Source organism: Ctenocephalides felis, unplaced genomic scaffold (assembly GCF_003426905.1).
Source record: "Ctenocephalides felis isolate EL2017-DRISC unplaced genomic scaffold, ASM342690v1 CF-g0.4_SCAFFOLD_03571, whole genome shotgun sequence".
Taxonomy (NCBI): Eukaryota; Metazoa; Arthropoda; class Insecta; order Siphonaptera; family Pulicidae; genus Ctenocephalides; species Ctenocephalides felis.
Window position 1 is genome coordinate 20,989,828 of NW_020539725.1, and position 56,243 is coordinate 21,046,070.

Genomic DNA, 56,243 nt, shown 5'->3' on the forward strand with positions numbered 1-56,243 from the left:
CTTCCATATATATATATATATATATATATATATATATATATATATATATAAATGTAACCATAGAAACTTGGCTTATATTATACAAGACTAAAAGAGTTTGAATTCCCCACTGGATTTTTCCTTTGTTTTTGAATTTATGTATGAGTATGAATGTAAACGATAATCGATAGATGAATTATTTCACTACAAAAAAATTATTTATAATCGCTTAGTATGTACTCCTTGTGTTTCGTTCTGATTACCGTTGACGTGCACACTTAAATAAAATACATTTAAAAGTAGTATAAAACTAATGTTGCATAGCATCGTGCCTTGAGGCAAATTGCTTGAACTTTCATACCGTAAAATAATGTTTTTTGTTGGATTCTACTATTTTATGAAAACTGTGATTCTTTTAAAAAAGCGATCGCACTGCTTAGCTGGTTTGAATACAAAATACATCGAGGCGCATAAGCGCCACCTTGCGGTCAAACGGTTAAACACTACAAATCCTGATACGGACGCCGATAGAAATGTACACAATCTTTGTTTTAAAATCTCTATAAAATATCTAATAATTTTATGTGCATATGTCTAATGATCATTTTTGACCGCCAAATGTCATTTTTTTAACTTTTTTATTGGATCTCCGAAACCGCTGGACCTGCCTTCACAAAACTTTACTCAGTTCTTCATTTCGTCATCACAAGTAAAGTGTTTTTTGAATCATTCAAATCGGATGTTCCGTTCCCTCAAACATCATTTTTAGCATTTTTTACCGCAAAGTTTCTGGAGGAGACTGGACCTGTCCCCTCCAAAAACTAATCAGCACGTTTGTATATCAATAGAAATCGAATATTTTTTTAATCATTCAATCGGTTGTTCTGTCCGCTCGAAATTGTGGACGAAATATTGTTACTGATCATACATACACATGAATTTTTCTAAGTATACCTACATAAATTTTTCTGAGGTGTGCAAAACATTTCAGAAACCTCTGAAACGAATAGATATGGAAAAAAAATTAATTTCAATCTCTTTGCGATTTCTCACTTACCCAACGGAAAGTTATTAATAAGTTAAATAAATTACATTTTATTAATATAATAGATATCATAATGTTATCTAAACAATATGCATGGATTGATATGGGACTTGTATTATATATAATAAAATATATATCAAATATATATATTCAAAATATAATAAATGGTTGAAATTTTACTTCTAAATACGAGAACTAACATGTATCCGCCAAGTTGAAGCAACCTTAAGTTAAAATGCCTTTCACAACTAGTAAAGTCATTATTGTTAACTTCCTGTAGGGCAAGTTATAGTAATCGCAAAAAAATCGAAACTGAAAATTTTTATATATTGTATCTTTACGTTTCAAAACCTTCTGAACATTTTGGCATAACTTAGAAAAAATGGATGTATGTGTGTGTATGTGTGTATGTGTGTGTGTGTGCATGTATGAGTGTGTGTGCGGATACAAATTTTCGTCGACCATTTCGGGAACACGGATGAAGCGATTTGAATAATTCAAAAAACATTCGATTTGTATTGATAAGGAAACGTACTGATTAGTTTTTGGCAAAGGCAGGTCCAGCCGTTCCGAAGATATGGGCCAAAAAGTACCAAAAACGGTTACTCAGTGTATTAACAAGATGAAGAACTGATCAAATTTTCAAGAAGGTAGATCTAGCGGTTTCGGAGATCTAGTAAACTAGTTGGTTTGGTATTTAGCCTTGAGGCAAATTACATGAACTTCCCGATATGTGTAAATAATCGACTTAATCAATAAAATATAAATTAATTTATGAGCGATTAAAAGTATTTCAAATGGATCTATTGCACATAATTGAAAACAAACGAACACGTTAACTCGAGCAAATTTTCAAAAATCAACAATTTATATAATTGAATCAGATTCCGCAGGACGTTAATGGTTTAGTATGTTCATTAAGACAAAGTACTACTATCGTTATACTAAGTAAATCTTCTAATTGTAATTTTAACAAATGTCAAAAAAACTACTCATTTTCTTAAACTTTGATGATTTTTTAAAATTAAGCTACTTGTCGTAAGGCATTAATATTTCAGTAAGTTCTATAAGACCATGGATATATAACGCCAAAAAAAGTTCCATAAAAATCGGCTTAATTTTTTTTTTCAACAGTTAATTACAAGAAAACGGCTCGGTAGATTTTCACCTAAAACTAATCAGTATCATTCCCAACTAATATCTATCAAACAGTTTTTGATTTTTTTAAATCGATTCGGTAGTTTGAGCTTAAATGTGGATGAAAAGTTTAACACTTTTTTTCAAATTACAAAGAAACGGTTTGGCAGATCGTCTAACATAACTGACAAACGATAGTTCTCATTAAGATACATCAAATGGCTTTTAATTTTCTGAAATTGGTTCAGCAATGTCTGAAAAAACGTCGATCAAAAGTCTAATTTTGACAAATGCCGAAAGAACAGTACTAATTTTTGCAAACTTTGAAGAATTTTTAAAGCTAAACGAGTTGTCGTAGGGCCGTAATATTTTAGTATGATCTAGAAGACTATGGTATTTACCTTCAAAAAAATAATCATAAAAATCGTCGAAATTATTTTTTAAAGAACTTTATTACAAGGAAACGGCCCGGCCGATCTCTACCAAAAACTAATCAGCACGTTTCCCAATCAATATCTTTCGAACGGTTTTTGAATTTTTAAAATCGATTCAGAATTACGGGCTAAAACGTGGACGAATAATTTTTAACTTTTTTGCTATTTATGAAGAAACGGCTTGGCCGATCGTCACTAAAAACTGAGAAACGATATCTTCCTTCATCGAGATACATCAAATGGTTTTTAATTTTTTAAAATCGGTTCAAACGTTTTTGTGAAAACGTCGATTTAAGATAAAAAAACTATTTGCACACACGCACACACACACACATACTTTTTCCAAATTTGGTCTCATTCGATTCAGAATGGCTTGAAACGTTGAGAAAACATAAAATTAGCAAATCGGATTTTTTGATGAAAACATTAACTTCTCCTTCGGGAAGTTAAAAAGTAACAAAAATGCCATTTGGCGGTCAAAAATGATCATTAGACATATGCACATCAAATTATCAGATATATTACAGAGATTTTAACAATAACTATATATTTTGTTTACATTCCTATGGGTTCCGTACCAAAGATTATCCGTTAGACGGCGACGCGGCGATTACGCGCTTCGATGTTTCGTCTCTATGCAGTTAAAGCAGTACGATTGCTTTGAAAAAAAGTTCAGAAATTCCAAAATATTTCAAAATAAATTTTTCTTCAAAAAGTCTTCAAAAAAAAGTAATTTTTTGTCAAAAATTTATAGTTTATCAAAAATCTATTTTTTTCTGAGTAAATTTAATAATAACGTTAATCATTTTAAAAAAAATCATTTTTGGTACGGGAAGTTCCAGCAATTTGCCTTAAGGCACGATGCCATGCGCCCCACTAGTTTATATTTATTTTTTCCATTATAATGGTTTCCATTGTTTTCATTATAATAAGAATACTTATTCTATTTCATGAAAATTTTTAATAGAACGAATAGAGACTTAAAATATTATTTACATTCAATTATCATTACAAAATTATTTTTTTTTCATAATTTTATGATAAAAATTAAAAGCTATATATAAGACTAATAAAAATTATTTTACATTGTATCTATATAATATTTTTTGCAGGAAATTGAATACTGGTATTAAATCAAAACCAAGTAAGTTAACTTTATATCCATTTAAATTGCAATTACAGTTTTATTTTAATTGGTGAAAATATGCACGATAGCATCAAGAAAGATATTTATCAAATTATAAGATATACACTTTATCTTATTTTATAATTTTTGTTGTATATTTTTAGCTATGTTAGCTTTGTTTATTGGAAGAGTTACTAAAGCTGGATTCATGTTTGAGATTTTTATTCTGATTTATTAATTATTATATCAACGGTGACAAATAGAAATTTCAGATATATTTTTTACAGCCTTATATTTATTAAATTTGAATGAAATGCAAATTTAGTTTTACAAATAATTTTCAGTCATCTTACACTTTTCTAACTAAGATTGCAAATATTATGATCTAGGATAAAAATGATGCCAATTAAACCAGGCTATACATTTTTGAGATATTTTTTTAAGAATTGTACAACTTCAATTTATCTCAATTTAACAATATTTAAAAAGTATTTTTATATTTCAGAAAAACGAAATCGACTTGATGCAGCCCCTGGAGCCACAGAGGTAAGATGTTTCAAAAAGATTATCATTTTAGAATGAATGTTAAAATAGTGTATCGCTTACTAAAATATCTATAAATGTGCTTTTAAAATATAGGCCCATTTTTTTTTCAAACATCAATTTTAATTTACATTTTAAACTATTCTCTACGTTTCTGAAATATGTAATGTTCTCTTCTCCAGGAACTTCAAATAATTAATAATGTAAATCAATTAATAATTTTAAATAGATATTGCTAAAAATGTATATGTATATATACATATTTATAGTTTTAGATATTACACTGTTTACCTGTAGATCAGTATAGTATAGTATGTTTGCAGTATGATAAAATAGTTGTTGAATATTTTTCTGACTTTTAAATATTTAATAAATGTGTTTTTCATTTATTATAAACTGTTAATTAATTTATTATTTTATATTTATTTTAATTTTCAAAAAGAATAATTAAATTAAATTAAATTGTATAATTTTGTTTCAGACTGATTTGCTACCAGTAACTGATGCCGCCTCACATATAGCTCTACCACAAGATTCAGTATTTCGCAGTGAAGCGCAGGTTAGTTTAAGGGGGTTGTTCGTTTTTTTTAACAAAAAATGCAAGGTATTTGTTATTGTTTTTCTCGAAATGTATTTATCATAGAGACATGCGTTTTTTTAAACAAAAATTACAGAATCATCGAATATTACGAAATTTTCTTTCTTTTTTTTCGCCGTCATTTTTTAACCAGGGGGCGCCAAAGTAGGCCTTGCAAAATCGATCTCTTTTGCGGTGCCACAGATAAATCCGTTGCGCATCTCCCGAAACAAAAAAAGAAACTACGTTGAAGAAGAAGTTTGAATTCAGTCCCCCTACCAAAATGAAAGAAAAAAAGCTAGAAGGAAAAAAATGGCAGCTATTTAAAAAAAAGTGTCAAAAATTTAATTTTTCTTTTGGGGCGAAAAGCTTCGCAAAAATTTTTTGCGTAATGTTATCAAGTTGTTTAAGGTAGGGGGACTAGGTATTGCAAGTCGATCCGACTTGTAGTTTTTTTTAAATTTGTGGCACCGCATTGAAAAAAGTCAATTTGAGAAAAATGTTTTTAAAGTTTTTAATATAATGTAATAAATACACCACTTAATTTAATGTACTAATGTATTAGTCATGTATTACGAATACACCATGGTGTTCAAAGATGCTGACACATTAAAAAGGTCATGAGCATGAGGTATTATAATGAAAAAGAGAGCAGCTGGCATACAATAGTTCGGGGAGCGATGAAAAAAACGGTTTCAGAGGATCATACATATAGATATATATATATATCTATAACTTCGTCAAAAAAATATATATTGAGATGATTTTTTTTCAAAATAATTCTAAGGTTTTTAGCTTTTATAATATCAAAAAATCTCAAAATCGAAAAAAAATAATAACCAAACAGTCCCCTTAATGAAGAAATGTTTTTATTAAACGACCAGAATATTTCATATATTATTTACTTAGATATTTATATTATTGTAATAACGAACTTCTTACATTATAATAACACTATTGTAATTATAACAGTGCATAACTGTGCAGTGTTTGGCTTGGTGGCAATAAATTCGTTACTCTAGAAGATGAACCATTTCAAAACAAGAAAACTGAACAAGAAAAATTATTCCAACATCAAGCATTCAATCTCAAAAACGTTATAACAATTGCCCAATTGTCTTTTCAAATAGCGTAACAATTAAATGAGATTATGACTTTCCGGAAACCTGGCAAAAAATTCTTAAAGCTGCCTTTTGAAAATCTTCTTTTAAAAATTTTGACATCTTTTTGAACCCGTAAATATATTTACTAATACGTGTTTAAAAATTGCAATTCCATTAATACCATAAAATTAGTATAATGTTTTTAATAACGTTTCTGATGAAGTACCCGCACAAAATGCATTATTTTTTATATCTCTATTTTTTTTCACAATATTAGGAGCATAAGGCGTTTTGCTCATGCAAACTGAAATTTATGTTAAATTTTATTTAAAATCAAAGTTATGTAATCGAAACAAGGTGCTAAAGAACAGGTGTTTTCCAGTTTACAGGTATCGTCTGTTGCAAAAAAAATAAATTAAGTAATACAAGTTTGCGTTAAGTAACTGATCGTTAAAACATTAGTAAAGCTTTAAGATCTTTATATATAAAAATAATAATTAGTACTGCCTAGAATCAGGGAATATAAGTACATGAGAGTTTTTTCCATTTCCATTTTACACCGCAGTGCAATATATAAGTATATGCAATATTTATTTAGTTTTGAGTACTCGACAAAATGTAAGCTATTGTTCTTTTTTTTCTTAAATTCTTGTCTAATTATAGTTTAAAAATGTATGACTATTATTAACTATAATTTTATGACTAGTTTTTATAATCTTTAGAAATTTCATTTCATATTTAATAATACGCTATATAAACTCATTTCAGATTGATATGCCTCCACAAGCAGATATTAGATCTATAACTTTGCCCGAACATTTACACGGCAATGACGTCTCGGCACAGGTTTGTATTATAACATTTTTTTTCGTCTCATCCATTGTTTAATTACTACTTATAGCTATAATCGTTTTGTCGATGTCATATATTTTTATTATTATTTGCTGTACAAAAAATGCTCCAATTGCAAAAATATCTCATTTCTAAATTCTAATTTTTTAGTTTTTGAAAACAAAAGGAGGCGTTTAGTTCACTAAAAATCATAATTAATAATAGCTTTCCAGAAAAACTAAAACGTATATATATATATATATATATATATACAATGCTGAATTTACAGTAGGGGCAGTCGGGGCTACTGCCCAGGGCGGCAAATTTTCGGGGGCAGCAAAATTTGGATAGCAAAGAGAAAAACTCTATACAATGTAGTTACTAATTGTTTAAATAACATTTTTTATTTCTAACAAAATATAATACGATTGCAATGCAAAACTTGGGTTCATATAACCGATTAATAAAATATATTATTTTGCCTTGCTCTCCGAACGTAAATTTTCAAATTGGTTAATAAGTCATTATCAAATTTGGCAATTTGGTTAATATAAAGATTTGTAAACGAGCTGAAAGTTTAGGTAAAATATGTTTTTCAGATCTCGAACCCTCTTAAGATGAAGAATTCGTGCACTTCCATACTTATAGCACCCAAAAAATTAAACTAGTGACGCATGGCATTGTGCCTTAAGACAATGGAACTTTCCGTACTGAAAATTACATTCTATAAAGAGCTCTAACATTTTTTTGAAAAATGTAAAAAATTGACTTTAAAAAACTTTATTTTTATATTTTGATTTTTTTGAAAATTATGAACCTTTTTCAAAGCAATCAAATCAAAGCGCTGCATAAGTGTTTCAGAGACGAAATATCAAAACTCAATTACCATTTTTCGAAACGGCTGGTCCTGCCTGTGCCAAAAACTAATCAGCACGTCTCCCCATCAATACAAATCTAATATTTTTTTAATTATTCAAGTCGATTTCGAGAACACGGATCAACCGATTTGAATGATTTGATTCCTATTGATAAGAAGACGTGTTGATTAGTTATTGGCCAAGGCAAGTCCAACTGCTTCGAAGATACGGGCCAGAATTCCAAAAATGATAATTCAGTTTTTGAGAAACGGAGCATCCAATATCATTAATAAAATGTACAAGTATTGACAAAATGAAGAACCGCTCAACATTGTGAGAGGCAAGTCTAGCGGTTTCGGTGATCCAATAAAAAAATTGGAATTTGGCGGTCAAAAGTGATAAGTATAAATTTTGTATACTTTTTTCTATGGGTTCTGTAACATTGTTTATCCGTTAGACGGCGGCGCTTACACGCTTCTATATTTTGTGTCTACGCACCTGTAGCAGCGCGATTGCTTAAAAAAAGTTCAAAATATAAAGAAACACAAAATTTTCAAAAAAGTCATTTTTTTTCAAAGTTTAAAATTTTTTTTTTTTAAATTTTCGGTACGGGAAGTTGCAGCGCTTTTTCTGCAATCAAATAGTTATTTTAATTTTAAAGAAATATAAAAAATATTTAAGCAAAATTTCAGGGGTGGGGCGGCATTTTTGTGAGTGCCCCAGGGCGCCAAATTTCTAAATCCGGCCCTGTATATATATAAGTTTATGTATATATATATATATATATATATATATATATATATATACAGTGGTGTTGTGCTAATATTTTTTTTACCGGAACGCTAAAATTAAAATAACGGTTATCATGGTTGTTCCGGTTCCGTTCGAAAATAAAAAAACAAAAATCATAACAAAACCCATTTCATGTACACATATATGTATGTTTATTACAATAATAGAAATGTTTAATAAAAATTAGTTAAATTATGAATTTTAAAATTCACTTATCAAATCATTTTTTGTATATAGCGATTTTTAAAAAAAAAAATTTGCCGGAACGCATTATTATTTATTATATTATTTTATTCAAGAACTTAAGGCAAACTAAGTTTTTTACAACTTTTTTAGGCTTCGGCTTAGGCTTTTTATGCTTTTTAAGCTATATATATATATATATATATATATATATATATATATATCATATATAAAACTTTCTGAAAAAAAAACTCAATCAAATAATATTATCTTTTATAATTAACATTACATTCATAATCTCGTATTATTTTTCACTTATCACCAAGGTGCATCATCAATTAATCATTTTTATTATGCTTAGGCGCAAAATTTTGATGAAGTGGATGTGAATCAGAATCAGCAGCTTCTTAACATTTTGGAAGCAGAAGGTTTGTCTTAAATTTTAATTGTTGTAGTTAATAAGTTTGGAATCAATATTTATACAGATATCTAGAAGCCCTTTTGATATAAGAATTTGTTTACTATATTTTGTTGTCTATCTAGTTATAAGTCTTCTGTGTATTTTTCGGTTTACATAGAATAATCTGGTAACAGCTTATAGGACGTAAGATTCTGATTGCTGTTAAGAAATGAGAATTAAAAAAAATAGAACTAGTGGTGTAAGGCATCGTGCCTTAAGGCAAATTGCTGGAACAGTAATGAAATATTCGAGAAATTTTAAACGTTTTTAAATATATTATTACAAATACTGTAACTTTCATTATTTTTGCTATCTTGTTATATCTGATCTATCTCCAGAACATTACAATCGTCATTTCATTTCGAATTCAATTTCAAAAAAATAGTTGCCCAAAAATAGTTACACAAAATTGAAAAAGCGCTCCTGTATAGTCACAGTCTAAACGCATTTGCAAATAATTCTGTGCAACATTTTCACTTATACTGTACTTAGCTTGGCGGCATTTTCATGTTTTTCAATATTGTTTACAATATTGAACATAAACAGTCTAAACGCACTTGGGTAAACATTTGTACCAGAACATTTGTAACACTGTGATTAGCCTGGGTAATTTTTTGAATTTTTAATCCAAAATTACAAAATAATTTTATGGAAAATAAAAAAGATGTAATAATTTTTTATCCTCAAAAGCAAATGTTTTGAAAATACAAGCAGAAATTTTTTTTAGATCATTCAAATCGGACGCTTAGTTCATTCAAAAACTGCCATTTTTTGCACATTTAACTCTGTATCTTCGAAATGGCGGGACCTGTCTTTGCCAAAAACTAATCACCTCTTCTCCCAATCATTACAAATTGCTTGTTTTTTAGATCATTCAAATCCGATACTCCGTTCTCTCAAAAACTCGATTTGTATTTTCTGCACTCTTTGCTCCGTATCTCCGTAACGGCTGGACCTGCCATTGCCAAAAACAAATCAGCACATTTTCCTATCAATAGGAATCGAATGTTTTTTAAACCATTCAAATCGGTTGATCTGTGCGCCCGAAAACGTGGACGAAAAAATGCGGACATACAAAACACACACACACATTCATTTTTTCTGAGGTATGCCAAAATGTTCAGAAACTTTCAAAACGTCGAGAAATGCAAAAATTTTCATTTTCGATTTCGGCCCATTACTATAACTACCCTACGGGAAGTAATAATGTGAAAGTATGCTTTTCTTTTCGTGATTTTAAATATTATGGACCTTATATCTAATTTTGTTATTGTATTATATAGGAAATGAAGGAATTGAATTACCTGCTCCAGAAATCACAGAACCAGCAATTCGGCCAGAAGAACAAAATGTTTTATTGTAAGTACATATTTCAGATCAGAAAGTCATATTTAGTACCGTTTTTATTGTCAAGTTATCATATGTTATATGTTACTTATCGAAAGTAATATTTTGTCAATATCATTTTAGCTTATTTTACAACTTTGTCAAGTAATAAATTCGAATTAGCCTGTACAATATACTCAAAATTTGCATACTATTTAATATTACCGCAAAATTTTTGAATGACTAGTTCACTTAACGATTCTTAGCTGCTTAACTTCTATTATTAAATGTTGATAAAAAGTAAAATTTTGGCTCACAGACACATTCTCTTACCAATTTTGATGGTAAAACATAAATTACTTCGAATCGTTTAAAAAAATAAACAAGAGAGGATATGATAATCAGTCTTGAACAATAAGTAAATTATGGAATATTGCTGAAACTTCTCGTTATAAAAAATTAAATATATAAAATAATTGTATAAATATAAATGTAAAGTTTTAATATATTTATGTAAATTTCAATATTCAATGAAATTATTCTGCTGAGTTTAGACCCATAAACATGCAACACTATTTATATAATAATAAATATACAATATTATTAGTGCTAAATTCGTTTTAAAATATTAACCAATAAAATATAATATTAGGCGATAATTATTATAAATATTACAGGGAGCCGGAAAATGTTCCAGATCAATTTCCACTTATCACCGTGCAGCGGCCCACTGATGCACATCTAGCTGAAGACAGCATTTTATTAGTAAGATTATTGGTATTTCATTGAGTTTGATTAGGATAAAAAATAATTAATGAGGTATTGAATAGTAATTGAATCATTTTGTGATGACATCAAAGGGACGAAAAACCGAAAAAAGGAGACGACATAGAAAAACATATTAAACTACAGACATTGAAAATTTTACATACGTTTTATTTACATGATCACATTACAAATTGAGTGTAATTATACACAATAACAATATTATTTCGCCGTTCAAATTATTAATTTTTTCATTCATTATTTTATGAACTTAATATTTAATAATCAGGAACGCCCACCTGGTGAAGATGATATCCAAAGGCAGCAAGTTGTACGGCGTCCCAGAGCAAGAAGGCGTGTACAAATCAATGATGAAATTTCAATCGATGTCATGCATTCTTCACAAGAGCGTGCTGGCAACCTATTACAGAATATATTAATAAATCCAGATGTAAGTTAAAATTGTCCAATAGCTTACCAACTAAAATTTTTTATTAGCGTTTTTTAGTCTAGAGTTTCATTTATATTTACAAAATTTCTAATTTATTAAACAGTATTTATATCTATCTTACAATTTAACTTATTGAATTAATCACCATCATCTTGTTTATCTGTGTCGTGTTAAGTATATATAATATACAATATTATAGACTCTTTTAAATGTGAATTGCAATCTACCGTGTTCTCAAGTTGTTATTATTTGTATACATAATTCAAATTAGCATTTTTAAGTACGTAAATTTTTCACTTGAAAGCATATTTTTAATCTATTTCTATATATAACTGAAAATAAAATCGCTACATTTTGATATCACTCAGGTTTTACGAAACGTAGGCTCTCTATACTTCAACATCACATCTAATATACTAGACTTTTATATAGACTTCGTTTATAAAGTTGTATATCAATCATCGGTTATTTTTTTGCCAATAAAATGCTTTTTGGTAATCGATTTAAATACTAGTAGTAATAAAACAAATATTAGTAGTAATTTGTTTTTGGCCGTTAAGTCACACAAGACACAATCGCAATATGATTATTGAGCTTGAATGTAGGATGTAAAATTCCTATGTAATTGTAATAAAATATTATTTTGGTTTTTAAATTGTATAAATCGTAATAAAATCTTATTTTCGTATATATACCGTAACTATATCAATATGAATATGGCTAAAACGCTTATTTCAACATTACAAGCAGACACTACAATGATATTTACAGTGTATATGTATAGATAACGTTGAGAAAATTTTATTACAGGAATTGCTCGGTCGTTCACGGCAGCAGCAGATTTTTATAGGATTGCCTCAGCATTGGTAATTATGAATTTATCTTTCATATACTCATATATATTTACATATATACAAATACGTATATCTCCGGCACGTAGGAACTAAGTAAAAATTAAAATAGTGGTGTATGGCATCGTGCCTTAAGGCATATTGCTGAAAATTCCCGTACAATAATTAAATATTCGATGAATAAAAATCAGTAATCAATAAATATTGATCAGTGATTAATAACAATTGTTTTAAACATTTTCAAATAGATAATTATAATCACTATATCTTCTATCGTTCATAAAATATATAGTGACGATCTTATTGCTCAAACCACTTGAGAATGTTTACATTAGCAAGAGGTGCCGAATGAATCTAACTGAGGATATATTTCTTACGATTAGGATAACGCATTTGAAATATATACATTTTCAAATTGAATTGTGAATTTAAAATTCATATTTGAAGTAGAAAATTTTGTATATTTTTGTAAATTTCGAAAAAAAAATGTTTCTAAAAATTTTGTTTGTAAATTTATTTGAATCGTATAAGTAAACTTTAAAAATTAACAATCTTGGTACGAAACCCAAAAAAATTGTACCAGAATTAATACTCAGTTTTTAGCTACTTTTATTCAGCCACAGAATATTCCTGCCTAAAAAAGACAATCATGTTAAATTAGACATTAAAAACTCTAAATTTATGTTTAAAAAATTCAATGTTTTTAATTTTAATTTAAAAGTAGTTATTTTCTTAACACAAGAGTATCATAAATCAATAGAACTGGCGTCTGTTTCCATATCAATTTTTCGTTTGATTTGACTTATTTTAAATTATAGTAACTTGAATGTATTTATAAATATATTAAGTATACTTAAATTTTTTTTATCCAATTTGTTTCATCTTTAATTTATAGCAAAATTTTTTTGGAACCAAATTCATTTAATTAGTTCTTTCTAAGCTGTTATGATTTCTTAGTATGTACTATTTTAACATTGTTTATTTTTATTAACTTCCCGAAGAAGAAGTTATTGTTTTCATAAACAAAATCCGATTTGCTAATTTTATGTTTTCTCGACGTTTCAAGCCATTCTGAATCGAATGAGACCAAATTTGGGAAAAGTATGTGTGTGTGTGTGAACAGATTTTTTGCCGTAAATCGACGTTTTCTCAAAAACGGCTGGACCGATTTCAAAAATTTAAAAGCCATTCGATGTATCTCGATGAGGACTATCGTTTGTCAGCTTGTGCGACGATCGGCCAAAAGCCGTTTTTCATAAATAGCAGAAAAGTGAAAAATTTTCGTCCACATTTTAGCCCGCAATTCTGAATCGATTTTGAAAATTCAAAATTCGGTCGAAATATATTGGATGGGAATCGTGCTGATTAGTTTTTGGTAGAGATCGGCCGGCCCGTTTTCTTGTAATAAAGTGTTAAAAACATTTTCATGACGATTTTATTATTATTTTTTTGACGGTAGATACCATAGTCTTATAGATCATACTATAGAATATTACGGCCCTACGACAACTCGTTTAACTTTAAAAACTCGTCAAAGTTCGCAAAAATTGAACCGATGTCAGAAATTTAAAAGCCATTTGATGTATCTCCATGAGGATTATCGTTTCTCACTTTTGTGCGACGATCGGCCGAGCCTTTTTTTTTGTAATTTGGAAAAAAGTGTTAAACTTTTCGTCCACATTTAAGCTCATACTACCGAATCAATTTTAAAAAATCAAAAACTGTTCGAAAGATATTAGTTAGGAATGATACTGATTAGTTTCAGGTGAAAATCTACCGAGCCGTTGTCTTGTAATTAACTGTTGAAAAAAAAATTAAGCCGATTTTTATGGAACTTTTTTTGGCGATATATATATTATGGTCTTATAGAATTCACTGAAATATTACGGCTTTACGACAAGTAGTTTAATTTAAAAAATTCATCGAAGATTGAGAAAATGAGTAGTTTTTTTAACGTTTGTTAAAATAAAAATTATACGATTTACTTGGTATGAGATAAAGTACTTGATCATAATGAACATACTAAACCATTAAAGTCCTACGTAATAAATTCACTCGGAATACTTTTAATCAATCATAAATTAATTTATTTTCATCGGAAAGTTCATATAACTTGCCTCAATGCAAAATACCAATACCAACTAGTTTATATTTACTTAGTCTTTATTTTAACATGTGAAAAAGCATAAAATTTGCATGTAGTATTTATTTTGACTCAATATTTATTTCTAGCGATATGAGCACAAATATCACTGAAAGATTAAGAATAGAAGAAATATTGAATTTAGGATTGGGAAGAGCGCCTGATCAAATTCCTGTGAATGATCTTAGGTAAATATATTTTGAATTAGTAATACTTTTATATATATATATATATATATATATATATATATATACATAGCTGGGCACCGTTAATCAAAAAGTTAACTTCGTTAATCGTTAATCCGCTACAAAAAAAGTTAGCTTCGTTAAACGTTAAAGCGTTACATTTCGGAATAATTAACGCAAGTTAACGTTAATCGTTAATCCGTTAATATGTGTAAAATTACATTTTTATATTGTTGCGTTAGTGAACTTAAAAAACTTATTGGTTTAGGTCCTGGAAGTTAACAGGTTTTGAATAAAACAAAATACTTGTATAATTCAAATGTGTAATTCAACCCCTTAATGGCGCGACGCGCTTTATGCACACACCGTGATAATAACGCTATTAGTCAACTTTCTGTTTTTATGATTGCATATTGTTTTTACAAGAATTTTTTTCTAAATAAAGGGAAAGAGTTTTTTTGCGAAAAATAGGAAACGCGCGACGGGTTAAGCGTCGGGTATTAGGTGCATATTTCTCTTCATGAACATTAACATGTTGAAGTTCTCGTCTGAAAGCGAGGCTCGTTTTGGTGTCAAAATGTCTTTACCCGTGGAAAACAAACGTTCAACTGCAGCGCTTGAGGGTATAGCAGTATTGTATTTAATAAATAGATTTATGAATATCTGTTCCCCGAGGAATGCAGCATCGTTGAACAAGTCTTTTGAACATGTTGGCACTGTTCATCATTCACGAGTGGTTCAAATCTTTTCTCTATGTCATTTAATAAGGCATTGGCTAAAGCTGTGCCGTGCGGTAAATAGTAATAATTGGCAGGGCCGTGCCTGGGTATGTGGCCGCCTGCGTGCGAGCATATAAATGGCCGCCCTTAAAAATAGCATAATAGGAAAATATCCAATATGTTCTCACGAAAAAAATCGTCTTGTAATCTTCAAGTTTTCTCGACATTTTAAGTCATTCTGAATCGTTTGAAAGCCGATTTTTGAATTTTCGGCAACGTTTTCTCAAAAACGGTTAAATCCAATTCAAAAGTTTAAAAGTCATTTGATGTAACTAGATAATGACTAGCGCCTGTCAGTTTTGTGCGACGATCGGCCAAGCTGTTTCTAATCAACAGAAAAATATAAAATTTATTGTACACGTTTTAGCCAAAAATTCTGCATCGATTTTAAAAATTCAGGAACTGTTTGAAAGATATCATTTAGGAATCGTGCTGATTACTTCTAAGAGATCGGTCGGTTCGTTTCTTCGTGTTTAATTGGTGAATATTGCTTTACGATGATATTTATAAAACTTTTTTGGCGATAGTGATCATGGTCTCTAAGATAACTACATATTTCGACCCACATTAAGTCATTTTAATTTTTAAAATCTGTACTATCAAAGATTGCAAAAATGAGCGGCGCTTTTTTACGTGAGTCAAAATTTCATCTTTAGTGGACCTTTTCTCAAAAATGCACAATCCCATTTGAAAAATCGTCAAAATTCGTAAATTCGATAAGCACTCGTGCTGCTTAGTTTTGCCTTTAGAATTTTCAAAAAAGTCTCAAATTTTTAATTAGTGAATTGATTTTAAAAATTCAAAAACCATTACAAACGTTTTCCATTTGAGAATCTTGCTGATTAAATTTTGTCAATAATCGACGAGTCGTTTTTCAGTTATTGATTAACAAATTGCTTTGGAAATTTGGATCTTGTTTTTAATTTACTACAGTTTGTTTCTTGTTCAATAATATGTAATTTTTAAACTATTTATAAAACATAACTAATATTTTTAGAAAATTTGTACAAAATTGAATAATCTGCGATAGTTTTTCACATTGCAATGTACTCATGAATTAATATATTTTCATTGTTAAGTCGATTATTAACACATGTTGGATACTTCATGCAACTTGATTTAGGCAAAGTTGCCACTTACACCAAGTTTATAACTTATAAATTATTTAGAAACAGAGTCGCATTCAATAGGGCCGCCTTTGGCTGATTTTTACTACGGTAATTTTGGTCTTTTAGATATATACAGCGGACTTTACGGCAGCGAATGAGTTCAGCGGACTTTGAGCTTGGCCGCCTCTTAATCCAACAGTCTTTTAATTTGGCCGCCTTTTAATTCAGTAGACTTTTAATGCAACAGCTATTTATTTCGACCATTTTTTGTTATGGCCGTCTTTGAATTTGTTCTTTTTTTCATTTGGCCGCCCCTCGGCCGTCTCAAAAGGCGGCCGCCTGCGTGCGGTGCACGCACTGCACGCTGGCCAGGCACGGTCCTGGGCATTGGATTAACGATTAACGGACTTCTGGCATTTTAACGGAAGTTAACGTGTCCGTTAACATTTTCAAAAGTTAACTTAAAAGTTAATCCGTTAATCAAAATGTTAACTTCGTTAATTAACGATTAACGGATTAACGAGTTAATGCCCAGCTGTGTATATATATATATGTATATATATATATATATATATATATATATACTATTATTACATATACTATTTTGGGACGGTTTAAAGACATTAATTAAGAAAAAATAACAATCAATTACGAACGCGAAAAAAATAGATAAAAAACCAAACGCAAAAATGTAAGATTATATCTAAAATTAAAAGTTTTATTTAAATTGTTTTAATTTATGTTATCATAAATGATCGACTGACTAAATACTATTAATAATTTTAATACGAAAATTATTAGCCCGATAAGTTTGTCAGTTTTACTAATATTTAAAAATATTTTAGTGGACATATGAGAGACGGCCTGTTCAGTAGCACCGTTATAAATGAAACCATGACTAATCCGCAACAAAGTTCAATAATAGATCTAGGTCAAGGACTAAGTTCAATACAAGCCCCCGAACAGGTATGATATGTCTCATAATTTACTAATTAATTATATTATAGCAATATTGGCAATGGTTCTGATTGAAGCTATGACCTACTTAAGTATACATAAATGTACGGCTAATAACCATTCAAATTTGAACTTCCGAATTCTGCCTATTCGAAATAGAAAATAAATCGGTTATGATATATCATAACAAAGTATTACTATAATCACTTTGCTTATATTTAGAAATAGAACGTTATGGGTATTAATAATTTTGAATGTTCTTTTCGACAGATTGAAGAAGACAATGCAGTGGGAAACGCTCCAACAGAAATCGAAAATATTTCTATACTACCGTTACCTCAGGAAAGTTTAGTCATAGAACAGCCAGAAATGCAGGATCAGGTTGCTGCCCGCGATTTGTCTTTCGAAAATAGGCTGTAAGTTCATTTGCAATAAAGAATGATCATAATAAAATAAAACTTATATCATGCATTAAATTAACTGCAGTTAATTATTATTATAATTAACCATGGTTAATGGAGGTTATAAACCCACTCACATAAATTAACCGAAATTTTGTATATTAGCTAAATTGTACTTATTGTTAGAGAATGCTTAATATAAGATTTATAAAATAATTTTTAATTCGAAAAGTTTCAACATACAATTTGATGTCATCATCAGTAGAACTTCGTAAGTAGATATTGGTACCTTCACTTCACTTTTTCCACATTTTTGTAAAACAAAACTCTTATTATTTTTCCTATTTACAAAAAAAATCATGATAATTGACTGGTTAGTCGTGTCAATGTTAGTGCAAAATTCTGTGATGTGTAAACATTTTAGATGTATACATCATAATAAAATCATTATAAAATATCAAATTTGACATTTTGACTGATGATGGCATCAAATGTGTATGTGTATGTGCGTGTGTGTATAACATATACAATATTTATAAATTTGAATTAATAGTAAGAAATGGAGTAGAAGAAATGTCCTAATGATTTTGCATACTGTTTGGAGTGAAGGGATATCACCAGTTCAAGTTCACCTTATCTGTGATTCAAGCAACAATAAAAAAGTAGATCTCGCTCATTGTTTCAAGACACTCCTAGGTAAATAATGATTTATAATGTTTATAAGTTGCTAGTATCTCGTGCTCATGAAAGATTCGAAAGTGCTATGAAATGATTTCCAAATCTAACTTGTTGTAAGTGGAATTTTGCGTTAAGGCAAGCTTTAATTTCACGATTTGATAATCTACTACTGTTATCAATACGAATTCAGAATTAGCAACAACTTTTAATTTACTACGATAAAATGTTCTACTGTTTATTTCAATAATAAGCAGGATTTCACCTTTGCTAAAAACGATCGTTTTAAAATATAAATAGATTAATAAATTTAAAATATAAATAAAATAAATTAATAAAAATCATTCGAATGATTAATATCTTTCAAACAAACTTTTATAATGGCCGAATTGTATTAACACATTTTTATTTATTTAACACATTTAATTTTACTTTGTGCTTTTAAAATTGTTTTCATTAAAATGTGGATATTTCGGAGTACGCCTAAGAGCGTATACTTATTACTTATTATATTCGTTTACTTATATTATTTGCTTATCATTAGAATCGATAAAAATCACACTTAATTACGAATCACGTTCAATCTTTACCAAAAGCTAATCAACACGATTGTCAACGGTTTTTGAATTTTCAACTACTGCTCAATATTTTTGCCTAAAACGTTACAATTTGGATTTTTGGGCAAAAACATAAACTTCAAAAATTTAATAATTAGTAATATAAATAATGTATATAATCTCACCTCATTTATTTAAAATCTGTTATAATAATTCTTAGATTTTTTTAGAGTGCTTGAGTTTGGCACACAAATTAAATTTCGATTAACTACACTCAGTATTGATTTTCACAGAACTTACTAATTTGGAACGCGTTGATTTGATAGTGGACACTGTAACAACAAACATTATTAGTATTGAAAAAGGACCACATTCAGACTATGAGTCAATATCGAGTGAAGATATGGAGTTAGAATAACTTGCCCAAAAAAATATATATAGTGTTAACACATTGCTTGTGATATTTATAATATATATATATATATATATATATATATATAAACACATAAATTATAATATTATATTTGTTTGTAAAATACAAACTCGTACATACATACTTGCACATACAAAGTGTAATTACTTTTATTGAAATTATTTATAATATTTTAATATACTTTATGGCGCATATACTTTAATATATTTTTATACTATGTTACAATTATGTTTTTATTCATTTATTTTATTCATGTTTATAAATCTCTCTTTCATAATGACCAGAAGTGATTAAATATAATAACAGAAAACAAGTATATATACTTAAGTAGGTGAAAATGAAACACGCAATTGACCAATGAAAAAATTTCCCAGAACTCTAAAAAAATATTAATATCAAAAATTGAAAATTTTGAAGTTCTTTAAAAATTATGTAACTTTTTATAATTGGATTTTTGAATAGCTCAATAGATAAATAAATATTACTCTCAGCCCCTATCGCAATATTTGCATGTTGCATAATTTACTGTGTCGTAAATGTGTGTTTATACCAACATTTCAGAAAACCGGTTGTCGAACTGTAAAATTCTCAGAAAACCGGTTCTAACCGATTTTCGAATTTTATATAAAAAATCCATTTTTCCTCGAATATTCTGTAATAACAAAAAAATATGACTGAATTTATTTTAAGTTCAATTTTATGAATAGTAAAAAAATTTATTTTAATTTTAATTAGTAGAACAAAGAAATAATAGTTGATCCGGATAAAACAACTTTGAAAATGATTATTCGTTTTTCATGCATTATTTTCACATATGAGAATATAAATATGTTTATGATAGTGAAAGAAAAGAGATTGAATAAATAAAAATAATATATTTTTTAATAGAAAAACTTTTAACTTTTAATTGATTAAATAAAAATTAGATACATATTGATGCATTCTTGTTAATGTCAATTTTAGTTTTAAAAACAATTAAACGAAACCCCCAGTTTAATCTATTCCGAACAATTTCAATTAATTAATTAATTTCAAATATTTAATTATTTTTTGGTTAAATGAAATATGATTTTCAATTTCTGAATTCACTCCTTCAACAAGACGTCGTATTGATCTAAATTAATATATACATTGATATAATAATCTAAACTCTTCTTTTATCTATGAATCAAAATTAAAGATACATTAGACAAAATATATCATAGAATCTTTCTGGAAACTATACAACTGCATAGATAAGTAAACATAATAGAACAACTGTTATGATTCCAAGTTTTACGGAACCCATATCAAAACGCTTCAATTGGAATATTTGTCATTTTCCATTTATACAGTAAAAACCGATTTTTTCCGTTAAAAAACCGGTTTTTGAAAATCGACAAACACTAGTGTCAGTTTACAGCGATAGTGTAGTAACTTCACTTGGATAACTTGTGTGTTGTGTCACTTATGTTGCAATGGTTGCAATCATACTCTTCTTTATCGCTTTATCTATGGTTGCAATGTCAAATTTATGGCGGGGGCAATCTACAGTTTCTTTTAACAATCTTGTATCTATGCCCTACCTTAAAAATGTGTCACCTGTCATACTGTTTGACTGTTTTGGTTTGCTACCATAAATTCGAGCAAATATGATTAAATTATGAATTTTTTTAATTGTTTAATGAATATAAAAACATTTTGAAATAAATATTTATATAACACAATGCAGTGGAATTACTTATACTTGGTATTCATGTTTTTATGCTCTGCACACTCCAGAAAGCACAAATTGGAAATAAGAGTAAATATGACCTGAACGAAATAATATAAAACGGTTTTTAATAATTCATTAAAATTCCTAATTTTTTATCGATAGGATGATTCTAGGCGTTATATTGCGTTAAGCACCTTTGGCTTATATCAAGGTGGATTTATTGACGTAAATTTACAAAAGTTTCACATACATGAACAAAACATAAAAAGAGAGGTATGTTTTTCTGGATAGCCTGTTTATTGAAATGATTAAAAAAATCTCACAAATAATTTTTAACGTGAAAAGGTTGGATTTTCAATTGATAGAACTATAAGCAATGCTATGAATCCTTATCTTGACAGTCATCAAGATACATGTTTGTTAGAGGATCCTTTATCTTCCCACAATGAAGGCTCAATTATTTTTTTTAAATTGGATCTCAATAATAACAAGTAAATATTACTTGATTTGTTTTTTTGTTTAACATGCGAATTAACATTACACATACATAATCATTTTTTAATAGCTTGAATGTAGAATGCAGTAGAGGTCTGCAGTTCTTACAAATATACAAAAACATGGAAGAATTTCGGAAGGTTGTGAATTCGATGAATTATGCAGAAAATATAGATCACAAGAGAAGTGCCCGAAATGGTATTAAATTACAACATATTTTTTATATAGATTATCACATGAACTTTGATTTTGAATTTCACAGTAATATTCACAAGTATTTTAAAGATCTAATCCTCACAATTTTCTGATGTTAAAATTCTGTATTATTATTTGTTTATAATATTTACCTTTTTATCCTCGAATACACTGGTACAATTATGAAAATTTATACAGTAGATATATACTGTATACAGTATAAGTTTGTTATTCGTTCCTACTCCATTCAGATTTTCACTATTTTCTGTATTTTATAACATTAACAACTTTACAAAAGTTTTCTTTCTCATTGTTATAACTTGTTTAATTCCTTGTTTTCTCAATGATTATTACTGAAAACAATATTATATTGAATAAATCATGAACTTTTTTATAAATAGAACAGGATCAAAATATGTAATTGCTGTTATTTAACTTTTTGGTAGATATTTTATTTCAGTCTTATTACTATTTACAGCATCTGTTCAAGATATTCAGAGAAAGCCATCTTGTATAAACCTTTCGTTGCCTTTGAAAGTTTCAGAAAAGGATGATGTCCAATATATCGAAACCAATGTAAGGTGTTTTTTAGTTACAAAGTCGACATAAAGTTTTTGTGTTCATGATTTATCATTTATAGTTTGTCATATACATACCAACATCACACGAAGAAGGGCTGTATAATTTATATTTTCATAACTGTTTAAACTATCACAATCAACATGTTAAATTGGATTTCAATGTAAGTTTTCAAGCATTTGTATTTTTAATTATTTTCTTATTATTTGATTATTTAATTGAGTTCAAATTTATTTTAGATAGTGATAGAAGAAAATAACAATGGTAATTTTTTGTCAGCTGGAGAGATGCCCCTCCCCACACTATATTTTTGTATGGCTTTACTATTCTTTTTATCTGGATGTTTTTGGACTTTTGTTTTGAGAAGAAGCAAGTGAGTAGATATTGATTTTCAAAAGGATGTTAGTAATATCTATTATAAAAAATTATCTATATGCAATTTGAAATATTAATATATTTGGATATTCTATCGTTTTAGGCATCCTGTTTTTAAAATTCATTATCTCATGTCAATTCTTGTTTTTTTAAAAGCAATGTCTTTATTGTTCCATGGAGTTAATTTTCATTTTATTGCAACTAAAGGAGAACATGTTGCTACTTGGGCAATATTATACTATGTAACACATTTGTAAGTATATCATGCTTCAATTAAAAAATGTTGATGCATGATTTAGAATTTTTTTTTTTTTGTTGTAGATTAAAGGGTGCAGTGTTGTTTATAACAATTGTTTTAATTGGCACTGGATGGACGTTTATAAAACATATTCTAGCGGACAAAGATAAGAAATTATTCATGGTTGTCATTCCTCTACAGGTATATTATATTTACATATTTTTATGTATTTTCAATAAATACAGACTCATGAAATAGTCAAAGTATACTTTAAACCAATGTCTTAAGTGGGGCACACTATTTTCATAGTTTCTTAAGCTCTAGATAAACAAATATAATATGATATATTATTATATTATAATATGTTTTATTAGGTTTTAGCCAATGTGGCTGAAATTATTATAGAAGAAAGTGAGGAGGGTGATATTGAGCATAGAACATGGAGAGATGTTTTCATATTAGTAGACCTCTTATGCTGTGGAGCAATTTTATTTCCAGTTGTATGGTTAGTACATTTTAGTTAGTAACATTTACTTGCAAATGTGTGATTTAGATCCAAGTATGGAATTTCACATGTATATTACATTTTTATATCGTTTTGCATTATTTGCAATGTTTCAGAAGGAACAAAAAATAGAGCTGTATATGTACTATATTTTATTTGTTTTATCAATAAAAAAGTTATTAATTACGTAGTATTAATAATAGCTATCATGTGTTCAAAATAACATAATGAATTTTGTTTTCTTTAAATGATTCTATTTAACTCTTCATTTTGTGTGTTTAATTTGTATAATGATTTTGCTCTCTGAATTTTTAATTCTGATTATATAGTTTTTTTGTTTTATAGAAGAAAATGTAGCATGTATGCATATTTATATTTTTTTGAGTATTAGGCATTCAGGTAAATTTGTATACATAGATGTGAGTTAAATAATCGTATTCACCAAGATGATTTTAGAAAGAACACATTTGCTGAATGCCTTTGGTAGATATTTGTTCTGATTTATTGAATTTATACACTAAGTTTAAGCGTAATTTGTTGCTTGTATTTAAAAAATATTTTTTGGTTAGGTCCATAAGGCATCTTCAAGAAGCATCACACATAGATGGGAAGGCAGCAGTCAACTTAAGAAAGTTGAAATTATTTCGACACTTTTATGTTATGATAGTGTGTTATATTTACTTTACTAGGATTATTGTTTATTTATTGAAGGTATGATTGAAAAATAACAATTTGAAAATGCAACTATTAAATTACTAATCATATGTTTTATTGTAATTTTTAGATCACTGTCCCCTTCCAGTATGAGTGGTTAGATGAAATGTTTAGGGAATTAGCAACATATGCATTTTTTGTTTTGACCGGATATAAATTCAGGCCTGCATCAGCTAATCCATATTTTTCAATGAGCACTGAAGTTGAACCAATGGATGAGGTGTAAGTTGTATCTAAGATTTATCAATATAATATAAACAAGGTTTAAGCATTTTAAATTAAAATTTGTTATATTATTCTGTTCTGTTTAGTTTAACTGAATCTGGTGCCCTAGAAGGTTTGAATAAGTTAACAAATCGTCTTACGAGTATGCAGAGTCAGGAATTTTCTGAAAATGATGATATAGAAAGAGAGCAATTATTGAGTAAGCGTGAAAGCAGTCACGAATATGATTGAACTTTTTAATTCTCAAATATTACTTGTAAAATAATAATTTTGCTAAAATTATGTAGTAAAATGCACTGGATATTGAAATATTATTAATACATTATAAAAATATCATGAATTTTGGAAATATGAAGTACTGTAAAATATGTAGCATATTTTATCAGAATGTTTATAAGAGACTTTTAGCATTTCACGATTCTTATGATTCACTGCTTTTATCAAATTTGCATACATGTTTTTGACAATATTAATAAATTTTAAAATATTTATTATAATTTTTTTTAAAATAAATTGTGCAATTATTTTGTGTTACTGTTTTTTAAAATATTACTAAATTTATGGAAAGGTAAATTTACTATCATCTTATCAACTTTTTACAGAAAATTATTGATAAAATATTTAACAATAGATTTTTGTTATATTTTAACAAATACCAAAAAAGATTTTAATAGATTTGTGATTTAAATAGATAAGAAGATTTTTTAAAGAAATTTAATATTGTTTGGAATTACTATTTAAATGTTATGATTTTACATGAAAATACATTGCCATAATATCAAAACTCATTTGATTATATTGTGTAAATTTCAATATCGAGTTCCATCAGATGGTTTTTAAATAATGATTGACTAAAATTAATACTTTATATCTAACCGAAGTGCTTTGCTAGAATTGCGTTTGTCAAGGATAGACCCATTCATGACCCATTACTCTTTACAACTGCACATTGTAAATGTTTAAAATCTTATTTTTGAAAAAATATTTTATATGATTGTAGAGTGGCAGTCTAGAAAAATATCAAGCTTTAATCATATGAATAAATCATATTCTAATATTGTCTAGGGCTTTAATGATTCATCAAATACGTGCTTAAGAATAGTTCATAAAATCTAGTAGCACATTTTTCTGAATGGATTAAAATTGCATTTGGTTGACCAGTTGATACTTACTTCTTTATGTTTATTTATCTATGGGATGCTTTCTCCTGGATACGAAGAAACAGCTAGCAAATGAACATAATGGTGAATATCTATATAGTATATTTAAATAGATCTCTGAATGTTTTTTTTTTTGAATTGTCAATATTGCAGAGGTTATGTTGATTATTTTTCTAGCAAAATATATTTTGTTAAAGTAGCTTCGTATGAAATTCTCGACTTGATTTTAGTGCAATGAGTGGCAAATTAGCTCCTAGTAAAAGCACTGTTTATATGTCTAATTTACCATATTCCCTGACAAACAACGATCTGCATAAAATATATGAAAAATATGGGAAGATAGTAAAGTAACAATATTTTTGTTCAAAATCTTATTTTTAATTAGTAAAGTATTATATTTGATTTGATTGTAGAGTGACAGTTATGAAACGAAAGGACAATAGAAAGTCTCGAGGAGTTGCATTTATATTATTTTTGAAACCGGAAGATGCTCAAGAATGTGTAAAATCTGTAAATAATAGTATTGTAAGTAGTTTTACATTCAAGAAGAAAAAAAAGAATAATGCTGGTTTGATTTTGATATTTTCTGTATATATTGAAAGGACCACATATTATAACTTATTGATTGTAAAACATATTAACCAAATGATTCAAATAACATCATCTCAAAGAGTTCAAATCTTTAAAATGCTATTGTTCCAATACTAAATATATTGAATTTCTATATCTGATGGCTGATCTATAGAAATAGATGTAAGCCTTTTATTAAAATACATAAAGTGTTAGTTTTTAGAATTCAACAAACTGCTCAAAATTTGTATGTTAAGAATTGGAAACATTCAACAATTTTTTTCAAGATTCATTGCAATCATCTTATTTATTTTTTATTATTTAAAGATTTGTTTCCAAAAACAAGTACTACTTTGGGTTCTTTGACTTTACTTATTAAATTACTTTACCTTGGCTTATTTATTTGTCAATTCATTATACATTTTATATAGCATTTTTATTATCTTATGAGATACATTTTTATTTCAGATGTTTGACAGGACAATCAAATGCAGTATTGCGTCTGATAATGGCCGGACTAAGGACTTCATAAAAAGGTATAATAGTATGGTGACCCTTTATTTAATTGTTGATTATTGAAGTGCACTTTATAATACAAATTTATTGGAATTAATAATTCAATATTTTCCTGTTTTTTTGCATAGAGTAGTTTTCGATCTGTTCTATATGTATATGATTTCTAACTATTGTTTATCTTTTTTAAGGAAGGAATATCTTGATAAATCTTCGTGCTATGAGTGCGGAGAAAAGGGTCACCTAAGCTACAAGTGTCCCATAAACACATTAGGAGACAGACAGCCGCCTCCTAAAAAATCTCGGAAGAGGAAAAATGAAACAAGAAAATTAGAAATAAATAAATCCAAAGAAATGTTTGAAGATTCTGATGATGAAACCCTAAGTAAAGCAATATTATATGAAGTGAGTTAAATTTGTTTTATCAGTTACTATTTTCAGAAAAGAGTTTTCATTATAATTACATTGAAAATTGCAGCAAAGGAAAAGGGAACAAGAAATTGATTCTTTAGAAAGTAGCTTACTTAATGAAACATGCTCCAAAAAAGTCAAGAAGTTTACAAAGGATACTTATTTAAGTGATGAAGAATATATAAGTGATTCTGCTTGAATTTGAAATTTTACTGTGAATTAGAAGATATTTAATTATTTTTTATTTTTCTTCTTTTGAACCTGATAATTTTTATACATATTGACCTAAAAAGTAAGTGAACATAATTTTTCAATTATATAGATTATAATATTCCAATATAAAATAATTTTTTCAAATTAATAAAAAAAATTCGAAAGAAAACATAAAACAAGGCAAACCTAAATATAACTAAAAACGTCTAAAATACCAAATACACCTTATATGGGAAGTAGTAGTAGTCTATAAATATACTTTTTATAGACTAATTACTCGTCTTTTTACAAATTAATTTCTTAATTATACACTTGATTATATAGCTGGGCATGATTTTAGCTAAAAACATAAATTATTTTGCATCATTCATCAATTTTTATTATTCTTTTGCATTTTAAATTATTTTTAATTAACTTTTGCATTATAAATTTTTATTATCATTAGACCATTAATAGAGATGAATTATGAATTGATACAAATTGTTATCTGATATAAATATGCATTATTATTGTTTGGAATGGATAATTATGATCATTCTATCTCTAATATTATAATTAACCAATCAACATTTTCAATTAGAAGTCAATTTCTGGACAACTAGTGAATTACTAAACATTGATCTTTACAATAAACATGTATTTAGGCAGATCTGCTCACTAACACCCATCACATATAAATAAAACTTGATGATGGGGAACTTTCTCCTATGTATGTGCAACTACTTCAGATGTTCTGTAATTGTTTTGGCAAAGCAGGGTATACGAAATCTTATTATGTTCCTTGAGCAACACGGTGATAGCAAAATGATAGAAAATTACATTCATTCATATTTAGTTTATTTATATTCATAATATATTAAGTTATTTAAAATTGAAACTTTAGTTTTACTCAAACTTACATTGTAATTTTTTTTTTCTATAAAAGTGCTGATTGGGTCAAGAGCGCCAAGCGAACGAGTAAGGCTTCATTAATAAGCCGCCCTAGTTTTCAAATTTCTCAAATATTTGAAGACTAATCTTTGATTAATAAAATAAAATATTATGGTGAAATGTTTCAAACTTTATATTTTAGGTTTCAACCATTTATATTTAACTCAAAGATTTTATATTTACTCTAAATATAATATATATTATATAATATCCCTGGTCTTCATAAATTAGCTTTCTCATATAAAATAAATAAAAAATCAATGCAAAAAATATTATATTTAATTAAATTAAATGCAATGACTGTGTAGATAATATAATATATAATGTGATATAGATAGAAGACAAGAAATATAATTCAAATATTTATTATTTATTAAAACATTTTCCTTCACAAATTGGATTTAAAAAAATGTGAGTTTTATTTTAAATGTAAAAACCGTTACTGTCATTTCTGGCAACCCTTTGGTAACTTTAGTTAGAAATAAAGTTTGCTAAATATCTGATTTTCGGCCGCAAGATTTAATATTTATCGGTCAACAGTATCTATTATCTAATCAAAACAAGGATAGGATAGAATGGATCGAATTAGTATCTTATATTTTATCTTTTAATTAAGAGTAAAGTCACCCAAGAAGAAGGCACTCAGTGACACTCAAGTGTCACTTTGCTGTCAAACGATGACATCTCTGCACAAACAAGATAAATTTGAACTGTCATTCACGTGCTTTTTCGATTTTAATAGTATTAAAGCAGTAGTAAAGTAACAAAGTTGTGTTTATACCGAATTTTAATAACATAGGATGTCTGATTCTAAAAAAAATGTATGTCTTAGAAATAACGTAACATAAAATATTAAAGTTTTTAAGTTTACCTGAGTAGAAAAGCACTGTAAAATATTTGTAAAGTTAGGTCTACTAGGTTTTAAACTCCAAGTTATTCAATTAATATGTTTAAGTGCTATAATATAATAATATGAGATGGACTGCCTGATATTTTCAAACCGATATTTGTTTAAAGATTACATTTTGATTAATTCTAAATATTTTGCATTAAGTTTATGCATATTACTTTATTATATATATATATATATATATATATATATATATATATATATATATGTATACATATATATTACAGCAATCATTTTTTGATTTAATTCATGTCTCAATTTTAGGATTCCATCGACTTTGGGATCTTCAGAACAGTTCTGTTCTATTGCATCACAATTATCGTTATGCCAGTCACAACATTTTTCATAACCAAAAGTGTACTTTTTGATGGAATTTTAAATACGAATACAGTAACCAGTAATGTCTTATCGGCTGTAGCTGCTGTGATAGTATTACATTTTGCTTTAGGACTATTTATATATAGAGCATACTTTGAAGTAGAAAAGAAGAAACCTACTTCCAAGCAGGACTAAAAATCATCAAATTACTAGTGTTAAGAATGTTTGATGAAGTCATTAAACTTTTGAATGTGAGAGTGAAATACCACATTGAACAAAGTTAGTATTATAATGTTATGCATGAGAAACATATTAGTTGTTTCAATTTACTTATGCATTTTTATAAATGATGGTATATCTTGAGAAGTATGACTTATATTATAAATTAATATGTAACTATGTACATTAATTATGACTTTTAGCTATATCAAATGTTTTGTATTATTTTTGTTTTATAATATCATATTTTCAGTTTAAATATGTGTAACATTTTTGATTGATTTTGATAAACTTATAATTTGCTGACTTTTACGCACATAGCTTAGTTGAAAATCTCAAGATATATAAATAAATTTTTGAACTTTCAACTTATATATTTACTTAATTAAACAGAAACTTCTCAGGTATTAATAGGGCAAAAACGTTTTATTTTGCATATATGACTACTTTGACCAATCTTCACCAATTATATATACAATTGCTAATCCCAACTGTTAATTTTTCTTATCTTCAGTAAAAATATAAATACATATATAATTTTAATAATATATGGTTACATATTTCTCGAACCTCTTGCATACAAGATATGTGATCATATTTGAAATTATTAAGTTATTATTTAATTACAAATTATACACTTCACCCACAAAATTTGCACTTGCAAATAGTTATTAGTGATTAATGTTCCAATTGTTATCGACATGCATCTTGATATGTATTACGTACTCGGTATAGGATGTACCGTGTAAAGTCCCGCCAATGCCAAAAAATCTATATATATTGCATATATATAGTTATATATTTAAGCTTGCATGGAATTTGGGACTTGGTCTATTCGCTGCTGTCAACCTGTTAATCGAGCGATATAATTACATACATATTGATATTGAATAAATTGATATTGATACAAAATAAATGAAAAACTTTGATATATATATATATATATATATATATATATATATATTGTTTATAAATATTTTTGAAGTACAAATGAAAGCACAAACCAGTATAATTTTAAAAGTCGATATACTCCTGGTCCGTATGATACTTTTGAGAAAACATTTATGCGTCCTGCCCGGTTGACAATAAGTTAATATTTTCGGATGTATACCGAATATTTACATAACATTCCACTGCATACCGAATACATATGTACTATATTTTGTTATAAGGTCATAATTAATAATAAGACAAAAAAAAATTGACTCGTTTTTCTTTTAATCGGTACAATCATCTTCTAAATAAGAAAAGTTAAGAAGTTTTCTATGAATTTAATTTATTTTCTTAATCGAAATTTAGAAGAAAAGGGCACCAAGACTTTTTTTTACATTTCTGATGTCTAGGAGATATATCCTGTCTTTGATAGTAAGCTTTTAATTTTCTCAACTACTACTACAGTATATTTCTGAAATCACGTTCTTTGATAAGTAAGGAGGACTTGGTTTATTTCACCGCCGAAAAGCGCTGTTAATCATAACTCTCGCGAAAAAAGAAAGTCTGTACAAATATATATTTATACTTTATGTTTATCTATAATTTTATGATAATAAGCAATGTGCATCCTTATGTACAGCGAATGACACATACCTACATATAATGAATACAATCAAAATAAATTTATTATGTCCTACTACTAAAATGAGATGATCTGAATCTGAACCTTGAACTCTTGATAATTTCCTATGGTGGTACAAGTAGTGAAGAAAGTCGTCGCTGACGCTACTAAATATAAAAGTAGATGCGATAGTAAATTTTTGATAGGCGACTACTTAATTTACTAATCCGCTTTGAATTAAAAATTATGTTGCTCTAAATTTTTGCTCAGCAAATTGGTGTATATGATTATTTAAAAGCGCTTTCGAATTAAGAGCAGTACACTTCTGTTTGTTATCTGTGAGTGCTGTGTTGTTTATCCAAATAGTATTAAAATACATTATACAAATAAAGATGTGGAAAATAGCCACACTATGTTACTTTTTAATATTCATACAAACATATAACTGTGAACGTAAGTTAGTCATGCATTTAACTTTATATCAAACATTTATATTCGTTATATATCATACATACATACAACAAAATATTGACCGTCTGGAATATGTATCTGTTTATATATATATATATATATATATATATATATATATATAATATACTAGCAAACCCAACGAACTCCGTTTCGCCACCACATGGTTTCGTGAGAAAGATAAAGAATTTTTTTGTTTGTTTTATATTTGAAAAGGAAAAATTTGATTTTATTGCACAACAGTAATGAATTTATTTCGATTACAAAAATGAAGTGTTTTTTAGTTGAACTTCTCTAAGTAAATGAAAGTGAATCCGCAAATTATCCGTTTCATTGAAGTGCTCTTTGGTCAACCACATTTTTTGTTTTTTTGGTCTCACGTTAACAAAGGGATGGTTTTCCAACTCGTGAACAGGCAACGTATAATTGCCCATGTGAAAAACAATGATTTTCTAAATAATCTATTTGAAATTTATCCCGCAAACACTAAGCGATAGGCCTTGCGACTTGTTATTGCGAACGCAAGGCCAACTGGAAATTGCAATCGTTTGAAGTCAAACGGAAGACCAGTCAGAATCATTGGTATGTCACCAAATCGCCAGCAATTTTTGATTGAATGGTGAAATTCAGTGCGTGTACATCATTATTCTTTGCGGTAAGAATTGCTCGTTGACTTAACCAAGCATAATTCTGATAATTCTCACTAATGTTCATTACTCAAATTTTTAATTTCGGTGCGTAAAGTTCCAGCAGCTTGCATTAAGGCACGATGCCATGCACAACTAATTTTCTTAGCTATAAACCTTGCGGAGCCCGAGACCTTTCTAACGAATGCAAAATTGTCGAAATCGGTTCGTGCGTTCTGGAGTTATTTCGTCAGGAAGGAAAACCCGACTTATTTTTATATATATAGAAGATAATCTATTTGAAATTATTTAAAACAGTTATTGATCATTTTTATTACTCGAATTTTTAATTACGGTGCGTGAAGTTCCAGCAGCTTGCATTAAGGCACGTTGCCATGCACAACTAATTTTCTTAGCTATAAACCTTGCGGAGCCCGAGACATTTCCAACGAATGCAAAATTGTCAAAATCGGTTTGTGCGTTCTGAAGTTATTTCGTCAGGAAGGAAAACTCGACTTATTTTTATATATATAGAAGATAATTTATTTGAAATTATTTAAAACAGTTAGTGATTATTTTTATTACTCGAATTTTTAATTACGGTGCGGGAGTTCCAGCAGCTTGCATTAAAGCACGATGCCATGCACAACTAATTTTCTTAGCTATAAACCTTGCGGAGCCCGTTACCTTTCCAACGAATACTAAATTGTCGAAATCGGTTCGTGCGTTCTGGAGTTATTTTGTCAGGAAGAAAACCCCGACTTATTTTTATATATATATATAGAAGATAATCTATTTGAAATTATTTAAAACAGTTATTGATTATTTTTATTACTCGAATTTTTAATTACGGTGCGTGCAGTTCCAGCAGCTTGCATTAAGGCACGATGCCATGCACAACTAATTTTCTTAGCTATAAACCTTGCGGAGCCCGAGACCTTTCCCACGAATGCAAAATTGTCGAAATCGGTTCGTGCGTTCTGGAGTTATTTCGTCAGGAAGGAAAACCCGACTTATTTTTATATATATAGAAGATATATATATATATATATATATATATATATATATATATATGTGTGTGTATTATGTATGTATAGTTATAAATATATAGTTAAAGTATAGAAGTTTCTTATTCACGCTTCTTTTATACGCGTTTTAATAGCGCATTTTTTTATATTCGCAGCTAAAAATTTCTTTATAAGTCTTATGAAAAGATTAGATTTAAATAGGTATAACATGAATATTCATCACAAATGTTGTTATTGCTGGAGGTATGGATTTTGTTAACCCTTCCACACCTTGACCGTTTCAGACGTTATACCTAGGAGCAACTCGAGGCCACTTTTGAACTAAAATTTACGTCCTGCAAACGTGATATTGTACAGTATAATTCTAGAACTAAAATTTATATGAATTAATCAAAAAAACAAAACTCATTTACAACTCGAAGAAGAAGTTTGTGTTTTCACATAAAATCCTGAACCGATTCTGAACATTTAAAAACCGTTCCAAATATATCAGCTGGTTCGTGCTAATCAGGTTTTGGTAAAGATCAGCCGGGCCGTTTATTCGTAATTAATTGTGTGGCATCGTGCCTTAAGGCAAATTGCTGGAACTTCTCGTACCAAAAATTATTTTTTTTTAAAAGATTAAATTTGATTCAAACTGGAAAAATATAGATTTTTTAGGAAATTTAAAATTATAAAAAAGACTTTTTTGAAAAAAATGTTTTTTTTTATTTTGAAATATTTTGGAAATTTTGAACTTTTTTTGAAAGCAATCGCACTGCGAACAATGTTACGAAACCCATAGAAAGTGTTTCCGAAATCGTCGACAAAAATTTGTATCCGCACACACACACATACATCCATTTTTTCTAGGTATGCCAAAATATTCAGAAACCTCTGAAACGTAAAAATATATAAAAAATTTCATTTTCGAATTTTTTGCGATTACTATAACTTGCCTTACGGGAAGTTAAAAAAAACTTTTTTGACGTGTAAAATGGTTGATTTATTTATCGTGCATTTTATTAATTTTACCATATATCTAGTAATTGTGCCATTCTAATGGAAAATGAAAGAGAACACGTGTTTCTTAAAAAAATGCATTGGAATAATTTCATTATCCATAATCGCTAATACTCTATCAAATCCCCTTAGGAAGGACAACCGAATGATATGCATAGATAAACAAATATAATATAATTATATTATATTTGCACCAATTATTAATAATTGGTGCATGATATGCTAGAGATACGTTGTCCTCCCAGAAGGGAAGCAAAGGGTTAAATGATATGTCCGAAGACATAATAAATAAGCCACGTTCCTCTGGTGGCATTTTTGAGAATGCTAACAAAATTCAAGGAAGCATAGTTTTTTACTCTATCAACAAAGTATATTTTTAAACGTTCCTTTCTAAGATAAAATCCGCTTTGCGAGTTTTATTGTTTCATCTTTCACATTCTTTTATAAAATGTCAACTAAAGAAATGTAGTAACGATTTTGATACTAATAATATTTATGAAACATATCACCCGTAAACAAAAAAGTTTTACTCCATACAAGTAATATACAATATTACAGCACGAATTGCAAACATTCTGGCTGATATGAATAGGAGAACACCATCAAGAGTGCAAGAAAAAGCCGCTGAAGGTGTTATAAGAAGGCTTTTACCCAACCATGCTCACATGTTCGAAGTACACGTTGATTCTAACATTGGCGTCGATGGTAGATCATCTTTCCACGTATGTTGTGTTGTTGATTATTTTTATTTTAATGTTTGAATAATTATATTATTTTTATTTTTAAAACGATAAATATATCTACTTATAAATTTTTTAAAAGCTTTGGCTTTATTCTTAGCTGGGGTATTACGGTCAGGGGCGTAACTACCGTATCAGCCGTATCAATTATATGGGTCCCCCGGAACAGGGGGGCCCCCAACGAGCAAAAGCAATGATGGATAAAAACGTTAAAGCCAAACAACAATTTTCAGAAAATTTGTTTTAAATCATTCTGGCATAGTTAGCAATTTTTTTTGTTGTCGAAAGGTATTGAATATTATTTTAATTTTTATGTCCAAAACAAAAGGTCGCTGTTTTCAACTTTGAAGTCCAACGCTTTAGAGAATTTATATTTAGTTGCACAATATTTAAAGCTGATTTTTAATTTTACGCATTTTGTATTTACTTTTCGAAAACGAAAGGATAGCTATAATATTTTCAAGATCATAATAGGCAATTATACACGTTTCAAACTTATTTGATAATAAAGCCTATAAGAAAGGCTGTATTATTAATTACAGTTGTGGCAGCTTTTATGGCCACACGGCATTTAAATAAGATAATATTATTATGGATTGTATTATGAGAAAATCTATAAAACTAATCCAGCTTAATATTTCGCATCAAAAATTTATAAAATATTGGTTTTTGGCTTCGAAATGGGAGTCACCGGTGGCCCGGTAGAGCAGTCTCATGCAAATCACGTGGCCCGCGCCGGCGTGAATGTGTTAAACATGTTATTTACTGCATGGTAAAAGAGATATTGAAAGTCTCGCTATAAAAGGAAAGTATATTTAGACTATTAGAGTAAGCAATCCATAACTTTTCAAGAAAATACTAAAATTAGTAAACCATATTTATTTGAATAAATTTTGTTAGCTATATAAATCAAGCGAATATAATTCAACGGTGAAAATAACCGGCAATACTGGAGTAGCAGCTACTCAAGGATTTTATCACTACTTGACAGAGTTTTGTAACTGCCAAGTAGCATGGGAAGGAACACAACTTTCCTTACCGGACATTCTACCAAAGGCTAATGTTACAGTAACATCTAGAGAACCGTATGTACCAAAATAAATAAAACTAGCAGTTTAATTATCTCTTATAACTTTTTTCTTTTTAACCTTAGATTGCGTTATTTCCAAAATGTTTGCACATTTTCATATTCGTACGCTTGGTGGACGTGGCGCCAATGGCGAAAGCACATTGATTGGTTAGCCTTGAAAGGGGTTAATTTGGTTTTGGCCCCAATGCAAGAATTAGTTTGGTTGAAAACCTACCAGAGACTTGGATTGAGTGAAGAAGAATCCATTGAGGTTTTTGCTGGGCCACCATTCTTGGCATGGTTTGTTTTAAAAACTTATATGCGATTTTCATATTATTTAACCATGGTTATATATTAATATATGGACTGGACACTAAGAGTATATGATTAAACAATATGGAAATCGATATAAGCTAATATTATGTAAATTTATATACAAATTTGGCGTAGATAACGGTGTACTTTCTGCGCCGTAACACCTTTCTTTCAATTAAATATTGTACAACTACAATAATAGTAAAATATATAGATAATTAGTTATAATTCTATTTGTATGATAAAAAAGTGCATCATTATTATATGATTTTATAAGTAAATATTCATGCAAAATCATCACTATAGTTTATAAACTAATTTTATTTATTCTGTTTATCAAATTCTAGGCAACGAATGGGTAATATTGGACCGTGGGGTGGTCCACCATCTATGGTTTGGTTGGAGAAACAACATAATTTGCAACGTTTGATATTAAGAAAATTGCAGAATTTAGGAATAATAGTAGCTCTACCTACTTTCGCTGGACATATTCCGATAGCTATTAAAAGGTCGTAACAACTTTTATCAGCATATGTGTCTCACCGGCAATACTGGAGTAGCAGCTACTCAAGGATTTTATCACTACTTGACAGAGTTTTGTAAACTGCCAAGTAGCATGGGAAGGAACACAACTTTCCTTACCGGACATTCTACCAAAGGCTAATGTTACAGTAACATCTAGAGAACCGTATGTACCAAATAAATAAAACTAGCAGTTTAATTATCTCTTATAACTTTTTTCTTTTTAACCTTAGATTGCGTTATTCCAAAATGTTTGCACATTTTCATATTCGTACGCTTGGTGGACGTGGCGCCAATGGCGAAAGCACATTGATTGGTTAGCCTTGAAGGGTTATTTGGTTTTGGCCCCAATGCAAGAATTAGTTTGGTTGAAAACCTACCAGAACTTGGATTGAGTGAAGAAGAATCCATTGAGGTTTTTGCTGGGCCACCATTCTTGGCCATGGTTTGTTTTAAAACTTATATGCGATTTTCATATTATTTAACCATGGTTATATATTATATATGACTGGACACTAAGAGTATATTATTAAACAATATGGAAATCGATATAAGCTATATTATGTAAATTTATATACAAATTTGGCGTAGATAACGGTGTACTTTCTGCGCCGTACACCTTTCTTTCAATTAAATATTGTACAACTACAATAATAGTAAATTATAGATAATTAGTTATAATTCTATTTGTATGATAAAAAGTGCATCATTATTATATGATTTTATAAGTAAATATTCATGCAAAATCATCACTATAGTTTATAAACTAATTTTATTTATTCTGTTTATCAAATTCTAGGCAACGAATGGGTAATATTGGACCGTGGGGTGGTCCACCATCTATGGTTTGGTTGGAGAAACAACATAATTTGCAACGTTTGATATTAAGAAAATTGCAGAATTTAGGAATAATAGTAGCTCTACCTACTTTCGCTGGACATATTCCGATAGCTATTAAAAGGTCGTAACAACTTTTATCAGCATATGTGTCTCACTAACTTATGATGTTAATAAAACAAATATTTCACAGACTATACCCTGATACCAATACTACAGAATTGCCTAAATGGAATGATTTTACAAAGAAATACAGCGCAGGTTATTTTTTGGATCCGTCGGACACATTATTTGACACAATATCATCATACTTTCATGAAGAACTTACACATGCTTATCAAAATGTTGGTATAAGTAATGTTTACTTCGCTGATCCATTTAATGAAATCGTTCCTCCTGGTGGACAGGATTACGTTCGGCATATAGCTGAGAGTTTATATAATTGTATGCTCAGAAGAGATCCGAAGTCAATTTGGTTGGTAAATAATTAATTAACTAAATAATCACCAAAAGTAATGATTAAAAAGTATAGAATGTTTTGTGAACAAAACTCCATGACTATAGTATAAATATATTTATTTCAGGTTGCTACAGGCATGGATGTTTGTTCATGATCCTTATTGGACACAAGATCGCATTAAAAGTTTTCTGAAGGCCATTCCGGTGGTGAGTTTTATTAATCTCGATTTTGAAACTAAGCAATTGGAAAACATTATATTTTTTCACTTTTTGTTTGATCATAATTTTCTTCTTGCTTACACAAAACACAACTTATATATTGCAAACTATATTCAAATGTTTTGATGATATTTATATATTTGATTATATAAAATATTTAAAAAAAATATTTTGGTGTAATCTCTAAAAAAATTGTATTTTTATCACATTCCAATTAGAATCCTATATTTTATAATTTTACATGCAAGGGGATAGCAACAATGTATTTTATATACTATATATATTATATATATATATATATATATATATATATATATATATATATATAATATCAATGGAATTTATGAATTGGAAGAATATTGGTTGCACAACAATGTATTTTATTTTATATTTATTATTTTTATATTCAGTTTTATACTCGAAAAATCACGGTGATAAATAAAAATTAAAATAATTTGAATCGGAATCTCAAGATTTGGTTAAGTATTACTGGTGGCACAGATTTGCTAATTTCTGAGTGATGTCTCTTTCGATGATAATATTAATATATATATATATATATATATATATATATATATATATATATAAGGCTACATTATTTAAATGCAAGATCAATTACAAACAATTTAGATCTTTTGTATGTGTACTGTTATTTATTGTATCTACTATTGTATGTGCATTCTACATATATTTAGGGTGGTTTGATTCTATTGGATCTTCAAGCTGAACAAAATTCTCAGTTCGACAAAACAAATTATTTCTATGGACATGGATTCATTTGGTGTGCTTTGCATAATTTTGGAGGAACTTTAGGAATGTTTGGGCAGGCTTATAATGTTAACAAGGTAAAAAATGTTTATATCAATAATTATGTTTTATTTATTATTTAAAGTAAGAATGACGCCATAATTTAATTACATATTACTTAATTCTAACATAGAATATTGAATAGGTTCTGTGGGAGTGCAAACATGTACCTGCATGTGTGACAATCTCGTAAATATTTTATTGCAAGCATTGCATTTAAAGGGATGTTCTCCATTGTGAACTGTTCTCATGTGGCCTTCCAAATGGTACGACCTAGTAAAAGCTTGGCCACATTCATTACACTTGAAATTCTGCTCACTAGAATGATTCATTCGCATATGCTGTCGTAAGTCTTGTAAATGCATGAAGGTTTCATTACAATAATTGCACGGAATAGGTAAAGACTCATGTATTTTTAAATGCTTTTTATATTGATCCATATGCGTGAATGTTTCTTCACAGAATTCACATTTTATATATCCATTCCGGGCATGAGTTCTCATGTGCATCTTTTGATGATCTAAACAAGCAAATGCCTTACCACAGAGATTGCAAACAAAAGATTCATTAGTAGAATGTGATTTCAAATGACGATTAAAATAATCCCATCGCGCAAATGTTTTGCTGCAAATGTCGCATTTTAAATTTCGTATTCGACTGTGATTCTTCTTATGTTGTTCTAAGATATCTTGATCACTAAAATATTTCTTGCAGATACTACACCTAACCGATTCATTATGATATTCCTTGCTATAAACGGCGGCGTAATTTCCTTTTTGTATTACAATTTTTGTTGATTCATCTTCATTCACCAAGCATACGGATTTGGAATTATCAAAACTATTCATATCATGAGTAGCTGCCAAGATATGTGTATTATCAAAAACGCCTTTGTCAGATTTTACAGACAAAATAGTTTTCTTATAGTTATTAAAAATTGGGGTAACAATATTGCGAATTTTCGAAGCTTCCAGACTTGCATTATGGATTGCTGGTTCATCTAGAACTATTACGTGATTTGCAACAGCATCATCTGTATTCTGGTTAGAGTTGGAAATAGTTTTTGAAAATTCAGGAAAAGTACTCATGTATTTATCCATATATTTGTCGTAAAAATTTACATTCCATGCATAAGCAGCAAATATGTGTAGTTTATTGAAATTTGATAAAAACTCGAAAAAAAAATAATCAACTGGTTAATAACGTAATATTAACCTACACTTTATTTGGATATAATATATTATCCACTATGTATTTATATTATATATTAGTTGTGTTATGAAATTGTGAAGCCATCATTGACATTGTGCAAGTTACTCACAGCGCTTCTGTCAACGAGCTGTCAATACGAATACGAACGGAGTGAAGTTAGGATAAAAACCTTAGTTTGGGCAACAACCGATATGGCGCAGCGGTTGCACATCTATGGGTTGCACCATATCTAGGGTTGTCTAGGGTCGCCATTTATTACCGGTATCAACGATTTGAAAATCACTTTAGTCCAGTCATTTAAGCTTAAATTAGGTAAGAATCTCGGAATTCGAGATACCCAGCATTATGTCGGTAAATACTTGTATATTGACACCCTAAAGTTGTCTCAAAACCTACAGCTGGGTATCTCGAATTCCGAGGTGAACTTACTATAATGACTGGACTACTGGACTATTGCAATTTTCTATTATTGAATTGTTCTCAACATCCCGACGGAGAAGTTTTTGTACGCTAATTTTGTTTTCTCGTCGTTTCGAGTCATTTTGAATCATTTTCAAAGTAAATTATCATATGCATTGATAAATATATCTAAATAAAATATGTGTAAGTAAATGATCAATAAGTAGCAATACAACTAGTATCATTGTCAAATGTTCACAGTTATCATTTTTCTCAATCATGAAAATAATTTCAGTTAATAAACTGCGACTCTTATTTGTGCGGCCTGCATTTATTCATCAACAATACCATGCGGTCAAGCCGCATATACATCCGGTTTTATTTAATTTTAAATAAATAAACAGAAATTTCAAGGGAATCATTTTAATATACATCTAAAAATTATTTTAATAATAAAAATGCAAGACAGAGATTTGAATAAATATAAGAAACGATCACAACTTTAATCACTTTTAATTTTATCGATGTACTCAATCCGTTCAAGAAGCGTGGGGTGGTCGTTGTTGAACACTGAGCATAGCCAATCCTCAACTGGAAATACTAAATTGTTCTGGGTAATTTTTAAAAGAGCCAGCTTTAGCTGGTTGCCTAATTTCATCTTCACTGCGAACGCGTCGGCTTCATATTCGTTGCGACGCGTATACCAGGTGAATAAGATATTTATAAGACGTTGATATGGTGCCATCACATAGTGTTGTATAATGATAGATCCTATGATCGGAGGTTCGATACCTTCAGGAAATCCAAACGCTTCATATAATATACTATAATCGATCATGGATTTTAAAATCTTGTATGTTATTAGTCCAGTTAACTGAGACAACGCAAGCTTTTTGCCTATATGTTTATGTTTCCAGTGACCGATTTCGTGGCATAATATTGCTAGTATTTCATCGTTTTCGTAAGGAAGATGTCCGGCGACTTCGTTAAGCAATGTATCGAATAATATAATACGCTTATTTCTGAAACTTCCTGTGAATAATGCATTTTCGTGTCCAGTACGAGTGGAGCCGTCGACTACCAAAATTTGCGATAACGGAAAATTTACAGATGAAGCCAGCTGCTCTATAGATGTTCGCAACGGTCCAGCCGGCAGTGGCGTGAATTTAAAAAATAGAGGAAGGATGCATTTTGGAATGATAAACACCATAAAGATCATTACTATACATGTAAATCCCCAAAGCCAAATATGCACATGTTCGCCTCCGTGTTGAAGAATGTACATGACCGTAGTCAGTATCGGCACCAAAATGACCAGTTCTAATAAAATTAGTTTTAATCCGTCCTTTATAAAAGATCCAAATGTTTGATTATTGAAACCATGTTTTTCTTCGACGACAAATATATAATATATAATAAAAGGGAGATTGATTATTGTCGAAACTATGCTATCGATAACAATAAAAGTAATTGTTATGGGAAACAAGTTATCAGATTCAAAACCAATGGAAACCGCTATTTTGGTAGCTGTGCTCCAACTGGTATATAATCCATGTCTAAGCAACGAAGCTATCTCCAAACATGTTCCGAATAGCATTTTAAAAATTGAGAACTTTGCTCGATCTATTGAATATAAACGTGACTTTGCAAAAGTATCTGATTTGAAATTTTTGATTGCATCTGGTGGTTGGCGAGTAGTTTTATAAACTCGAATCTAAAATTATAAAATTGTTGTGAATAACAATTTAAAAAATTACATTGCTAGTTATATATAAATGTTTTAAAATCACTTCTAAAAGAATGTGATTTTATCGATTGTTCCTTTAGAATCATCAATAATTCACCTTTCTACATCTAAGATAAATTTCCCATGCGGTATCCAATGCTACATAAGCCACTATTCCATATAAAATCATTTTTGGAGAAAATTCAACCATCTTAAACCAATTTTTTTTGAATAGTTAGTAAATGAGATAGTAATGGGCTGAATTTTACCATGGTATAAATTTTTATGCTTTAAATGCATTTTATCAAATGAAATTTTGAAAATTATAGCATATTAATAATATAATTTTTAACTTTTAGATTTTTTTAATTTTGTTTTACTTGACATTTGATAAAAATTTAAATATATATTTAAACTTCATGAATTTAAATTGAGTTATAGAACACGTAATTATTTTTTTATTTTTGTAGATTAATTTAAATGCTTCAATACTATAAATTTTATATGGTATCTTCAGTAATTATTTTTATTATGGTATCTACAGTAATGTTATAAGATAAATTTCGCGTACTTGTAAGTCAAGTTGAGTTCAATTAATATGAACAAAATGATTTATATTAACTTTTCTACATAGTATAGCGCTTCTTATTCTGTTAATCGCATTTAACAATAATATTTCAATGTGATTTTTACGAAAAATATACTTTTATATGTTTGCAATATGTAATAGTTAACGCTCAATTAACATGTTTTAAATTCGTATAATTCATAAATTTAAACCAAGCGGTTGCAATTATTAATTTGAAATTACTGCTTCATTTCAATATTTTTTATACCAGGGAATAAGCGATGCAAGAAAATCTGTCAACAATGGTGCCAATCTGGTCGGTATTGGTGCAGCACCAGAGGGAATAAACCAGAATTCCATTCTGTACGAATTATTATATTCAGTGGCATGGAGAGACTCTGATCAGCCAATCGATTTGGAAGCATGGGTACAAAAATATGCTCTTATCCGATATGGAGTGAAAGATACGAACGTCGAAAACGCATGGATTTTACTTTTGGTAATGATTGACCAGTGGGGTTTTCTATAATACAATTTTTCATAGATTAATCTAATTTATTCATCTTTGATACAGAACAGTGTTTATAATTATAATGGCACGGAACGAATGCGTGGCAAGTATACCTATAACAGAAGGCCTTCTCTAAGGATCAGAAATCGGGTAATTAAAATGAATTAAAATTTATTAATAGAATTTTTTTATCTTACTTTTGTTGTAGTATTGGTATAATACATCAAATGTTATCGAAGCCTGGCGTTATATGTTGAATGCTTCAGAACAATTTAGTCACAGTCATTTGTTTAAATATGATCTTGTGGACATCACCCGGCAGGTGTTGCAACAGGTGAATCATCATAATTATGTATTTAAATATTAATGCAGTATTTTAAGCGTTGCAATTATATTAACGATGAATAAATTAATTATCAGCGATGAATTCTCTAACATTTATCTATTTGATTAAAATTTTGTGATGGGTTTTTAGAAATATTTTTATTTACAAAGGGATACAATTTTTGAAACCTATCGAGCTTATTGCGATTAAATAATCTGGTTAAACTATTATTATTGCACGTACATAAACCTTAAATTCAAAAATATTTTCAATTATTTTACAAAATAATAATAATAATAATAACTATATGATGCCAGCAAAATAAAAAGTGGAGAAATTATTATATTATCATTTTCTCTTTAGTGGTATATAGTAATAAATGACTATTAATTATTCCTAAGAAGTATCATTGTCCCAAATTAAGACATCAATTATTAAAATAAATTGAGACATAAGTGTTAGAAATTACCTTCCAAAATATAAGGAAACACTATATGCTTAATAGTAATAATAACCATAATCATTTTAACAGATTGCTGATCAATTGTATATGAAGACATTGTCCGCTTATAATAAGAGCAATTTGGAAGAACTATATGAAATCAAACGCTCATTCATGAATTTATTGAATGACATTGAAGAAATTTTGGCTTGCAATGAGCATTTCCTGCTATCAACATGGTTAGAAGATGCCAAGTCAAGTGCTACAAACGATCAGGTTATTTTTTCCTTAAATAATTTAAACATCATTAATCCAATATGATAAGCTGGTTTTTGATCTTTTGAAAAAACTATGCATTTTTTGCATTCATTTCTTGAAGTTACGAATCGTTATCTACTATCGATAATAAATGAAAAATTAATATTTTTGAATAGTTATCAGGAGATTTTTAAATACATTATCAGGAGTCCTAAGTAAGAACAGTATTTCGTTGTTAAACTGAACCAATTCACTTAGATATATATATATATATATATATATATACACATATATATATATATATATATATATATATATATATATATATATTAGAGCGGGTCGATTTGTATGGGCCAAAAAAAGTCGCATAGGCACACATCATTTTCGGATACTAGGGATCAAAATAAGATACTTTGCTAAAAAAACTATATCTTTAAAAGGAATTCTGATGTCCCGTCCCAATCACCCAAAAATAATGGTTTAAATTTGAAAAATTCCATTTTGACCCATTTAGAGTGCCCCAATCGCGTCCAAATGTATGACCCCCATTAACTTTGGAAAGTTGATTCACCCATGTCCGTGGTTTTTCCCTTAGGACCTCCCCTGAGCGGTTATATTACTTTTATATCATTATAAACATTACAAGGTGATACTCTGAGTTAGTGATATTGACACACTCATGAATTCAATACCCAAATTTAGCAATAATTCTCAATATTACGGAACCGAATTGAATAACCAGGCAATATGAAATAGGGAATATTTCATACTGAAGAATCATCAAATACTGATCTTAAAAACAAATAGTGTTTTCTTAATAATTGTTTTCATTTGAAGGAAAGGGTCCGTTTTGAATACAACGCACGAAATCAAATAACCTTATGGGGTCCAAATGGTGAAATTGTTGACTATGCGAATAAACAGTGGTCAGGTGAGTATTTATTTTAATTTATATTTCCGCAGTAATATAAATAATATAAAGTAATATCAAAAATTATTTTATTTTTACAATTTTACATCTATTAATTTCAATTACATATTAGGTATAGTGTCAGACTATTTTAAACCCAGATGGACAATATTTTATGACGACCTCATTAAGGCTGTAAAGAGTAACGTTACTGTCAATGAAAATGCAATGCAAATGCGGATTTTTAAAGAAGCTGAAGAACCATTTACGTTTTCTCGCAAGGTGTATCCAAGACGTTCTACAGGTTGGTTAACATTATGATTTTATATACTTTAATATATGTCCGATTATACTTTTAGCAGAAGCTCGTAATGCTTGCGAAGTTATTGACAAAGCCTGTAGGAAATCAATATTTACATCTCCCAATACAATATTCAAATAAATCCTCATTTTGCCTATGCAGATTAATTCAAAATGTTATAAAAAATTTCAGGTCGCGCGATCGAAGTATCAAGGCGCATTTTTAACGACTGGATGGTTATAAAATCTGTGTTTCAGATTTGAATAAATAAAGTATTAAATGTTATTTTATATTAAACATGTATCCATGAGTAATGAGATTATTATGGTTAAAAAAAAAATAAAAATCACAATGGTTAATATATATAAATATATTATAGAATATTTAGCTTAATTCTATCTTTTATAGCTTTTTAAAAAAGGAATGAATTTATCGGTCATTTTTAATCATTATTAATACCGATAACATCTGAAATAATGATATTATATTGTGATTTATTTTTTATTGTTACCTACCGTTACCGTAAACTTAGATCATATACTTTTCAACAATACGAGTATTCGATATTAATCTTCCTTCAACATATTCATATTTGAATATTAATCCTCAATATTTTTAAAGACAGTGAAATATCAGTATTAAGAAGAAAAGCCAAAAGATAGTTTGAACCTCGCAAAATACATAATTGTGTTCTACAATTTTAAAAATTTATAATAAAAAATCGACTACTTTTATTACTCATACTCCTAATATATTCCGTATTAAATTAGATTAGTTTGCAACATCAATAATGCTAATTGCCAATTGTATTTCAGAACTAAAAATAATACATTAATTTAATTAATTAATAAATCGATATCAAGAGAAAAACAATTGAAAGTTTGATTTAAATTAATATATGCAAGATTTTTATTGCTTCTTCGATATTATAAATGACTGTATTGTCATTGCAATAAGGTAGTAAGACAACTGTATCAAAAATGTCCACTGTCATTTTTTTTCTTGATCACGAAAATAAATTCAGTTTATAAATTTAACTGTTATTTTTATTTATGTGCGTTCGGCAATTACTTATTTATAAATCGGCTTTGCTTTTAATTGGTTTTAGACAAACATCCAATATGTTGAAAGTGTCATTTTAATAAAAAGCGAAAAATCATTAATAATCAAAAATGGTTGACAGAGATTTGAATAAATATAAGTAACAATCACAACTTTAATCACTTTTAATTTTATCAATGTACTCAATCCGTTCAAGTAGCGTGGGGTGGTCGTTGTTGAACATCGTGAATAGCCAATCGTCAACTGGAAACGTTAAATTATTCTGGCTGATTTTCAAAAGAGCCAGCTTTAGCTGGTTGCCTAATTTCATCTTCACTGCAAACGCGTCTGCTTCGAATTCGTTGTAACGAGTGTACCAGGTGAAAAAGAAATCTATGACACGTTGATACGGAGCCATCACATATTGTTGTATAATAATGGAACCTATGATCGGAGGTTCGAGACCTTCAGGAAAACCAAATGCTTGATATAATGGACTATAATCGATCATGGAATTAAATATCACAAATGTTAATAGTCCTGCTAACTGTGACAGCACCATCATACTATATATATGACTATGTTTCCAATGACCGAGCTCGTGGCATAATATTGCTAGTATTTCATCATTTTCATAAGGAAGACGTCCATCGACTTCGTTAAGCAATGTATCGTATAGTATTATACGCTTAGCTCCAAAAGTTCCTGTAAAATATGCGTTTTCATGACCAGAACGAGTCGAGCCGTCAACAATCAAAACTTGCGATAGTGGAAAATTTACAGATGAAGCTAGCTGCTCTATAGATGTTCGCAATGGTCCATCCGGCAGTGGCGTGAATTTATTAAATTCGGGATCGATGAATTTTGGAAAGATGAACGCCATCAAAATCATTATTACAAATGTAAATCCCCAAAGCCAAATATGTGCATGTTCTCCGCCGTAATGAAGAATGTACATGATCGTAGTCAGTATAGGCACAAAAATTATCAGTTGTAATAAAATTATTTTTAATCCGTCTTTTACGAAAAATCCAAATGTTTGATTATTGAAACCGTGTTTTTCTTCTATGACGAATATATAGTATATAGCAAGAGGGAGATTGATTATTGTCGAAACTATGCTATCGATAACAATAAAAGAAATCGTTATGGGAAACAAGTTATCAGTTTTGAAACCAATGGAAACCGCTATTTTGGTAGCTGTTTTCCAAGAGGAATATAATCCATGCCTAAGCAACGAAGCTATCTCCAAACATGTTCCAAACAGCATTTCAAAAATTGAGAACTTTGCTCGATCTATTGAATATAAACGCGACTTTTCAAAAGTATCCGATTTGAAAACATTTTTGATTGCATCTGGTGGTTTGGGAGTAGTTTTATATACTCGAATCTAAAATTATACAATTGTTGTGAATAATAATTTAAATATGCATTGCTAGTTGTGCGAAATATCTTTTTAATATCACTTTTGAGAAAAATGTAATTTTATTAAATGTCGATTTAGAATCATTAATAATTCACCTGTCTGTATGTAAGATAAATTTCCCATGCGGTATCCAATGCTACATAAGCCATTATTCCATATAAAATCATTTTTTGAGAAAATATAACCATCTTGAAAAACCAATTTTTTTTAGAAAAAAACCTAATACGTTAGTAAATGATATGCTATTGGCCTGAACTTTACCATGGTATAATTTTTTTATGCTTTAAAAGCATTTTATCAAATTAATTTGGAATTTATAACATATTAACAATAAAAATTTTACCTTTTTGGATTTTTTGTTTTAATTGACATTTGATAAAAAATTAAATATATATTTGAAACTTCAATGTAAGAAATTAAATTGAATTTTATAACGCGTATTATAATAATAATAAATAGTAGTCCACCCGAAGGCAGGTCCTTGGTATGAGAGCACCACAAATCAAATAATTTCCTTCCCTTTTCTTGTTTATTATTCTCATTACCGTATTATTACCATTAATTAATACTCCCATACTTCCTGGTCCTGTAGTTCGGCTTTCAGTTCCTTGTATTTTCTCTTCTCCTTTTCCTTTAAGTCCTTCTAATTTACCTTCGACGACGTAGTGCAGAAGGCACTCTTTTTGTAGAATGGGTCGGATTCAGTTTCCTTTTCTTTTCAGGGTGGTTCTCAGTAGAGTCCTTTTTTCGCCAACTCTTCTCGGAACTTCTTCATTTGTTATCTTGTCTGTCTTGTCTTCACTTTATCTTCTGCATTCGTCTCCAGCACCTAACATTTCAAAACTCTCCTAATAGTTTTTGTTGGCCTTTCTTATCTCTATCTCTGAGTCCATGTCTCTGATCCGTTAATTAACTAATTATTTATATTAACTACTTTTACAAGTATTCATCATTTATTCCAAGATTTTAATATGCTTTTTACATACTGAGCATTTTGGTTAGGGATAGAAGAGTATTGCAAAAATTAATAAGAAAGAACAAGAAATATGTGAAAATAAAAATCCATTCCAAAAATATTGTTCTTTTTTATAAAAATGTAAGTTGTGGTATGGTTGTGGCATAAGTATAATTTGATTCGTGATCGCAATATGGTTGAGCCTACAAATACTCTATTTGACTATTAAAAGGCTTGATAATATTCTTTGCACTTTTTGAGACTGTTATTGTATTCTGGATGCTAAAGATAAAAGAAGATTTAATATATTGTTATTACTGATCTCTTAAGGGGTAGATCAATCTCGTAGATCATCACGATCCATGTAGGCACCATTTGCTGGAAGATTTAACATTAAATCTTACACATTTGTTACAAATGTTGATAATTAAACATTCACTTTTTGTTTACTTTATTTTTTAACTTCTCGCAGGGTAAGTTATATAAATCGTCCAAATATCAAAAGTGATTTTTTGTCAATGTTTCTCAACATTTTGGCATACCTCAGAAAAAATGTTTGCATGTGTGTATGTGTGGAGACAATTTTTCGTCGACGATTTCGGGCGTATAGATTGGCCGATTTGAAAAATTCAAAAAGCAATCGATCCCTATTTATAAGAAGATGTGCTGATAAGTTTATGGAAAAAGCAGATCCAGCGGCTTTAGAGGTATGGAGTAAAAAGTGCTAAAAATGTTAGTTTTTAAGAAAACGGATCAACCGATTTGAATGATCCAAAAAACATTCGATTTGTAAAGATGGGGAGAAGTGGTGGTTAGATCTTGGCAGAGGCAAGTAGAAGTGGCAGTATTTGAAAGAACTAAGCATCCGATTTGAATGATTTAAAATACTTTCTGCTTGTATTGACGAAACAATTGCTTTGGGGACAGAAATTTGTTTCAATTTTTCTTTTAATTATCAAGAAATTTTTTTTTTGAATATTCAAAAATAATTCGGATTTTAATTTTATTTCTAGCTAAAGTTCTAAATATCATATACATACATCAAATAATTATAATAATCTATTTCAAAACACTTAATATTTCTTGAATATTTCAATAAGGTACGGCAAGTTCCAGCAATTTGCCTTAAGGCACGATGCCATATACCACTAAATAACTTCCCGTAGGGCAAGTTATAGTAATCGCAAAAAAATCGAAAATGAAAATTTTTATATATTTCTACGTTTCAGAGGTTTCTGAATATTTTGGCATATCTTAGAAAAAATTGATGTATGTGTGTGTATGTGTTTGTGTGTGCGTGTGTGTATGTGTTTTCGGATACAAATTTTCATCGACGATTTCGGGAACACGGATGAAGCGATTTGAATAATTCAAAAAACATTCGATTGTATTGATAAGACGACGTGCTGATTAGTTTTTGGCGAAGGCAGGTCTAGCCGTTCCGAAGATATGGGGCAAAAAGTGCCAAAAACGGTAGCTCAGTTTTTAAGAGAATGGAGTGTCCGATTTTAATAATTCAAAAAACATTTTACTTGTATTGACAAGATAAACAACTAGTTAAATTTTTATTAATACAGATCTAGCGGTTTTGGAGATGTAGTGAAAAAAGTAAAAAAAAAAGCTATTTGGCGGTCAAAATTGATCATTAGACATATGCACATCAAATTATCAAATATTTTATAGAGATTTTAACAAATAAGTATAAATTTTGTTTATATTTCTATGGGTTCTGTACCAATGTTTATCCGTTAGACGGCGACGCGGCGCTTACGCGTTTTGATATTTCGTCTCTGTGCAGTTAAAGCAGTACGATGCTTTGAAAAAAAGTTCAGAACTTCCATTATGTTTCAAAATAAAAAAAACATATTTTTTCAAAAAGTTTTTTTCCCAAAAAAATTAAAAAAATCAAAAATTTATAGTTTCTTAAAAATCTAATGTTTTCAAAATAAATTTTTTTCAAAAATGTTTTTAAAAAAATTATTTTTGGTACGGGAAGTTCCAGCAATTTGCCTTAAGGCACGATGCCATGCGCCCCACTAGTTTTTCTTTAATATTCATGAAAAAAATTTTTGAATATAGAAAAATAATTCGGATTTTAATTCTAATTCTAGTTTAAGTTCTAAACATCACTAATACTTTAAATAATTATAATAATCTATTTCAAAGCATTTAATATTCCTCGAATAATTCATTAAGGTACGGGAAGTTTCAGCAATTTGCCTTAAGGCACAATGCTATACACCACTAGTTGGTTATTATTAACTTCCCGTAGGGTAAGTTATTGTAATGGGCCGAAAATCGGAATTGAAAATTTTTACATTTCTCGACGTTTTGAAGGTTTCTGAACATTTTGGCATACTTCAGAAAAAATGGATGTGTGTGTGTGTATGTATGTATGGATACAAATATTCGCCCACGTTTTCGGGCGTACGGATCAATCGATTTGAATGGTTTAAAAACATTCGATTCCTATTGATAAGGAGATGTGCTTATTAGTTTTTGGCAAAGGCAGATCCAGCAGTTACGGAGATAAGAAGCAAAGAGTGCAGAAAATAGAAATCGAGTTTTTGAGAGAACGGAGCATCCGATTTGAATGATCTAAAAAACATTCAATTATTAATGATTGGGAGAAGGGGTTATTAGTTTTTCGCAAAGGCAGGCCCAGCCATTTCGGAGACACAGAGCTAAATGTACAAAAAATGGCAGTTTTTTGAGAGAACTAAGCGTCCGATTTAATTGATTCAAAGAACTTTCTGCTTGTCTTAACAAAATAATTGATTTTGGAAAAAAAATATCGTTCCATTTTTTTTTTAATTTTTGAATATAGAAAATAATTCAGATTTTATTTTTAATTCTAAGTATAGTTCTAATATACTTTAAACAAATAATTTCAACTCTGCAATTCAGTTTATATAATTCTTATAATTTTGGACAATGTTACAATATTTATAATAATCTATTTGAAAACGGTACGGTACGCGAAGTTCCAGCAATTTGCCTTAAGGCACGATGCCACCCACCCCACTAGTTTTAAATTCAATTAATAAATGCTTGAATGTAACATGTAAATATCTAATAATAAACTTTAGTACAATTAGAAATTTATTAAAAAAAATCGATATCAGGTATATAGGCAGTCCATGGCAGTATACAGGGGTCCAAAAATGTTTGGGAACCTATGATTTAAAGTAAGTCCTTTATGCTACCCATCCACTAGGCAACCAGGCGACCGAGCAATTTATGACCAAATGACCAATAAATGTCCAGTTGTAAAAATTTCGGTGTCTCGGGCGATCGTTCATTCATATTTCTTGAACATTAGAGAAAAAAGTATGTATATTTAGAACGTGAAATGAGATAAAATCGACTTTTGTTGCAAATTTTAGATCGTTTTCATTTTATTTAAACATTTATTTTTATATAAAAATCATATTAAACTTATTATGAATGACTCATATTTTTTGAGGTGCATTTAAAACGGACAACTTTTAAAACAAATTCAATATTATATTTATTTTTGAAAGAAAAAACACGAATTAAAAATCATTTTTTATTCATATGAATAAAATGTGTAAAACTTTATGTATGCATTTCCCCAGTATAATCAATTTTTTGTAGTATATAAAAAGTTTTTAATAGATAACACATCGCATTGCCGTTCTTACTATATCATTTTCAAGATTTTATTTATAATATATAAAGAAATTTGGTTAATTAATTAAAGAAAAAAAACTTAATATTTTTCTTATATCATTGAAATCAGCGGAAGAAATGGATTTTGCGATCTAAGGTGTTAACGGTTAATTTATAGAATTTCGGGTTTTGAAAAAATCAGATTAAATTCGTTTGGGGATTTTTGGTTCGAATATACCTGGATTCAGAATAATTCATTAAATAAAATGTTAGCTTTTACAAAAAGGAATTACTGCATTATTGAAGGCATTATTGACATACATTTAATATAAGATTTAGATTTTTTGTTCGACGTTGAGACATATTTCTTGAATGTTAATATTTGCAGCCAATCGTTGAAATAAAAAAAAATAAATAATGATCTATTTATTTATACGTTTCGACACGGCCGGTGTCATCATTCAGTAATTTTTTTTAAATATTTATACAGTATAACACCAGGAAAAATAATCACAAAAATTGGAACTAACATTATTGAAAAATAAAACATAATAAATTAAGTAAAAAAAATTATTAGTTTTTATTTTTCAATAATGTTTGTTTCAATTTTTGTGATTGTATTTCCTGCTGTTATACTGTATAAATATTTAAAAAAAATTACTGAATGGTGACACACTGTGTCGAAACGTACAAATAAATAGTTCATTATTTATAGTTCTTAGAATAAATATTATTCATGCTTATTTGTATGGTTACTTGTAATATCTGAATATATATTTTTGCAATAGTGCACTTTTCAAGTAATTTAGATTAGTTTTTTTATTATATTATTTTTATTCTTGAACTATTTCAAAATGGTTACTTAGATAAAGTATTATTCTTGACTGTATAATCAACCGAATAAAAGCAAGAATGTTATCTGAAACGCATGGATTTATAATAATTTTCAAATATAAATAAAATATTAAATACTATGAACAAATAAATATAAAATTTTCACCTACATATTTTTACCTACGTGATTTTGAAAATATATTTTTGTATTTTACGAAAAAAGGTATCGTTTCGAGTCATTTTATGACTATGGTCTCATAAATTGGCAAAATATTCAGGTAAAATCTGGTTGCTCCCGCTCTCCTCCGCCAGAACTGTGGACATCATTTTAGTCGCCTGAACTATTAATTTTTATCATTTTACTACGAGGCTTCATAAAAATCTTCAAGCCAAGTGCTAATGATTCTTTTGTACTGTTAATTTTTTTATAATGCTTGTTGAAACATATAATAGGCGATGTCTTGCGAATTCGAAAATATTGCTCATGACATCATGTTTCATCTCTATTTTGTATCTGCTCTTGCTCATTCATAATAAATCTTCTGGTTGCTTCGATAATAAACTTCCTAATGGATGGGTACCTTTATAATGCACAAACTATTATATGCGGTCGTCTCGTTGCTTGTTGTATCTTCTTTTACGGGGACCGAAGCCCGCGGCGCCACAGGCAAGTTGAATGCTGCATGTGGCGAGTGGGGGGGACGTAAGCGCCAGCGCCAGCGCCAGGCCGAGGAATACCTCGCTATTCCAAATTCCAATTCAAGCGTTTATTTTGGTTCTTGGCGTTCGACGACGCGTACGGCCGGTGATTTGATGTGTGTTGTGATTTGTTGTGTGTCAAATACTTACAATGTTTTACACTAAAATCATGTCGTAAATTGGAACTGTACTGCACATTCCTATATCGTGATGATAGTGATTTATTATTTTATTCGTATTCATTAATTAATAGCCATGGCTCTCTACAACCGACGTGCGTGGACACTGTTTCTAGTAGTGTTATGCTTGTGTGAGTTGCTTATTAAGTCAAGTTATGCGTTGCAAGATCAAGAATGGATTCTTTCGAACAAACCAGCCGTCAGTTCAAATTTAAATAATATAGGTAAAATATTATATACATTTGCTTACATATTTGTGTGTGTGTTGGGTAATTTTAAGTGAACATTTTAGTTTTACAGTAGAAATTCGATTAACCGGACAAATTGTTGTCGATGGGCATTCGGATATAATCGAATGTATGAAGCATAATGTTGTGCATTTATTAAAAAAAAAACACATACATTGATATCAACGAAAATCATTTTTTATTAAAAAATTAACACTTCCTTATGTTTGTACATACATAGTTTCTTATTATTAGATTACATTACATACAAATACTAAACTGCAGTATTAAACATGCAAAAATTCGATTGTGGGTATGTACATACATATAAATTCAGTGGCGGATCCAGGGGTGGGTCACGGGGGTTATGACCCCCCCCCCTAAGCTTGTCTCAAGACTTAGATATAACACTAATTCAGCAATAAAATTACTTACCAAACACATTTTATAACTTCAATATGTAACTTATTATAGACGAACGGAGGAGTCAGACTCCCAAAATTTAAAGATTTTCAATTATGTGACCCCCTCCTAGCGCCAAAGCTGGATTCGTATAAATTGGTCGCGATTGGGAGTCCGGATAATCGCAAATCCTTATAACTGAGGTCCAGATAAACGAGGTTCTACTGTATTATAAAAATCGTGATCGTTAACCGATTTTACTACAGAATAATTCGAAATCCTTAGGACATGTTTCAAGTTATTATGCGAAATGCAATTGTTGCGCATGTCTTGACATTTTCTAAGTATTTTTTTACATTTTGGTCTGCTACATTTTTATTTCTTTTATTAACTTCCCGTAGGGTAAGTTATTGTAATCGTCAAAAAATCAAATTGAAATTTTTGCATTTCTCGACGTTTTGAAGGTTTCTGAACATTTTGGCATACCTCAGAAAAAATGGTGTGTGTGTGTATGTATGTATGGATACAATTTTTCGGTCACGTTTTCGGGCGCACGAATCAATCGATTTGAATGGTTCAAAAA

The 56,243-nt window shown here is 29.0% G+C and overlaps 5 protein-coding genes across 7 annotated transcripts; 4 read left to right on the top strand and 1 right to left on the bottom strand.

Annotated features, from left to right (window-relative positions):
• The first annotated feature begins 21,299 nt into the window (after window positions 1–21,299).
• LOC113385036 (protein GPR107) lies at window positions 21,300–24,952 on the top strand. The gene is made up of 13 exons (XM_026622838.1): window positions 21,300–21,482; window positions 21,558–21,668; window positions 21,741–21,886; window positions 21,961–22,088; window positions 22,564–22,661; window positions 22,726–22,827; window positions 22,904–23,037; window positions 23,143–23,292; window positions 23,361–23,478; window positions 23,652–23,782; window positions 24,352–24,493; window positions 24,567–24,718; window positions 24,808–24,952. Exons 1-13 carry the CDS (start codon window positions 21,405–21,407, stop codon window positions 24,950–24,952), a joined length of 1,635 nt encoding a protein of 544 aa, XP_026478623.1. The 5' UTR covers window positions 21,300–21,404.
• A 904-nt stretch (window positions 24,953–25,856) lies between these two features.
• On the top strand, window positions 25,857–28,384 carry LOC113385199 (zinc finger CCHC-type and RNA-binding motif-containing protein 1-like). 3 transcript variants are annotated; one of them, XM_026623023.1, is made up of 6 exons: window positions 25,857–25,965; window positions 26,295–26,406; window positions 26,920–26,987; window positions 27,156–27,369; window positions 27,443–27,667; window positions 28,233–28,384. In XM_026623023.1, exons 2-5 carry the CDS (start codon window positions 26,305–26,307, stop codon window positions 27,572–27,574), a joined length of 516 nt encoding a protein of 171 aa, XP_026478808.1. In that variant the 5' UTR covers window positions 25,857–25,965; window positions 26,295–26,304; the 3' UTR covers window positions 27,575–27,667; window positions 28,233–28,384. The 3 variants fall into 3 exon arrangements, with proteins under 3 accessions (XP_026478808.1, XP_026478806.1, XP_026478807.1); XM_026623021.1 differs by lacking the exon at window positions 25,857–25,965 and adding an exon at window positions 26,036–26,228; XM_026623022.1 differs by lacking the exon at window positions 25,857–25,965 and adding an exon at window positions 26,090–26,223.
• Window positions 28,385–29,217: 833 nt separating this feature from the next.
• On the top strand, window positions 29,218–35,329 carry LOC113384769 (vacuolar ATPase assembly integral membrane protein VMA21 homolog). The gene is made up of 3 exons (XM_026622527.1): window positions 29,218–29,339; window positions 29,693–30,025; window positions 35,203–35,329. The coding sequence occupies exons 1-2, from the start codon at window positions 29,319–29,321 to the stop codon at window positions 29,939–29,941; spliced, it is 270 nt and encodes an 89-aa protein (XP_026478312.1). The 5' UTR covers window positions 29,218–29,318; the 3' UTR covers window positions 29,942–30,025; window positions 35,203–35,329.
• Window positions 35,229–46,565, top strand: LOC113385785 (alpha-N-acetylglucosaminidase-like). The gene is made up of 15 exons (XM_026623621.1): window positions 35,229–35,366; window positions 36,285–36,469; window positions 36,538–36,753; window positions 37,116–37,277; window positions 38,090–38,251; window positions 38,321–38,602; window positions 38,712–38,793; window positions 39,501–39,650; window positions 43,789–44,016; window positions 44,092–44,178; window positions 44,237–44,362; window positions 44,886–45,071; window positions 45,891–45,984; window positions 46,097–46,267; window positions 46,457–46,565. Exons 1-15 carry the CDS (start codon window positions 35,229–35,231, stop codon window positions 46,525–46,527), a joined length of 2,340 nt encoding a protein of 779 aa, XP_026479406.1. The 3' UTR covers window positions 46,528–46,565.
• Window positions 46,566–47,480: 915 nt separating this feature from the next.
• LOC113385786 (CAAX prenyl protease 1 homolog) lies at window positions 47,481–48,880 on the bottom strand. The gene is made up of 2 exons (XM_026623622.1): window positions 48,827–48,880; window positions 47,481–48,695 (listed from the first exon to the last, which is right to left on the bottom strand). The coding sequence occupies exons 1-2, from the start codon at window positions 48,878–48,880 to the stop codon at window positions 47,481–47,483; spliced, it is 1,269 nt and encodes a 422-aa protein (XP_026479407.1).
• Window positions 48,881–56,243: the final 7,363 nt, after the last annotated feature.

Bases quoted from the DNA above. Each gene is read 5' to 3' on its own strand.
- LOC113385036 (XM_026622838.1), top strand. From the start codon at position 21,405: ATGCAGTGGAATTACTTATACTTGGTATTCATGTTTTTATGCTCTGCA. The intron at 21,669-21,740 runs GTATGTTTTTCT...TAACGTGAAAAG, and splicing joins AACAAAACATAAAAAGAGAG to GTTGGATTTTCAATTGATAG. The intron at 21,887-21,960 runs GTAAATATTACT...ATTTTTTAATAG, and splicing joins TTGGATCTCAATAATAACAA to CTTGAATGTAGAATGCAGTA.
- LOC113385199 (XM_026623021.1), top strand. From the start codon at position 26,116: ATGAGTGGCAAATTAGCTCCTAGTAAAAGCACTGTTTATATGTCTAAT. The intron at 26,988-27,155 runs GTATAATAGTAT...ATCTTTTTTAAG, and splicing joins ACTAAGGACTTCATAAAAAG to GAAGGAATATCTTGATAAAT. The intron at 27,370-27,442 runs GTGAGTTAAATT...TGAAAATTGCAG, and splicing joins GTAAAGCAATATTATATGAA to CAAAGGAAAAGGGAACAAGA.
- LOC113385786 (XM_026623622.1), bottom strand. From the start codon at position 48,880: ATGGCTTATGTAGCATTGGATACCGCATGGGAAATTTATCTTACATAC. The intron at 48,696-48,826 runs GTGAATTATTAA...GTATAATTTTAG, and splicing joins TTTATCTTACATACAGACAG to ATTCGAGTATATAAAACTAC.
- LOC113384769 (XM_026622527.1), top strand. From the start codon at position 29,319: ATGTCTGATTCTAAAAAAAAT. The intron at 29,340-29,692 runs GTATGTCTTAGA...TCTCAATTTTAG, and splicing joins TGTCTGATTCTAAAAAAAAT to GATTCCATCGACTTTGGGAT.
- LOC113385785 (XM_026623621.1), top strand. From the start codon at position 35,229: ATGAATAGGAGAACACCATCAAGAGTGCAAGAAAAAGCCGCTGAAGGT. The intron at 36,470-36,537 runs GTATGTACCAAA...TTTTAACCTTAG, and splicing joins ACAGTAACATCTAGAGAACC to ATTGCGTTATTTCCAAAATG. The intron at 45,985-46,096 runs GTGAGTATTTAT...ATTACATATTAG, and splicing joins TGCGAATAAACAGTGGTCAG to GTATAGTGTCAGACTATTTT.